The sequence below is a fragment of the Myxocyprinus asiaticus genome, chromosome 7 (assembly GCF_019703515.2).
Source record: "Myxocyprinus asiaticus isolate MX2 ecotype Aquarium Trade chromosome 7, UBuf_Myxa_2, whole genome shotgun sequence".
Classification (NCBI taxonomy): Eukaryota; Metazoa; Chordata; class Actinopteri; order Cypriniformes; family Catostomidae; genus Myxocyprinus; species Myxocyprinus asiaticus.
Genome location: NC_059350.1, coordinates 10,233,509 through 10,286,818, shown reverse-complemented (window position 1 = coordinate 10,286,818; position 53,310 = coordinate 10,233,509). Strand labels below are relative to the sequence as shown.

The 53,310-nt window shown below is 39.7% G+C and overlaps 1 protein-coding gene and 1 pseudogene across 1 annotated transcript; one reads left to right on the top strand and one right to left on the bottom strand.

The window, feature by feature from the left end:
- Nucleotides 1-729: 729 nt before the first annotated feature.
- LOC127443813 (nucleolar protein dao-5-like) lies at nt 730-41,392 on the top strand. Its single transcript, XM_051702750.1, has 6 exons — nt 730-966; nt 25,466-26,173; nt 27,558-27,645; nt 32,175-32,326; nt 32,435-35,035; nt 37,316-41,392. The coding sequence occupies exons 2-6, from the start codon at nt 25,576-25,578 to the stop codon at nt 38,344-38,346; spliced, it is 4,470 nt and encodes a 1,489-aa protein (XP_051558710.1). The 5' UTR covers nt 730-966; nt 25,466-25,575; the 3' UTR covers nt 38,347-41,392.
- Nucleotides 41,393-41,461: 69 nt separating this feature from the next.
- LOC127444288 (UPF0575 protein C19orf67 homolog) lies at nt 41,462-51,529 on the bottom strand (annotated as a pseudogene).
- Between the last annotated feature and the right edge of the window lie 1,781 nt (nt 51,530-53,310).

Below are 53,310 nucleotides of genomic sequence, written 5' to 3'. Positions count from 1 at the left end.
AGTTGTTTAAATCATCATTTATTAGACATTTTAGGGTTTTAGAGTTTGACATTACATCGTCATGGTCAAGTTGTAAAATTGACTATAACTTTAAACAGAAAATGTTAGTAAGTGATTTTATCTCACTAAAATCATGTTAACATGCATATTGTTTATGTCTTGTGGCTATACTTTTGAAACAATGAGTATTTTAATGTTTACGGGTTGGCCCCATTCACTTTCATTGTAAGTGCCTCACTGGAACCCAGATTTTTTTTTAAAGAAAAGGAGGGAAAGGTTGAAACAGATTTTTGTGGTAATCAACATTATACCACAAATTCGATCGATTGAGATAAACTTGTATTGAGCCCAGAAAATAGACTACTCCTTCAACTGAGGAATACTGAGGTAGAATTTCAGGTGAAAAGACCACTACATGAGAAAAATATAGGGAAAAAAGGACTTCCAGGTCAATTTAGGGTTAGAGCAAAACAAAAATGCTAATTCATCTGGTAGGCTATATGTTGTTTCAAAATAACGTCCTGACGGACATGCCTACGTTTTGCCTTTTTCCGTTCAGTTTAAAACTGTTGTTTTCTTTATACTTCTGCAGAGATTACGGCAAAAAAAAAAAAAAAAAAAAAAAAAAATGAACGTGTTGAAGATAGGAGGGGTGATAGTGTGTAAAGTGACATCACTGCCCTTTGAAGTGAATTTCGGCCCCTGACCTCATTGGACAAAAACCGGGAGTCTGATAGGCTGCGTTGTTGGTGGGTCGATTCTTTCGGTTAGGCACTTTAGGATACGGTTATCTTCAGACTGCTTTCACCTCTGAGTGGTGACGGAAGAGCTGTGTGTTAAAGACACATTGGTTTGGAGGCACAAGAAACCCCACGCCTCCCGTTTCACCTTGTCGTCGGTGTGAAGCTGTGGACGGTCCGCTTCTCCCATCACGGAAGCAGAGGAGTCTTTTAAAATCATCTGAAGGTAAATGCATGAAACATTTAAAGCATGTTTAGAATGAAGCACGTTCTCTTTCAACCTGTATGAAGCTCCTTGGGACCAAAATCATCTAACAAAAAAAATGTGTTACCTTATGTTTTCTTTCCTAATAATTTCCCAAATCACGTTTGTGAGGAAAGGATGTATCGATTTTTATTCACATGGCGTGACGTGAACCGCGGCCCGCGCTCCATTGATATCGCAATTCTCTTTTTGAGTATTTATTTGTATTTAATCACTGCGCATGAAAGCGTAAATTAATGAACTGACTCGTATGGCTGATGTTAAATAAATCGCTTATTATTTCAGATGGTTTAATCTATTGAACAGGATTTTTCTAGTTGATAATAGAGAAGAATATGCTTAGTAACAGTCTATAGTTATTCAGAGATTTCAATTCTCCTGTTATTGTCTTAAAAACGCAAACAGACTGCTTTGTTAACGCATTTGAAGGTTTGCCGATGTTGAGGAATTCAAATCTTTGTTGTGGATTTGCAAGCACATATGTTGTGATAGCATCGCTGCACATGCCATACGAATCTAATGCACGTTGTACTAGTCGTTCAGGATGGTCTGTTTCCGGGCGGAGGCATCTATTAAAGCCCCATAGAAATCGATACTGTAAGCGGACTATTATGGATGACCGTCGTTTGAAATGGATATGGGCTATCTGTGCAACTTCTCGGAGCTTGCGTGGCGTTTGTATCGCGTTGATGTCATGTTTGTTATCAACAATCTCTCTGCAGATAACAGCGTGTCTCTCATCCCACCAAATCTCTGTTTACATTCTACAATGCAGTTCTAGATAGGGATGGGCGGATCGATCCCGAAGTATCGATACTTCCGATACTGACGTTGTATCAAAAATATCGATTCTTATAATTATTATTATTTTTAAAACTAGGGATACTATTATTTGGTTACCATGAGCATGAACAATAAGCTTCAAATTGAAAAAAAATTGCTATATTAGCAAATAATTGTGCAGGATGGGAACTATTTCTTCCTCTCATCTTATCATTATTGATGCTGAAAGACAAAAGCATCTTTAATAAATTCACAGTATGCCCACCTCTACAGACATTAGTACACTACAGTTTCTGGAGTAAATTCACGTTAAAATATCAACATATCTAAAGGAGACATTTCTTATTTCTTATAATTCTGTGTAATTGTTGTTAATAAGTAATTTAAAAAAAATAACTGTGTGGTAACTATGGTTTAACTAAATCTCATGGTTAAACTATAGTTACTGCACTGAAACCTTGGTTAATTTTTGTAAGGGTAAACAAAATGTAAGTCTAATAATTTTCTGTTTAGGCTCACAAATGTAAAAAAATTATAATTACTTTAATTATGAATAAAATTATATTTTAAATGACCCATTTTGTTCCAAGAAATCGAAATATATATTTTTTTTATTTAATAGAAGTATCGGTATTGGTATTGGTATCGACATTATTGGACATGAAATTATTGGTATCAGATCGAAAAGATAATAAGTGGTATCGCCCATCCCTAGTTCTAGAACGCTGCTGGATGCGGGAAGTTTATCACTGCTGTACGCCTTTAGTCTGGATATTTTCGCAGCCTCTGGGAATTGTTGGCCTTTCACTGGCGTGCTGCAAGGGGTTTCTTAAAAGTGAAACAATCTGTCTGTAAACAATTGTTGAAAAAATGACTCTTATCATGCACAAAGTAGATGTCCTAAACAACTTGCCAAAACTATAGTTTGCTAATATTCTGTGGAGTGATTAAAAAATGAATTTAATGACAACCTAAGTGTATGTAAACTTCTGACTTCAACCGTAAAACACTTTTGCCACACAATTCCTTATGTGATCATCCTATGACGTGCCACTAAGCAGTAGTGGTTCTAGCTGGTATGGCGCCCTGGGCGAAACCCGCTTCAACATGCCACCAAAGTTGTTGGGGGGGGGGGTGCGCTGCCGTGGGCAACTGCCCATGTCGCCCATGCCTAAATCCGCCACTGCCACTAAGCCCATAATGGCCAATTGTGTCCTCCTGTTGTCTCGAGTTCTTCATATACTTGCAAATGCCAGCTGTTGTTCTTGCTAAACTCTGACTAACTTGACCGAACAATCTAGAACTGAAACTAATTTGCTACTAGACATCTAATGGCCTTTTATGGACCTTTTTCACAGTAGCACCATCTTTAAATTTGTATCAAATGAAAATGAGGCTTTGAGGAATAGACTTGCTATTTCTTCAATGGCACACATGGTATGAACTTGTATAAAGCTGTTAGATTCCATCTGATTTTACAAAACTCATGTTGTCTGGAGTTTTTGTCAACTGAATGTTCTTGAAAGGATATTTTTTCAATGTCTTGTCTATGGGACAATCCAAAAACACGTTAAACTGCAGTAAGACCCATTGAAGAGACTGTACATCTATCACGTACAGCCTCGTTGTCATTCCCGTTCAAAATCAAAGCTGGTGCTGCTGTGAATAAGGTCTATATTGGTGACTCCTTGTCCTAAGATTTATGATGGCCAGCTTCTCTTTTTAGACATGTGCCTGACTTCAAGTCAGCCAGAATAGTGTTTAGTAGGGCAGCAGTTGTATGTCTTTTTATTTATTTTTTTAGCCACACTCCTCCATGACAGGCTCCAAAGATTGACAGCTTCGTTGAACATGAAGATGCATGATGCCGCATTTGGCTCTAATTTGGCCAATAGGATTTGTAGTGATTGATTGTGCTTTCTGTAGTGTGCAATAGTGCCTACCCACTTTTCCTGCCATGCTCCTGGAAGTATGTTTCCCATTCAGTTTTTTTCCATAGGTATTTCATGATAGAGTTCTTAGCCATGAACCAAACCAGCCAGCTCCGATGTGAGTCACAACATTACATACTTTGATTTGAAACAAAAACATATTTGAAAATCGGACAAAGGTACAAGACTGATCACTTTTACATGCACTTAAGAAAACTGTTTATTCCAGGGTTTTTGCAGAAAGCGGCTTTCTGAATAGTCATGTAAACAAGGATGCCAATTTCCTTGCGCTGTTTAAGGGATTAAGAGAAAGCGGTTTAAAACACCAGGGATTCTCTAGGAGAACGCGGCTTATGTAGCCATACAAACATGTAAGCGCCGCTCTTGCAGCACAGTGGGAAAAGCACATACACTTTAAAATATACCCATTTATACACACCAATGTAAAATATCGACTGTCCCTCACTTTCACATATATGTGCTTGTACATTGGGGGAATCACAGAGTTTTACTTAAGAGGGTGTAACAGTATAAGACGGGCAAGGAGGGGGCGGGAACCGGCTGACAAGTAAGCAAAGTTTAATGGTAAAACTCAACTTAAAACAGCATAAAACAAATATGAACACAGACACACACAACGCGGTCATGGGCGTCTCTTTCTCTCTCGAACTGGTGCCTCCGGCTTGTCTTTATCCTCTTCCTGGCTAATTAGCCCGATTCAGGGCCGGTCGTGTGTCCTCAAGGCCTGGCCCCACCCTCCTCCTCATCACACTCCTCCATCACCCGGCTCAGGCTGGGGAAACCCTCGGTATGATTCACTCCCCTCCCTTCTTGCCCTTCCGGCCGTGCCTGCCAGCAGGTCTTCCCTGCCTTTTTGGAGCCCTGGGAGAGATGAGGGGAGGGAAAGAGGCGAGACGAGGGGAGGGAAAGGGGAGAGGGAAAGAGCGAGGTGGAGCGACAGAGAGAGAGAGAAAAATTTGCTCGCCGGTTTCCGGACATGCTGTCGCCCGGTCCTCAACCGGTCCTCTGCCCTCTGGTGGACGACAGCTCGCTCCTCCCCTGGCTGACGGCAGCGAGTTCTCCGGCCCCTGGCGGACAGAGCCGCTCCTCCCCTTCATCGGCGGATGGCAGTGGTTCCTCTGGCTCTCGACAGATGGCAGTGGCGAGGACTCCGCGACAGCGCATCCCTCCTCCCTCCTGGGTTTCGGCACTAAAGACAAACACAAAGACAGTGTTAAGCTTCATTTAACGAACCAAATAGCTTTCAACTGTTTAAATAATGGCAAGTGATTTTCTAGTACCAAATTAGCAATTTAGCTTGATTACTCAAGGATAAGGTATTGCAATGATGGCTGCTGGAAATGGGGCCTGTCTAGATTTGAACAAAAATGACTTTTTTCAAATAGTGACTGTGCTGTTTTTTTACATCAGTAATGTCCTGACTATACTTTGTGATCAGTTGAATGCCACTTTCAACAGAGGCTTATACCATCGATTAACAACCTCTGTGCTCTCATGTCTATTAGGGCTGCAACTAATGATTATTTTGATAATCAATTAATCTAACGATTATTAGAACGATTATTCGACTATTCAGCAATCATTGCAACAATTAATCCTTTGCTGTTAACTGATTATTCAGCTTGTGCCCTGACTTAAAATGTTGTATTAAACATACATACTAACAATAAATATATATTTGTATATGTTTATTTTTTCACTTGGTTATACTTCTGTGAGTGCAGTAAAGACAAAATATACTTGTTTTCAAGATCTGTTCTTTAAAAGCAAGTCTAAATATCTTATGCTGCTTCTCAGGTGTATGCATCTTTTTTTTTTTTATTTTTTTTTTTTTTATAGGATTTCTAGATATTTTAAAATATTTGTATTTTTAATATTATATTCAACACCCTCAGATAACAGTTTTCTTCTGCAGTATAGCTGCTAAAGAAAATGTAAGTTGTTTTAAAGGAGTTTTAGATATTTATATTGGAAAACAAGCAAAAACAAATCAGGTGTATTTTGTTGCAGTGTATAATGGTGCGAAAACTACCCTCACCTTTTTGTTCACTTTGATCCATCTTTAACTCACAAAAAATTAAACACTCTCTTATTAATAAAGCTGCGTATTGCCAATTTTCTTCGCGATAAGAAATGCACAGTGACATATATTATGATTCAATAAGTCGCGAGCCATCACAAATCTAGCTGCATTAGTGCGCGCGCTCAAGGGATGAGCGTCCCTGCGACAGAGTGAGCCTCAGCCGGGTGCAGTTTCAATCTCTCTCCCTTAGATCGAAATATTCGTACAACTCAGAAGATGCGCTGACCGCACAGAGAAATGCCAGTTTCGGAGTTTATAGTTATTTACATGATCTGCTTCCATATTATTTGAACTTTAATAAAGCTATAATGCATTAAATATAACTGCATTTAAGATGTAACGCCAGGGTGTTTCCTTTAAAGACGCTCGACATGAAACTTTTGCTTCAGCGGAGCAGCAGCTCCAGCTCCACTTATTCCAAAATAAGATTGCTTCTATATTAACTTACTTTTGTATTTTTGCATGATAAATCCCTCACACTTTGCAATCTACATCACCTGAAGCTGTTTGGAAAGTTTGGAGTGCATCTGGACTGTGAGCTGTGTAATTCTTCCTCTCCTCAGTCAGGCGAGAGCTGCAGTGCTGCATCATTAGCGTTTGTGATCTCATGTTATGTATAATGAGATCAAACGTCTGTTCGACAACGAATATTTTTTATTGTCGACGTTGTTTGTAACGTCGACTAATCGTTTCAGCCCTAATGTCTATGGAGATCCAGTAGCCAGTCCTGGTATTGTGAATGTACTTGTACATGCCCAAGATGGAGGAAAAACATGCATGCATGTAGCCCAAAGGTTTACAGACTTTGATTGTACAATTAGTAAAACGGTATCCTAGCATTTTGGGTTTGAAAATACACAATCAGTGTTGAAGAATTGTGGTGGGGCCTCACTAGCCGCTTTTCCACTATCGGACCAGTGCGAGCCAGAGCTATCAACTGGCCAGCCGGGGCCAATAGCCTTGGACCTCAAGCTGCAAGTCCAAAATCTATCAGCGTTTCCACCATCAGGCCAATAGCCCCATAGCGTTGCCCTAAAACCTGCCCTTAATACGCTGCCCTGGTGCCAACGTCACACACCCCACTGATTTCACAAGCAAAAGGGAAGCTCACACTGAGATATCATGTTATCTATTTATCTAGAATATCGAGTTTACGTATAATGTAAACATTAGCTAGCTAGCAAGATAAATTAGCAACTCACCCAACTGTAACTGCCATGATGTCCCGAATGGTCTCTCCACTAACAGCAGGACGATGTCCCAGCACACCATCTATGAGAGTTCACCAAACCATGAAAAGTAATTTCTTTGGGCCCCGCTTTGTCCATTGTGTGTTTTAATGGATTTGTACTGTGCCCTCATTTTTATTTATTTCTTTCCCGAACCTGTACTGTTGTGCGCTGGACACATATCCTGAGAAGTTCGGCGAAACTCCGCCTATGACATTGAACCCATCTCAATCCCCGGTTGACGTGTGAATGGTGAGTTCTGCGCACTTTGCTAGTTTTAATCATTTTTATCTCAGAAACTGGTGAGATTCGATACACTCTGATTCTTAACTGTTCTAGGAAGACAATATGTCAAAGAATTCAAAATCCTCGGGCTCTGGAGACATTAAAAAGCACTTACGTGCTCAAGATGAAGCCCCTGAGCAACAGGCCGAAAGCCCAGGATTCAATTTGGCCAGTGCGGTGAAAGAGATTCAGCGTCAACTGTCGAGTGTGTTGGCTCGGAGATCCGCGGAGGAAGACAGACTCTGATCAATTCTGGCCAAATTTCTGAGATCATCTGATAAAGATCTCGTGTTACGGGAGGCGAGGAGTAAAGGAAGGCTTTCTTGGAAGAACCACAACATTTTCTTGTTCCCAGACTTTGCGAATTCAACGAGAGAAACGTGATCAATTCAAGGAATGTAAGAAACTCTTACATCAGCGGAAGGCCGCTTTTGCACTGATGTTCCTGGGCAAATTGAGAATAGATACGAAGAATGGCCGCAAAATATTTACATGCCCACAGCAAGCGATGTCCTTGTGAAAGTCATTGTGTGATGCAGCCGAGTGGGCCTGTCTCACTGAACATTCACTTGACTGTCCGAGGAAACTGAGGTAACAAATTACGTATTAATAAGTCCCCTTTCTGCTGGTCAGAGTGGATTGTGAGGGACGTTAGTATACTCGGTGACCTATATGAGAGTGTTGAGATCTTTTGAAAATATGGTTCAACATTTTTGGATTCCCAGACCTCAGTTCTTTAGGTATTTACAGCTGCACCACCTGATTTGTACTATTTTTGGCAGTAGTATACACCCCCTGAATTCTGTGTGGGCTAGAATTCTAAAAAACTTCAAGTCTGCATCTAGAGATCCAAGGGTGTGTCTGATGCAAAACCTTAAATTGCCTCGATTCTATTGGACCCCCTCTAGATTGTATAGGCTTGGTCTTAAAGACACACCCACCTGCTTGGGATGTCAATCAGAAGACGGAGACACAAACCATGTTTTTTGGGGATGTGATAAGATCCAAGAATTTCGGCTATCTAGCCTTTTTGGAAGGCTCTCGGAGAGGGGCAGCGGAGAGACTAGTGTGTGTTTATTTTTTTTATGTTTCTAAATATTTTCTGCTGTTTTATTGTCTATTTGAGTGTTTTTGTCAGTTGGCTTTTGACCACTGGAGTGCTTGTTTATGTCGGGTGGAGGTGGGGGGTTAATGTTCGGGGGGAGAAGATGTGATTTCATGTGGTTTGATTTAGAATTTTCTGTTGTGTCTATTTGATTTGCTGCATGGAACCAATAAAAAATTGTTAATAAAAAAAAATAAAAATAAATGTGTATGCAGTACGATTAATGGCTCATTTAGAGGTTACAGATTGTACAGTGTAACAGCTTCTGAAGTGCCAAATAGCAGTCATGTCTGGTTGGCTCCAGTTTAACCTTGACATTACTGTGGGATGGCCGAGTGCCTTGCCTTGGACAAGCAGACGTCCATCTAGGAGGTAACCCCAATTATTTGCAGCGGGTTAATGAAATAAACCACATTAATTGTCAAATGATTTAGCCTGGGCATGAATCCACAGCCTTTAAATACTTGCATAACCTGATTTAGAATTAACTAGATTTACACCAGTTACAGTAATTTTAATTCTAGCCTATCATCAAACTCTGGTGCTGTTTTGTACCCAATTAAATTGCTTCCTTAGTGCTTGATATCGGCTTTGCGTTTGGGGAAAAAAGCATTTAGAAATACCCCTTCATTATATTAACTTTTCTATGGTTCTTTTGACCCCCTAATCTGCTAAAACATTGGCACTGACATAAGAGCTTTAAAGATCAACAAACTAGCAGTGGATAACTTGGCAGAGTATATGTTTGTGTGTGTTTAGATGGAGCCGATGACTGTACTGTTTTAATCCTCTTGGACACGTCCCTATCCATCACGGCATCCTGCTGTGTCCAGTATGCAAACTGCACCCAAACCATCACACCACAATTCACCATCTGTTCTCTCACTCTCACAAACTCCCTCCCTTTTCATAACATCTTCCATGGCATTCATCTTTTCTTGTCTGTCTGAACACTTGAGATGGGTGCAGCCATTCGCCCTTCTTTCTTCAGTCAGTGGAGTTTAAAGCAATAGTTCACCCAAAAGAGCCAGTCCTTTTTATGCCTTTTCTTTTTTCCTCTCTTTTTACTACCCCTTTCTGTCTAATATCTCTCACGTTGTTTTGGCAGCTCTGTACTGCCCATGCCAAGCCCCTATCAACATGGTGAACAGCACACAAAAGGGCATGTCCTCTCTTAATCCTTACATTACTCATGCCAAAATCAAACCATGGGTCATTAAGCCCCATTCACACCCTACACTCACACAAAACACACATTCGCTCGTCTGGAGCTAATCCCGTTGGATGAGAGGGGTCCAGCAGGGTCATCCTATTTCTTCCTGTTTATGTGCATCGTTACCACTATACTCCCAGCACTGTTTGACACCTCAGATCAGCCGCACACACAATACTGTCCCATCTACCCTTCCCTACACCCACCCACTCACCATTCACAAGTACTTACACCAGCCAATAGGGACTGATGGCTTCAGATTGACCATAAAAGGAAATGAAAACTGCTGGTGGAGCTAGTAAAAATGGGAAAGAACTAGGGATGGGCATTTTAAGTAATTTTGTAGTTGAATACTCTAACACAAAAATAAAAATAAAAAAATGAGTAATTACTGTAAATTTAGAATTTACATTCAACCTTTGAACCTGATTTTCTTATTAAAAAAATTAACACTATGCATAAACAACATCTCGATTCAAGGCATGGGATCAATGCCGTTTTCACATATTGATAAAATATTTTCCAGATGATTATCGATATACTGTATATGGAGATTTTTCAGATATAAATGGGGCTGCACGTTGCACAATAGTCTTTGTCTTTTTAAAAATTTCTCAACACAACTTTGGTAAAGTGTGAGTGGCAGGGTTAATTAAGTTATTTTCTATGAAGGTGCGTATGCACACTGTGGGCTCAAAGTCTCTGGAGGCTGTTAAACATTAGTTTTCCATTAAATTCGACCCAAATCATTATTGAAGGACATATATTATTTATTCTAGTAAATACAGGATGATATATTGTACATAAGTATCTTAGAGCCTAAACTATGTATTTTCAGTTACAAGTATTTCTTTTTGTGGTTTGACAGCTTGAATGAAAGACCTATTCAGTGCTGCATAAGGGGAAATTTCGTAATTAACGTTGCCATCTCAAATTATTCAGTCTATATACAATCGGAGAGAGGAATTTTTCCACCAGACTATCATGGGACCTTACCTGTTGTTTGGATTTAGTGCAGGTATTGCAGCTTGCTTCAGCCTCATATAAACACTATAATCTCTGAGTCTGGCTCCAGATAAGCTTGCTTTCTTTGATAAGGTAGGCAGTGAAGCATAGTTTCACAGACAGCTGGGGGTTTGAATGTGTGTGTTTATGCGTGTATGAGAGCGATATATAGAATCAGAAAAATAAATCTCATCCACCACTGGGAACCATTTTTTTTTTTTTTGTGTGTGTGGCTCCAGTAAGTGTATCAGATAATTACCCCTTGCTGTGAGAAGCATATTTCACAGGAGCAGTTTTTCTCCCATAGTTGTAAGTGTATATGCAAGTGTTTTGACTTCCTATCTCTTGTCCTTTTTAAAGAATGTGGTATGCTCATAAACATGCTGATAAACTACTTGCTGAGAAAGATGGGAATTTGGGGTTTTTGCACCACACAGCATGTTCCATTTTGTTTTGACACTAGATGTAGCTTAAATGATATTGCAGCTCACTCTTCACTTGGGATGGGGCACGAAGGTTGTCTACTTGTCCAACTGGCTAATTTATTAGTGGACAAGTTTGGCAAAAGTTCTTCTAATTTATTTAGCTTTTGATGTTTTTAGCGCTTGCTCTGTTTTCACTGTAAAAACCTTTCAGAAAAGTTTTTTTTAATTGATTTTAAATTTCCCCTTCAAAGCACAGCCGCTACAGCCATACACATTCAGATGGACATCTTGGGCCATTGTTTTGTTTCGTGCAAGAATGTGTCTTATGTTAATGGCCCCAACAATCTTGTCCAATTGGGATAGTTACTCTGGTACAGTGCTATGAAAAAGTATTTGCCCCCATCCTGATTTCTTCTGTTTTTGTGCATACCTCATAATAAAATAGTTTTTAAATGATAATGTTATTTATTGAAGCAAAAAAGGTATCCAATACCAACTGGGCCTGTGTGAAAATTATTTGCCCCCTTAGTTATTTAAATCCCCAAATCTATGAAACTGCATTCATAATGGGGTTTAGCTGGACTAGACACACCCAGCCTGATTACTGCCAGCCCTGTTCAATCAAATCAACACCTAAATAGAACCTTTTCAGCAGCATGAAGTTGGCTAAAAGCAGTGGAGAATTCTCAGGGCCAGCAAAGCCTTCTCTGCTAGCCTAATAAATATTTTTCATACTTTCAATCTCAATCACCTTTTTCCCTGATTATTTTTAATCGTTTTCCACTCTTAATCAATCTACAAACAAATAGAGAAAAACAAAAAGTTATCCAATCAGAATTTATTCCTTGATGCTTACAAGCAAAGCATGACAACTGTTTCACCAATCACATGCCTGAAGCAGCATGTGAGTTTGAGGTCCACCCCGTCAGGCTTTCAGAATTTCCACAGAATCCCTCAACAGTGCAAATGAATGAGCAACTAAAGTCAGATTTTCAGATTCATCAGCCAATCAGATTGATTTATTTGTTCTTGGTGGGTGTGATCTTTAGTATATGTCCCGGTCGAGGCCTTCTAACTGGCCTTGAGTGATGCAATCACACTTTAAGTGATGTAATTTGAAAGCGAAGAGCATGAGATCTATAGCTGACAAGTCGACTGTCATTACTGCTGCTATCGCCATTGAGAAAGGGATCCTTATGGATTTAAAAACACAAGATGTTCTGCATGACCGTATGATTGCTTAATTTATTAATCAGGAAAGGAGGACTGATTTTCACTTCAAGCAAATTTGTAAGTGCTTTTTGCATTGTTATAGCAGCAACAGGAGTTTTCTAAGTGTAAATTAGGCTGCTTGAGCATTCAGTGTCAGTTTTGAAAAGTAGTGCTGCATTCCATTCAACTCGGAAAGTCGGATTTTACAACTTCCTACAAGGAAAAGTGCAATGGAATGCATCTTTAAGCCAGAATTACAACTTGTAGGTTCGTGCAGAAATTCTCAACTCCGATTTCAGCGAGATGCAGGGGCATGATGTCACACAAACATGTCAAAACTATTCATTTTATTAAGTAATATCGATAAATGAGTTCGTTTCCACGTTACATGATATTAAAGCTTGTTTAACAAATGCCTGCAGAAACAGCGTATAAAACACAATCTCTTCTGATAATCGTACACCTGAAGCACAAATGCTAGCGCTGCAGCATTGTTTATTTAGTTGGGTTGCTTGGAGACATCTCTAACGAGAGTCATACCTCTGCTAAGCTAATGGGAGCGTTGACGTTTAAGGAAACAAAACTGCATCTTCCGAATATCGGGGAATGGAATGCATTTATGGTCGGAGATATCAATTATGAATATCCCACATCCAACTTGAATGGAATGCAGCATAACCGTGTACCCTGATAAAACAAAATTTATTGCAAGCAACATTTAATCGCAAATATTATTAGATAGATTTTTCCAGGTATTATAGACCTCCTTGGTAGATTCATATGAAAAATTATGATTTTTGAATGTCTGTTCAGGAGACGTTCATTTCACAAAACAGTCATGCTGCAGTTAAAAGTAGGCTTGCTTGAGCATTAAGTGTCGTTTCAAGTTCTGGCTTTCATGCGTGGACGTGTTTATAAATGTCAATCGGTATTATTAGTTAGCTTTAGACATAATGAATGATGCCCAAAGGCATAGGGTGTCTTATTCATTGTGAAACTGTGTTTTCTTAATGGCATGAATCACACTGAAGGCCTAGACTTTAAATGCACGGCCTGTCACTGGCTAAAAGGTCTCACCCAGTAGCACCCTATGCCAAGGTCGAAAGATATCCTAAAAATTATGAGGAAAAAGGTGACTGAAACACATCAGTCTGGGAAGGGTTACAAAGCTATTTCAAAGGCTCTGGGACTCCAAAGAACCACAGTGAGAGCCATTATCTCCAAATGGAGAAAACTTGGTACAGTAGTAAACCTTACGAGAAGTGGCCGACCTTCCAAAATTCCTCCAAGAGCACAGCGACAACTCATCCAGGAAGTCACAAAAAAGCCAAGGACCGCATCCAGGGAGATGCAGGCCTCTCTCGCATCAGTACAGGTCACTGTTCACGACTCCACTATCAGAAAGACACTGGCCAAAAATGCCATCCATGGAAGAGTGGCGAGGCAAAAACCACTTCTAACCCAGAAGAACTTTAATGCTCGTCTGAATTTTGCCAAAACACACTTTGATGATCCTCAAACCTTTTGGGAGAATGTTTTGTGGACTGATGAGTCAAAAGTGGAACTGTTTGGAAGACAGGGGTCCCGTTACATATGGCGTAAATCAAACATCATACCTATGGTCAAGCATGGTGGGGGTTGTGTGATGGTGTGGGGATGCTTTGCTGCTTCAGGGCCAGGGCGACTTGCAATAATTGAGGGAAACATGAATTCTGCTCTCTACCAGAAAATGCTAAAGGAGAACATCCGGTCATCAGTCTGTGAGCTGAAGCTCAACCGCAACTGGATTATGCAGCAAGACAATGATCCAAAGCATAGTAGTAAGTCCACCTCTGAATGTCTCAAAAGAAGCTAAATTAAAGTTTGAGTGGCCTAGTCAAAGTCCTGTCTTGAACCCAATTGAGATGCTGTGGCAGGACCTTAAACGGGCAGTTCATGCTTTAACACCCTCCAATGTAGTTGAACTAAAGCAGTTCTGCAAAGACGAGTGGGCCAAAATTCCACCACAGCATTGTGAAAGACTGATCTCCAGTTATCGGAAGCGTTTGGTTACTGTTGATGCTGCTAAAAGTGGCACAAACAGCTATTAAGTATAAGGGGGCAGTTAGTTTTTCACATGGGTGATAAAGGTGTTGGATAACTTTTTTTTTTTTTTTTTTGCTTTTAATTAAAAAACAAAGATATTGTAAAACTGTATTTTGTGTTTACTCAGGTTACCTTTGTTTTATGTTATATCTTTTTGAAGATCTAATACAATGTAGTATGAAAAATACACAAAAATAGAAGAAATCAGGAAGGGGGCACTTTACTTTTTCAAAGCAATGTACATCCATTTTGAAAATGTCTAGTTTTTCACATCCATACTGTACACACAGGGCTGAATTGTGAATTGTTATAGGCCAAATTTTCCCTAGATCGAAACCATGTAATATGCTTGGCGGTAGGAGAGTGAAAAGTAAAAATTAAACACCCACTGACTTCCCATGCAAATTTTAGAGGCCAGTCACAAATGTGCTGATGTTGAACACTGAATCACAAAGACAGAAACCAAAGTATGCAACGATTATAAAGCCACTGTATTTTGTCTTATAGTACGGGTCTGGAGCCCTCTTATTAAGTTTATTCTTCCTGAAATTTGACTCCTGTCTTATTGTTATTTGCCTGTAGTATAGAATGTTTCTCTCTTTGGTTATTTGATGCCTCAAGCTCTAATCATGTTCATTGTAGAAGGCTAAATGTACAGTGCACCACAGACATAATGAAAAACGTTAATGGCTTTAATGCACAATGTCATGTCAACATTTTAGTCAGTCAGTGAAAGCTGTCTCATATGGATTGAATGTGGGATTGAGATGAATAATTGACTTTAATGTCGAGGGAGGGGAAGAGAAGGAAGAGGAGGGGTGTGTTGAAAGAGGGCAGTAATATTTTCTTGTTGGATCTCTTAAGAGAATGTGTGCCAGTGGTAGTGTTGTGAGAGCACTGCCTTGTGTGGGCAGATTGAATGAGGGGTATGTGTTTTTGTCCCCTCTCTACTAGAGTCCTATTTGGTCTCCTGTCATCCTTTTCTTGCAATTATTTCCTTTCTATCATCAATTTAAAGGTTAGTTTTGTGTAAAATTTCCATTTAAATTAAAGTTTAAACAATTTAAACAGCGGCACAGATATTTGTTAGAAAGGACGTGGTCCTACTGCTGGCTCTTATTACAAAAATGCAGGATGTGGCCAACTGCAGCTGCATGGAAATACACACACATTTTATATCTCTCTATGACAGCTGGTTATGGCTCTGCCCTGAGATGTTGGAGGCCCTGTGCAGGAATTTGGGTTAACAAGGCTTCTTTATCTGTACCTTTTCATTTTATATCAAGAAGATTTGTCTTGCACACATTCTCCCATTGTGACTGTGATTCTAGAATGCGGCTCTACAATTGTTTTGTTTGAGTCATTTAGTACTTACACTGATGACTAGTGGCGTGGATGCATCAATGTTCAAACACAATAGTTTTCAGTTGCCGATGCCATTGTAGAATTCACTATTCACAGTCAGCCATGATTTAAAAAAAAAAAAAAATTATCCATGAGTGAAAGTGAATAATAACTGGGCGGTTACTGATATTAAGCAAGTAGAATTTGGCTGATCATAGGATCCTAACCTGGCAGCCCCTCTATGTAAAATAAAACCACTTTTGTAAGGTTACTGATATGACTGGAGTCCTCATCTCATGTGAGTGCTCATTTTATAGGCTACATGTTTTAAAATTACAATTTAAGGAGTAAAAATTTTTAAAGAGGAAAAAACAAAAAATTCTGAGTGGACCATTAAACATGCATTTGTCTTTGGCCTGCATATGTGATGCTATTTGTCACCAGCAGATGTTATATTAATTGTTTGCCAAGAAATTATCATAATATGCAGTCCATCATACCACTGTATTAAACCTGGTCTCAAAGAATCACATTACTATACCAACATTTTTGTTAAATGAATTTTACGCGGCTTATTTTACGTATTGCATCAGTTTCCTGGTGAAATAAACACTAGAGCTACAGCAATGACTTAATTTCCTTTCACACAAAAAGTGTGAAACAATGGCAGATTGTTTAATGGTTTGACCTTGTTTGCCTCGAGCACAGTGGTAGTGTGAGCCAGGTGTTATGCTCGCATACGACAGTGAGTGGCGCTCCTGACATGTTAAGCCTAGTGTACGCGACATGACTCCAGCTCATCTCCTTTGATGTTTTGGGGAGAAGTTTCAGATTTCATGACCAACGGTCGTGTAGTGTGCGCACTCCTGTGTCAAGCCCTGACAAGCTACGACAGATTTCAAACCTGCTTGATATCTAAACATCTTGTCGTCAGGGGTGCGCACTGTCCTGACAAGGTAGAGATCGTCAATGAGCCACAGCCAATGAAATAAAGGAAACACAAGAGGAGAGCAAGGTTTTTGCTTTTTGAATAAAATTCTCCCACATCTCCCTACCCGCTGTCTTTATTATTTTCAGCTGTTTTCTTTTCTTTCCCTTCGCAAATAAATGCAAGCTGTTCTTTCATGTTTGTTGACATGTTAACAAAAATAAACTGTGCACATTTGTGAATGAATTTCGTTGTTGAATTTTAAGATGCATTTTGGGTGATCCGTTTGAAATGGGATGACGATAAAGGCAGCTGTAACGGCCTTTTTAAAATAAATTTTTTTATGCCAGTTACGTGCAGATTTAAAGGTAAATAAGCATACGTTCAAAACATTTTAAAAAGCAAATAGATAAACATGCACAATAGTGACACAGATATGAGAAATCCACGCATTAGAAGCTCTGTTTCAGGTACTGCACTAAAATAACTCAGAATTCTGCTCTAAACATCGTGTTTGCTATATTTAAGGGAAACTGCGCTTTTTTACTTTTGCGCTTTATTATAAATCGGTAATACAGCGATGCAATGATTGATGTATGTCCTCATGAATTCATAGACTCTCCCCTCGAAATCTGAACACAAGTGGTCAAAAGAGATGACTAGGTGTAACGGTGATGTGTCTTGCTTGTATACTTGTGATCAGATCACCCAAAACGTATCTTAATACCAGGTGTACACAGGGCCTCAGTCAGGGACTAAAGCCCGAAGTATACTTCGGTCAAACGTGAATGCTGAGTGTCTGCATACAGGGCGTGTGACGCAAATCTTGTCATCAGCAGAGTGCCTGAGCACTGAATGCACGCAGCTCGATTTTTCTTTCCACGCATCTTTGAATACACATGTGCCTGGAGTTAGTGGGTGCACAAGGTGACAACATTCAAATTTGAGCCATTGCTTTCACAAAGAAGTGCTAAAAGATGTAATTGCCGCTAAACATCAGGAGATGATGGTAAAAATAACAACAGTGGATGTGCACGTCGAGAGTGCTTGTGGGGTCAGGAGATACTTGCATTTAAGTCTGAAGTAGGGCTGAAATTTGTTAGTTAATTAAATTGAAATTTAATTAACTATTAAAACTACTGAAATTTGTTGACATCAAGATGGCGCCGAGTATGGCTGCTGCGTTGCGAGCTCCGACACAACATGGTAGTGTTTTGTTTGTTTTGTTCACAATTCTTATGTTTTTTTGTCTTGGATGTTGTCTGCCTTATTGTCAAAGACAGACAAACACTTTTGGACATTGGTTCAGCAATTACACACCGTAAACCGGACTTCAAATTCCCCAATGCTGACCCGCTGTTTACAAACACGCAAGCGGAGACCTTTGTCTGGGCAGTCTGGACGCGGAAACGCAGGAGGAAAAGGGGAAACGGAGCCGCCGTTCTCATCAGAGTAAGACGCCACGCAAATCGACCTCCGCTACCCAGTATTCTACTGGCAAATGTTCGGTCTCTGGATAACAAGCTCTGCGAGCTGAAAGCGCGGATCTCTTTCCAACGAGAGACAAGGGACTGCTGCATAATCTGCCTAACAGAAACTTGGATGTCTGCGGAGATTCCAGACTCAGCCATTGAACCCGCGGGGTTCTCCGTGCACCGAGCGGACAGAGCGAAAGACCTCTCAGGTAAAAGCAGAGGTGGTGGTGTATGTTTTATGATCAACAAATCCTGGTGTGATCAGAGGAACGTACATTCTATCAAGTCTTTCTGCTCTCCTGATCTGGAATTTCTCATGCTTCTGTGTCGACCATTCTGGCTACCGAGGGAATTCACAGCGCTCATTATCACAGCTGTGTACATCCCGCCACAAGCCGACACAGGCTGGGCACTCAAGTAACTGTATGGGAGTATAAGTGCGCAGGAAACCGTGCACCCTGAGGCCACGTTCATTGTGACCGGGGACTTTAATAAAGCCAGTTTCAAATCAGTCGCACCAAAATACCACCAGCACATTAGTTTCAACACACGAGGGGACCGGGTTTTGGACCATTGCTACTCTCCCTTCCGGGATGGCTACAAATCCCTCCCCCGCCCACCATTTGGCAAATTGGACCACTCTTCCATTCTGCTTCTGCCCGCTCACAGGCAGAAACTGAAACAGGAAGCACCCACCCTCAGAACGATCCAGTGCTGGTCGGACCAATCAGACTCTACGCTACAAGACTGTTTTGATCATACAGACTGGGAGATGTTCCGGTCCGCCTCTGATGACATCGAGCTTTACGCTGATAGCGTAATGTGTTTCATCAAAAAGTGCGTGGAGGACATCGTTCCGACCAAAACAACACGGATCTATCCGAACCAGAAACCATGGATAAATAGCGATGTTCGCACAGCACTTAATGTGCGGACCTCCGCTTTCAATTCTGGGAATGCGGAGGAGCATAAACAAGCCATCAGAACAGCAAAACACCAGTACAGGAACAAGATTGAAGGACAGTTCAACACCACCAACTCTAGAAGCATGTGGCAGGGAATTAACATCATCACGGACTTTAAAGGGAATAAAAACTCCGCCATGAACACCGCTGCCTCGGATGAGTTAAACACTTTTTATGCTCGTTTTGAGGGAAATAACACCGCCCTCGTGGAGAGAGCTCTCGCGGCTGAAGCTACAGGCGTTAGTTCACTCTCCGTCTCTGTAGCGGATGTAACCCGATCCTTCCGACGGGTGAATATCCACAAAGCCGCAGGTCCAGACGGCATTCCGGGCCGTGTCATCAGAGCGTGCGTGAACCAGCTGGCTGGTGTTTTTACGGACATTTTCAACCTTTCCCTCTCTTTGTCTGTAGTCCCCACATGCTTTAAAACATCCACCACTGTGCCTGTTCCAAAGCAATCAAAAATAACTTGCTTAAATGACTGGTGTCCTGTTGCTCTGACCCCCATCATCAGCAAATGCTTTGAGAGACTAATCAGAGATTACATCTGCTCTGTGCTGCCTCTCTTTCTAGACCCATTGCAGTTTGCTTACTGCAACAACCGCTCCACTGATGATGCCATTGCATCTACAATACACACTGCTCTCTCCCACCTGGAAAAAAGAACACTTATGTGAGAATGCTGTTTGTAGACTACAGCTCAGCATTCAACACCATAGTGCCCTCCAAGCTAGATGAGAAACTCCGGGCTCTGGGCTTAAACAGCTCACTGTGCAGCTGGATCCTGGACTTCCTGTCAAGCAGACGCCAGGTGGTTAGAATAGGCAGCAACATCTCCTCATCACTGACCCTCAACACTGGAGCACCGCGGGGCTGTGTTCTCAGCCCACTCTTGTATTCCTTGTACACACATGACTGTGTGGCAACACATAGCTCCAATGCCATCATTAAGTTTGCTGATGACACGACAGTGGTAGGTCTGATCACTGACAATGGTGAAACAGCCTACAGAGAGGAGGTGCACACTCTGACACACTGGTGTCAGGAGCGCAACCTCTCCCTCAACGTCAGTAAGACAAAGGAGCTTGTGGTGGACTTCAGAAGAAAAGACAGAGAACACAGTCCCATCACCATCAATGGAGCACCAGTGGAGAGAGTCAGCAGCTTCAAGTTCCTGGGTGTCCACATCACTGAGAAACTCACATGGTCCATCCACACTGAAGTCGTCGTGAAGAAGGCTCATCAGCGCCTCTTCTTCCTGAGACGGCTGAGGAAGTTTGGAATGAACCGCCACATCCTCACACGGTTCTACACCTGCACTGTAGAGAGCATCCTGACTGGCTGCATCTCCGCCTGGTACGGCAATAGCACCGCCCACAACCGCAAATTACTGCAAAGGGTGGTGCGAACTGCCAGACACATCATTGAAGGTGAGCTTCCCTCCCTCCAGGACATTTATACCAGGCGGTGTGTGAAAAAAGCTCGGAGGATCATCAGAGACTCCAGCCACCCGAGCCATGGGCTGTTCTCACTGCTACCATCAGGCAGGCGTTATCACAGCATCAGGACCCGCACCAGCCGACTCCATGATAGCTTCTTCCCCCAAGCAATCAGACTTTTGAACTCTTGATCTCCCACGATCAAAATACATCAGCACTGCACTTTATTACTCTTAATCTTATATCTCACACCGGACTGTCATAAATTATATTATTATTATATTATATTCTCTCTTAACAACTTGCTATCAACCGACAGCCTGAATGTCCATACAGTACAATACAACCTACTGTACATTCTATATATACTACTATATATATACTTTTTTTTTTTTTATTGAATAATGTGTATCTATATTTTGTGTATTGTATACTGTACAGTGTATGTTATTATTTGTATATTGTTGTGTGTAATTATGTGTATATTAGACTTTAAATTGTGCTCTGTTAATCTGATGTTATTGTAAATTGGTATATGTCTCATCACTGTCACGACTGCTATGTTGATCGGAACTGCACCCAAGAATTTCACACACCATTGCACTTGTGTATATGGCTGTGTGACAATAAAAGTGATTTGATTTTGATTTGAAACGATTAGTCGACGTTATCGACAACGTCGATTAATAAAAAATTGTCCACAAAAATTTTCATTGTTGAATTGACGTTTGATCTCATTTAACTTAACATGAGATCACATTAAACTTTAAAGATGCCGTGCAAGGGCAGCACTGCAGTTTGCGCCTGACTGAGGAGAGGAAGAATTACATAGCTCGCAGTCCAAACACACACTAATCTTTCCAAACAGCTTCAGGTGATGTAGATTGCAAAATATGATGGAATTATAATGCAAAAATACAAGTAAATACAGAAGCATGCTCATTGTGGAATAAGCGGAGCTGGAGCTGCCGTTCCACTGAAGCAAAACTTTCGTGTCGAGCGTCTTTAAAGGGAACACCCCGATGTTACATCTTTAATTTTGCAAAAAGAGATCAGGCTGAATATAGTGGGATAAAACTCATGACAGGATGTGAGGAGGTTTTGTTATTCTTCTGAGACAAAATTACTGAAGTTCACACAAAAACTGAAAACCTATATAAACTTATAAAGGACTGAGGAAAGCAGCTTCATAAATGTTATATTTCACATATGTATGTAAATAAGGTTTTCAATATGAATACGTGTAATCCACTGTCTATACATTTTACATTTCCTAATCCAAACAAACGAAAGATTACGATCTTACGAGATGGGCATAGGGTTTACTGACAGTTAACTGATGGCGGAGAGACAGAGAAGGAGGATATTTTGTGTTGTCAGGTTTAGATGATTGAGTGGGATTAACTCATGAGAGGCTGGATGTTCACAAGTGCTTTACTCTGCTGTCAAATCTCCCTGAAAGAGGCCTTTTTTATTTTTTTTATTTTATTTTAATGCAGTTTGAGAAATGGAGATCTAGATTTGTGGGTGTGTGAGAGAGATCTAATCCGCATTGCTATTTGCGTTAGCAGACTTTCTCCCTTCCTCTTTCATTCCAAACACTCGTTGCTATCCAGACAAACCAGGTCACAGGCGTAATAACCCACTGACCACAGTGTATCTTATTTCTGTCTTGCTCTCATTTCCCCTCCCCATATTATTATACTGTGAGTTATACTGAGTTTTATTTATTTATTTACCGTTATTTACTTATTCATCTGTATGTGTGTGTGTGTGTGTGTGTGTGTGTGTGTGTATGTGTGTGTATATATATATGATTTTTTTAATTTATTATTATTATCTGTACCTTGGGCAGCTCAAGGAGATCTCTTTGTATATAGTTCATATGATTTGTGATCTATTTGCTCTTTTAGAAACTAAAAAATATTGATCTCACACACACAAAAAAAAAAAAGTGTATAAAAAGCCGGCTTCACACATTCCCTTAGAAGCACGCAGCACATGCAGACTCTGTATATTTATTTAATGAAATCGCAGCCTTTTGTGTTTTTAATCATCATACTAGGACATATCATGATTTTAAATGAGCAGTAATGCATTTATTTTACCCCAAATATGTCACATTCTGTCTGTGTTTTCTGCATCGTGGAAAATCATAGGACCCAGTTTTGTCTGAACCTATTTTGTACATTATTGTTTGCCACATTCTTTACCTACTTGATTCAAAAGATGACTACTCGAATGATATCTGTGGGGAAACTAACTGTACGAATTGTTGATTTAATACGGCAGTATTCATAGCCTTTTTTTTTTTTTTCTTCTCCCAATTTGGAATGCCCAATTCCCAATGCGCTTTTAAGTCCTCGTGGTCGCGTAGTGATTCGCCTCAATCCGGGTTGCGAAGGACGAATCCCAGTTGCCTCCGCGTCTGAGACCGGAAATCCACACATCTTATCACGTGGCTTGTTGAGCGCGTTGCCATGGAGGCTTCACGCCATCCACCGCGGCAACCACTCTCAACTCACCACGCGCCCCACCGAGAACGAACCACATTATAGCGACCACGAGGAGTTTACCCCGTGTGACTCTACCCTGCCTAGCAACTGGGCCAATTTGGTTGCTTAGGAGACCTGGCTGGAGTCACTCAGCATGCGCTGGGATTCGAACTAGCGAACTCCAGGGGTGGTAGCCAGCGTATTTTACCACTAAGCTACCCAGGCCCCCTGATTCATAGACATTTTCTAAAAAAAAATTTGTTTGCCAGAGAGCGTTTGTGTTATGAAAAGTTCTTTACTCACTGAAAGTTTATTTATTTTTTGAATGTCACTTGTTGGTTTTTCTCATCACTATAGTGATGCAGCAGCAGGGCTGCTGGGTAATTTTCACTCTGAGCTGTGTACAATGATGACCTCACAATTCATCAACTTGCCCACTTGGGTCACTGACACTGCTTTTCAAAAATGTGTTTGTTGTCAATCCCTCAGATGAAGTCTTTTGGGTTTGACTTAATTCAACATTTTTTTCACAAATTTATTTTTTAATTCTTGTTGACTCTGTTATGCATACTTGAGCCCACTTACGCTTGCTATAGCTCCTTTATGCTGTCAAATTTAAATAAATTCTCTGCTTGCCTTTTGGAATTGTAACTTCATCCCATGATGTTCCATTCTCTTTTCTTGTTTCTCTTATTATTTTCTCTACTGTTTGGTGGCTTGGGCTTATTGGAGAGCTGAAACAATAGCTCAGCTGCCAGGGCCATCTGTATGGTTGCAGAGAGAAAACAGATCTAATGGAGAGGAGGAGGGTAGAAGAAAAAGGGGGTTATGGTTAAAGAGCTGTTTAAGGGGGGAGAAATAAAATGGGGCACTGTGAAAAGCGGGTTTGGAAAAAGAGTGGGGTGAATGGGTGCAAATACCCCTCCTTTCTTAGAGCTTCATGCCACAATCCTCTTGCTGACAAGCCTTTGCATCATTGCCTGAAGGACAAAAAAACGAAAGACTTGCTTAGTAAAATGCTTAGTCAACATGAAGTCAAATTTAAAATGCTGTTAAAGGGGTCATGTAATATATAGATTCTTTTTACTTTATTATTTCCCTTGAGGTTCACTTAAAATGTAAGTAAAAACAGCCATAATATAATATTACATTTTTCAACCCTGTCTCTGGCCCTCTGTCTGAAATGGACTGTTTTCTGTGCTGTCTCATTTATGTCTTCAATATTCACACTGTGTTATGATTGGCTAACATCTGTGAAGTGCAAACGCACTCTGCTAACAAGTTTTTTCCAAGAATAAAAGAATGAAAACGTGCAAACGATTTACAAAATCCCCTGAAAGCACTCCGTCCAGGCAGTCATTAATAGCTAGGCTATACATTCACTGACCACTTTATTCGGTACACCTGTACACCAACTTATTCATGTGATTATCTAATCAGCCAATCCTGTGGCAGCAGTGCAATGCATAAAATCATGCAAATAATGGGTCAGGACCTTCAGTTAATGTTCACATCAACCATCAGAATGGTGAAAAATTTTGATTTCAGTGATTTCGACCGTGATATGATTTTTGGTGCCAGACGGGCTGATTTGAGTATTTCTGTAACTGCTGATCTCCTGGGATTTTCACACACGAAAGTTCTGTGGACTGAAACGCCTTATTGATGAGAGAGGTCAGCGGCGAATGGCCAGACTGGTTCGAGCTGACAGAAAGACTATGGTGACTCTGATAACCCCCATGTACTTGTAATTTTAGTGAGCAGAATAGCATCTCAGAATGCACAACATGTCAAACATGTTAAGGCGAATGGGCTACAACAGTAGAAGACCATGTCGGGTTCCACTTCTGTCAGCCAAGAACAGAAAGCTGAGGCTGCAGTGGGCACAGGCTCACCAAAACTGGACAGTTAAAGACTGGAAAAACCTATCCTTGTCTGATAAATCTCGATTTCTGCTGAGGTACTCAGATGGTAGGCTCTATTAATTCCTTGTGACGATTATGTATGTTGTTTAGGTGGTGCTATTCAAATGACACTGCACTGTCTTGTCACAGTGTAGCCAATTTTAAAGTTGTTTTTGCAGAGTAGAAACAAGGCTCTTTTCGGACTGGAGAGGAAGTTTTGAGTTCTGAACCTTACAGTATGTTTTTATAGTAAAGTGACCTTATTTCAAAATATCAAGGAAAATTTGATTCCTCATGACATGACCCCTTGAACTTTTAATCCCTTTCTCAGATAAGCATTTCACATTTAACCTCCCAGTTTCAGTTTTGTGGCTAGTGTGTCTGAGAATATAAGAGAGATTTTTAGTTTAATCAGTGAATTGTATCTATCACTTAAATTTGCCTTGCACACGTTGTTCTATTACACACACCATGGGAAGCATTTCACTGCCAAATTGAGTGTATTTATGTGTGTCTTTTCCATGTTTTTACAGGACGGTTATTACATTGTCTACCACATCCATCATCCCTGGGTTCAGTGTGTGAGCAGCACTGAATTCAGTGATTACATCTAGCAGCAAGTGGCCGACAGGTAATCTTGGACATGAAACCTGATGGGGTGGCAACAGCACCATCTGAACCAATGGAAGCTGAGGGAACAGAACCAGTAGCAGAAACAACTGGCAATGAAGGCGCATCTCAGAAAGGCTCTTCACCATCACTTCCACAACCTGATGAACCTCAAAATGAGCAAAAGGCTCCTCCAGCTGTGAAGGAAGCTCCTGGGAAGGCAGTAGATCCTAAAAGCAAATCCAAAGGGCCAGTGAAAGGCAAAACTACAACAACAGGCCCAGCGACCATTGGGCCAGGTGCAAGACCCAAAGCAACCCAAAGCCATGTGGCTAATGGCCTCACAAAAACTGCAGCAAGTACCACAACCAAAAAAAACCTTCCAGCTACCACTGTGGCAGCAGAGAAGAGGAAACCCACTGGAGCTGCTGCTCCCAGCAAGAAAACCATTGCCCCTTCTGCTACTGTCACAACCTCAAGGACCCAACCTAAGGTGAAGGCTGTTGGAATTAGTAGAGCAACAACTGCAACCAGCAGTACAAAGACAGGAACAACTGCTGGCACAGCAACCACCTTGAATAAAAGACCAACCACAGCTGCCTCTAGTGTCGTAAAAAAGCCCAAAACTACAGGTAAGTGGCTCTAGCCATGTATCATGTATTTGTTTGCAAGACCACTTACTAGCCCCTTTCCCCACATACAGTCCCGGTACTTTCCTCTTAGTAACTTTCTAGATGAGAACTCTCAAGAGGAACTGCAGACCCCAGGAGACTTTTCCCTCTTGCATTTGCACACACAAAAGCAACCCCCGTAGTGACGTTATCTTGTGTCTACCATTTTCTTCTGATGTTGTTTGCATGCGTGATTCAGTAGCTACAACAAAATCAACACCGAGGAAGGAAGCCAGGATCTGAGATACAATTTTTTTTTTTTTAGGGCTGTTTTACGCACTATTTCTCTAGGTTACAGTCTTTACACTGGGCGCGTGAGCTGTGCGGTGCTGCGACCCTGAAGCCGCAGTCAGAGGAGAGATGAGGCGCTCAGCCTATTTTAACCACGCAGCACATGCTGAACTCCGCAGGAAATGTTGAAAATGCACTTTAAACCTATTTATCAAACAACCTTTTACAAAAAAAAAAGTCTTGATGCAAGTTAACCATGTATTAACAGACATGCAACAGTGTCCTCATACATATTAGATTCATGACGGTTAAGTATATAATAGATTTCAATTACCCACTCTCAATTAACATATTATTTATGTTCGTTATCCCAGAAAAAATTTAATGTAGTAATCCAGAAATCACTTTTTTCTGTATAGTTACACCGTACAAACAGTACAGATGCGATTAAACTCAAAGTGTGTCTTCCGTAGAAGTCACGCAGCAGATCTGCTCACCCCCCGCGCACACATAATATGTGAAACTGCCGATACTCTTTGGATACTTTATTGGTTTCATGTTATTTCTATTGAGTGAATTGGAAAACTAGCACAATTCTCTGAGTATCAGGCTAGCAGCTACATGTTTGTTTACTCATGGCAGCTGTCGACTCTTCGCGTTTCTCATTGCTTTGTGCATCGTACATGTTTGACCAATCACAGGTTGCAGCACCTCCCACAATGCCTCTTCTCGGAGTAGTAAATAAAAGTTCCTCTAATCGGCTAAGAGGAACTATAGTTCCTTGTGCAAAAACGACAAAGTATTTCAGAGTAAAAGTACCTAAAATGGGCTTTAAATCCTGCAGTGAGAAAGGGCCTCATGACTTCACGTGCTGGTACTCCTGAGTTTGAATTCAGGCATGAGCCAACTAACATCAAGCACTGTAATAAGATTAGCTTAGAGGTTTTTCAGGAGGTTTGAAAACCATTATGTCCAACCGAGAACTTGCAGTGTTATGTGTGAGATATAAAATAAAAAATAATTGTAAAATTGTTATCAAGATTTTGCTATTTTTAATTAATGCCCATGAATTTCCTCTTAGTTTTTTTTCAATCTTATTTTTTCTTTTCCTCAGCTCCAGTTCCAAGGCCAGCCACTGCCCCTGCTGCCAAACCCAGCACTTCATCAACAGCCAAAACCACGTCGGCTCCTAAAACTAACAGGTAAGCCACCAGTTGAGGATAAATGGTAGTTTGAGCTCAGACATTTGACTATATATTTGAATTATTTGAATGGAAAATGCCAGGAGTCTCGCAGAGTCTAAACAATCTATAGACTACTTTTTATGTGGCTGCAAGGTAAATATAGAGATGTTTCTTGCAGATAGTTTGCATAGTGGAATAGATTTAGTAGAATAGATTTATTTTAATTATGCATTTCTGTGGTATTCTGTAGATTTTGTTGGGATCATACCACTTTATTTATGAATTTGTGTTTGCTGATGCTTTAGTCTGGTCATCCTGACTGGGATCAATGTATGGGGGGGGGTATTGTAATTTGCCTGTATGGCTCGCAGTGATGCTGGATATTCTAGGTTATAGACTGCGGGGGAGAAAAACTAGAATATGTGTGAGATTATGTCTCTGATTGTAAAACAGAAATCCCCGGCATGTATTTAGAGACAATGTGATTTGGGAATTTCTTTGTGTTTTGGACACGATTTACTGACTAAGCCACACAAATAGAATATTTTTGGCAGTGGAATGGCCTCCATTTTTTGTGTCTGGTGGTTATTGGCTCATATTTCTGTCCCTTTATGAGTCAGACTCGTAGAAAGACAGCTCTGATAGATCAGACTTTGATAAACCAGAGTAAAGGATTAACAGTGCTCTTTGTTTTTGTTGCAATTTGTTTTGTCACTTAAGTTAAAAGGCTTTTATAACCCAAACTGGCCACATTTAGTAATTCCATCGTTCTCTGTTTCCTGCAGTCACTTGTTTGCTATTTTAATACCAGCATTAGATTTTAGTTTGCAGTTTTACTTTAAATCTACATCATTCTGGTTGATTAATTTGATTTAACCATTACATAATCTGCCGTTTAACCACTCCCTCTCGATCACTTAACTAATCTGATTTATTTTCCCTCAACTTCCTGCTTAAATTTTCTGTTTGAGTTGGAGGCTTGAAAACACACAGACACTGTGTAGTCAAGTCTTAAGTAGAGCTGAATGCTGCAACAGCTACTTTTTTTTTCTATTTAATTTTGTTTAGGTTTTTAGGCTAAAATCTATTCAAAATTGACTTGAATTCTAGCCAAGAATTGCAAACTTGGTGACTAGATCATTTTATGAAGTGCTCATTTTAGAATCCTTGTGCCATTATTAACATGACTTTGTTTCCTGGTGGACTGATTCAAAACCTAAGTACCCTGACTTCTGTAAAATTGCATTAAGCCAACCAATCATATTGTAGATTGCAAACAGAAGGATATTGCCATTTCTGTGTGTGAGATAGATATATATATATATATCTAAGACAGCCAGTGAACTCTTCATGGGCATGCTGTCTGAGGCTGAGAGACTTATGACAGACTGTACTGATCTGCTGATTTCTGCACAGATTTGTAAAAATATGATCAAGTCAGTTTACAGGGCTCATTCTTGTTGGAAGAGTGTCTTTGTGCCTACCTTTATGGTAGGCAAACAGAACTAAAGTGTGTGGTTTATACACATTGTGTTTATCTGCAATGTTTTTTAGTCTAAATTCAGTCTGTGACTGGGACAGTGGAGAGATTTGGTTTGAATTATGTGTGTATGGGCACTCATCGATTTTTCTGTTTAAATGTTTTTCTTTTCCTTGATGCATGTCACACACTGTGTGTATTCTTACTGCAGCTTGAAGCGTATATGTTTGCACTGCAGGTACAAGTGCACTCCCACTATGGGAAATGTTAACTAGCTCCATCAAAGTCTTTTCATAATTCAACCACAGCATCACCCCTGCTCTTTTTCTCTTTCAATCTTGCTATCATCTTTCTGTAATGTAGGAGGAGGGCAGAACCTTTTGGATCGCATCCTCAGACTTCAATAAGTGCTCACTAAATCAAATTTCCTCTGTCATTGGAGTTTACCTTTCTTGATTTGTAATGCAAATTGAGCCTCTTGAATTTTTTTAGCCTAAGTGAGTAGCAAGTTTGGTTTGAATACTGCCTGCGAAATGCTAAGTTCATGCATGGCTATGGTGGGTAAAAGCTGTAATAGCTCAGACAGACTTGATAGATGTTGAAGTCAAGCTCTGCAAAACAGGAAATGTCTTTTTGAAATTGAATTTATCATCAGACAAAATTGATTTAATCAACCATTTCAATATCTCATGAACCAAGCTGCTGTTTAATCTTTTTTCATTGTTGTCTCTGCTGCTGAAATATTGGGAAACCAGATGGCTTCCATCACATTTCAACCCAAGAGAAATATTTAATAATGAATGAGCTAATAAATTCTTAATCATTTCATGCTAATGAGGTTGCAAATAAAGGCAACCTCACACCCTTAAAGGCCTAGAATGAATGAATGTGAGTGAGGTTTTAAAGCCACAAGTGTCAGTGGGGTATAGGGGAAATCTGCTGCCTGAGGCTCTGCGGAGTGATGCTCATTTAGTCCAGAAAAGTACATTCAGCCTAATGGCTATTACTTAAAACTTAATTATTGATATGCAAATGGGAATGCCAGTGGGTGTTGTTTATTTCTCTTTGTGCCTTCGAATTCATGTGCGTTAGATAAATGGAGACAATTTTCTGATACAGGAACTTTGTCTTACTTGGAAATGTCAACCTGAGGGAAGGACAAGCTCTATGGCCATATCTACATAATATTATTATTATTATTATACATTTTTTTAATAGCTTCTCAAAAACAATTATTTTGCTTAGGATTAGGAAAAAATAGGTTGTCTTTCAGCGATCCACATTATTAATGTATGAAAGTCTTGTGTTGATCAAATCATATCCTTAGCATTTTGTGTTGATATGCCAGGAATAATGAGCCCTAAAAAAGTTTTGTATGCTCTCTTCTGAACTTAAGCCCTTTGTCTAACCTTACTCTGACAATGCAGAGCTGTTTGCTTTTGTGTTCAGCATCTCTGGAAACTGCTTGGTTGGTCCTCTCCCTCTGCTCTAATTTAATTGAGTTGTTTTGATGGCCTTAGTGCTGCAGTAAAGAAGATATGGAAGGAAAGCTATTTACCTTGTTACCTTGGTTGCTGTGCTGACTCTTTTCCTTATGCCTTTATGCTCTCTTATGTTAGTTGCTAACTGTGGTCTTATTTTCTTCTGCCTACTGTTGTCTTTAAATTATTCCTTAATTTAACCAAAAATTGTTTAATCGCTGTCCTAGTACAAATAAACGTAATGTAGGTCATAGAACTCTGACGGGAAAATCCAGTTCTTTTGTTCTCATTATAACAATTGCCCGTTGTTCCAGCATAATTTGTGGGGGAGATGTTATAGTCTAGTCATGTGGAGCAAAGCCCTTTGACCATGTGGTCCATTTTGAACTGCCATTAGGAGCGTGTTCATTCCTTGTATTGTGTGCGAGTGCTGGAGTTAACTTTTGACATATTTATTGACAGTGAATTAAGCATTACAACATCATTCAATTCTTGTCTTTTGATGCCTTTTCAGATGTTTTTGATCATAAAGACTAATGCAAAGTGCATAGACCATGACATTGGAAGTAAACTGTTCCAGTGGTGTTCCACAATGTTTGATTGTCAAAAAATATATCAGATGCTACTCTGATGTTAGCAGCTTGTAATCGTTGTCTGGAATTCACCAATGCTGGCATATAAAGTTAATGGCATCACAGTGTATGGGTATATTGTGGCATTGAACAGTGACTAGCATTATCACTAGCATTTTAATTAGTTGGTTCTCTGTTTCTTTGGCACATTTTACCCTGATATGCCCTTGCCCAAATAGGCTGTAAGCAAGAGAGTGTTGTTCCTTTCTTCTTTGGTCTGGGAGTGTTAATCTGAGCAAATATGATTATCTATCTAGACATGGGCAGTTAATATATTGTAGCCTTAGTCTTTGGACTAAAAAGCATCCATTAAATGGCAAGTAACTAAATTTATGATGATGCCTGAAGAGATCCCTCACTACTTTCAATATAAATGTCATGTCATTGCTAATCCTACCCCATGAAAATGTGAAAGAGGGATCTAGGTAGGAAGCAAAGGCAATAGGGACTGAAGGAAATTTATTATCTTCCCTTTCTCCATAGAGTAATCGCTTACAAAGCAATTTACATCCCCACTTTGACTCCCTCTATCACTCTATTGCTCTACCCCTCTTTCTGTCTCATTCTCCTGGTTAGAAAAATGGGAGGTAGATGCATTAGTTGAAGAATGGCCCCTGTGGATTGGTTTTCTGGTGCTGCTTAAATTGCTTTTATGGCACACATGCAGACTACAGATTTACTACCCAAGTCAGGAAGCTGTGAAGAGAAACAATTTTATATATCTGCTGGTAAAAACCAATATCTCTGAAGGTGCTTTTATGAAATAAATGCTTGCAACTTGAAATGTGCCTCATCTATATGGAAAAAGTACAAAAACACACAGTACAAAAAAAATCTGAATGTGTAAAAAAATTATTCTTAAATGTCCCATGGATCTAAAATGAAATGACAAACATTAAACAGGCATCAATACTGTTGTGAAGTTGCTCATGACTTTTCTATTTTCTTTCTTAGGACAACTGGCAGTTCAGCCCCTAGACCAGCTGCCACTTCATCTGCAGGAAGAACGCCCACCAGGACGACTAGTTCCACAGTTGCTAAAACAAGCCACACTGTTACACAACAGCCTTTTAAACCCTCTGTTACAGCATCAGCTGCCCAGAAAGGTGGAGTACCAGTCATGGCAAAACATTTGAATTCATATATTTTATGAAAGTATTGGTAAAATGTTTGTTCATTCCCAAATGTCATCTAAATCAGTTTCTCATTTATAGATGTTATCAAATCAGGAACCACAGCACTGGTAAAGAAACCAGCTGCCTCAACAATGTCCCGTCTTGCAGCCAGCAAACCCTTGAATTCCCCACCTAGCATCAAAGCACCCCAGCCCAAACTAGATGACAAGAAACGTGTACCAACACGTAAGGTTCCTCCTAGTCCACAAAACACTTCCTCACGGCCAACATCAAGCAAGACCACTGTAGCCTCTCCTAGTCACAGACAGGCAGGTAGCAGCACCACAGCCAAACCACCCAATCTGACACAGTCTGTTTTACCCCTTGTGGTCAAAGGAAAGTCTGATGCTAAAGAACCTGCAGCAGGGTCTGTGCAACTTTCTGCAGCTGCAGTAGCCACTGTTGCTGTAGCAACAGCTGTAGCCATAGTCACAGAAGAATCCGTTTCAGGGCATGAAGCTACTACAGCTGTTGAGAGCTCTTTGGATGCACCTGCCTCTGACTCTTTGGATGTTCAGGAAAATGTAGATGTGCAGGTCCTGAATGCCAACTCCCAAAGTGTGCTGGATATTCCTAACACAGAGCCAATGGTTCAAGAGGCCTTAATAGAAGCTGGTCCTGTTGAAAAGACTAGTCATATATCTTCTCCAGTCAATCTGGAATCAGAAGAACTGTATTCAGAAAAGGTTGATGAAAAGCATATTGCTGCTGTGGCACCAGTTGCACAGGAAGTAGTACAGCAAGAAACCATAACTGCTTCACCATTTGATAACCCTGCTGCTGCCATAGTGTCCTCTGTTGGCATAGAGGTGGCTGAAAAAGCTGAACTAATTAACAATGAATGTTATGAAGATGTGGAAGAAGAGGAGAGAGAGGGTAGTCAACAGGTGTCTGTGTCAGAAATGAGTGGCACCCAGCCTACTGAAGAGTCTCAACCTGGGTCAGCTGGGCTTGCTGGGTCCCTTTGGCGGGCAGGGGCCTTGCTTTCAGAGCTTGACTCGGAGGACGTGAGCTGCAGCCAACAAGGAGCATCAGAGCTCAGCGCCCCAGGCGTCCTGGAGGGCACAGAAAGTATGGATGATCTGGGTGATGCTAGCCTTAAAGGAGCTGATGGTGAAGGTGCATCTGTTGGGTCTCCTGACTTTGAAAAGGTTCCTGACATTCTTCCAAATGAAGATGATGATGATGACGACGATGATGATCGAGTTTGTGACATGGAGGTAGGATCGGAAAGAGCAGAGGACTCACACAGGCAGCATCATGACAACGAGGATGATGAAGAGGATGAAGATGTTGAAATGGCAAGTGAGGGCATTACTGAGAGTGGGCTTGAAAGTTATGGGAACGCAGATGAGGATGACTTGACGGAGGACTACAGGTTGGACAACCTGAACCGTATCCAGACTTCTCCCATGGTTGTCACTGCCCCTCTCGCAACCCCGTGGAACAAGTCCAGTTGCTTTGCTGATCCTTGGGCCCAGCCACCACAACCAGCTTCTACTCTTCTCTCTAGTATTTCCTCTGAACCCTTGGCTGCAGATCCAGAAACCCTAACCCAGGCACCTGCTCAAGCAAGACTGGATGTTAGCAACTCTGAAAAGAGCCCTTCCTCCCCCCACTCCCCAAATCTTTTAGAGCCTCCACTTTGTTCACCTCAACAATCCCCACTTACTGCTGCAGAGGGTGATGTCAGCCCCAAACTAGGCATGTCACCCCCCCATGCCAACAAGTCCCAGTGTGGGACACTTAGTGGTCCTGATCTTGCATCTGACAGTAACAGAGACACAATTATGCAAGATGAAGTGAAAGAATATAATAACTGCTCAGGTACTGAGATTCAATCTAAAGAGGAGTTGCTGCCAGAGCCACTAAACCCTGCACCCACTGTCCTGCCTGACATAATGCAAGATCTAGGCATTCACCTTGAATGTGGCGATGAGGAGGAAGAACTAGAGACATTGCCTGCTGATGATGTGTTGGGTGGTCCAGCAACTGCTCCAGAATCTGCACCATCATCTCCTTCATCAGCCACTGAGGATGAGGCAAGTGACACAGAAGGTGAAATGCAAATCAGCGACCCTCAAGCTGAGCTACTCGCCACTGGAAGTACCAACGGAACAGCCGCCGTGGCCCACAGTTTGTCCACTCTAGAGGAGCGTGAGGAAATAGGAGGAGAGACAGAGGGTGGTGGTGGAAGTGACACCCCTCAGTCTGCCACTTCTGCTGCATCCTATGGCTTTGACTACATGACTTCTAACTCAAATGCCCAGTCATCTGCTGAGAGTTGCAGCAAGAGCCCTGGCATCTTTTCCCTTGAAAATGAAGAGCAGCTCCCGGACGAGGCCAAGGATCCTTCTCTTCTTAAAGAGCTTACCCTGATACCTACAACTACATCTGGGGAAAAGATTGACCCTCTCAATAGCCAACATGTGGAGTTCCAGCCCCACCCAGAGCAGCAGTACATGCTTTGTGGAGAGTCCAGTGAGCTTCCTGAGTCTAATTCACTACCCGGGGCTGTACCCTTAGAGTCTGGCTTGATTGATACTTTATCCCCACAGCACCTGGAAGAAGAACAAGATGATGATGCTCGGCATCCCTACTACTCCACTGTAAGCGAAAATACTGATAGTCCTTTGAAAGGTAATGTTTAGAGTGTACTTTAACAATCTACCTTCCAATATCCCATGTTGATGTTATCTCTATTTAGGGTTCTATTTTGTCTCTATTTGTCTAGTTCAGGGTTTCCCTGTTGATGAAGTCTTTTATTAAATTAAGTGAATGAAAAAGAAGAAATGGAGGAAAACATTTGTCATTCAGAACAGCGGTGCCACTTCACAATATAACTTTATTACAATTACATTTACAAGTATATGGCTTAGAACTCCTGTATGCGCAATAGTTACTACCATTTACACTTAAGGTGACTGTTTTTCCCAATTGTTTCTTTTTTTTTTTTAAACTAACAATGGGTGTTGGTCTGAACTGGCATGAAATGATTTGTGGAGTCCACAAAACATAAAAGCCTTAATGAAAAATGAACAATGTAATGGACTTGTGAGTGTATGTATCCAATTATTTTTTTACTGAACAAATGCATATTCATTGCTTTTTGTATTCTGTAGTCTATTAACTCCAAGTACCAATTTTTCATCCCCTTTCCTCTTCATCATCATCTTCTGTCCTCACATTTTTCTGTCTTCTGCACTTTAGGGTTTTCTAACCCCATACTTTTTATGTCTTGTTTGTTTGGAGTACTTAATGTCTTAGCGTTAAATAAAGGTTCGATATTTAACATGATTCCTTTTTTCTCTGTATGTTTCTTGATGTTTAAATTTCAAGGTAATTTGCACCAGTTCATCGTAATGCCCACTTTTCAAAAACACTATGATCACTTTGGACTAATGTGACCACTATAGTCACATTAAAAGTAGCCTGGCAGTCTTGTTAATTCATTGTGAATATTATACAAAGATTCAAATAACAAAGAAAATTCCAATGGTATATTAATTTGAATTTAATATTATGTAATGTTAAAAGACATGTTCATTTTAAAACAATGTAATATTTAATGTATGCACCACATCTGTGAAACCAGTTGTTACCATGTTTTTCAGGTTAACATGGCATTATAGTTCAGTTACTAATACTAATTAACAATTTGTAAACTTGCTCATATACACAACTAAACCCTCTAAGTAAATTTTGTAGAGAAAACAGGATGTTTCCAGCAGAAGGACAGTCTTCTATACCAGAATGTTCCTTCTGCTAATAATCCCCACCCCATCACCCCAACCCTTCCTTGTTTGACCCCGCCTTCCTCAACATCCCATTATCCAGAGGAAAAACAAGATCTGAACATATCAACCTTCTGGATCTCACCCTCTATCAAGGTGCTTTAAGTCCTCCACCTTTGTTATTCTTCATCTTTGTATTCTGATCCAACTACCTCTGGAGTAGACTTTGTACACATTCCACTTGGAGACTTGGTTGCACCTGCTGTAATCATCTTTTGATCATTTACAAAGTTTGAGCTGCAGTTATTTGAAAGGACCTGGCTTGATACTGACCTGGATTAATTGGACTTATTTAAATCCCAATGCTGGGTTGTCCTGCATCCCCAAAACTGGACAAGTCTTGCACAATGCACTTCTCTGCAGCACCAGTGTTTAAGATGCATGCACAACTCACCAAATTAATGTGCTGTACAATGCGGTGGCTTATTGTGTAAAGCATGCTTTGCTTTATATGCATGGGTCTGTTGGTGGGTCATGTTTTGTCAGTGTTTTTTATAGTACCTGTTTGCTTTCTTCTTCATTGTAATATGCATGGTGAGCGCTCACTTGTGCATGTGTTCAGCTAACTCTCACATTGAGGGGGGATTGTCTACCTCATCAGCTTTTTGATTCCTTCACAATAGTTGGTAGTTACTGCATATACAGGGTGTGGCTGTTTTTTTTTTTTTTTTTTTTTTTGAACAAATCTGCTTACTAAATGTATTTTAAGAAAATGTCACCCAGGTGTGAAATTAGACTTATGCCTGATTAGTTTTTATATTATTCATTGTCCTCTGTATTTGTTTTACCTTATCACAATCTCACAATTTTGTTTGTTTTCCACAATGCTTTTTTATCCCACCACAAATGTTGTGATTAGAAGGGAACCCTCAGGCTGGGAAAAGTCTCACGAGAGTTGTAACACTCATACACCATGTTTATATGGAGTCCCACAGAAACCCTACTCCTAAACCTTACCCCCACTCTTAAGTAACAGCAAATGTGACTCTTGTGAGACTTTCCCAGCCCAAGGATTCTCTTCTAGACACAACCTACCACAAACTGCAGCCTTTAACATATTGCTTTTTCACCTTTTACCTAACTTCCCTTTTTAACACATGCTTTGGACCTTTTGCCTCATTCACAGGAAGGAACTCACAATTTTCACAACACCCACAGGATTTGCCCTCCATCCAAATGACAATGTCGTCCAAACTTCGCCTCCGATCACGTGCTGCCCATGTGAGCCAACCACCACGGATTCCAACTGACCTTCCTCCAAGAATAAGTGCGGGGTCAAACATGCAGCTCCAATGTCTAAAGCAACACCAAAAACGGCTTCATGAGATCCAGCAACTGCAGGAGAAACCGAATCGAGAAAAAGAGTGTCAAGAAGCAAGGGAGGAGAAAGAATTGAGGAATGAGATGGAGGTCAAGGAGTTGGAGAAACAGATGAGGACTTCACTTGAGTTTCAACTTAAGCAGCAAGAGCAAGAACTTAAGCAGTGTCAGCAAATCATACAGTGGCAACAAGAACTTGAACAGCAGCAGCAAAAACAAAAGATTCCACCAGTCCTCCTCTCTCCCTCATCAGGCCTCTGTACAATTTATGAAACTGTGGAAACAATTGACACTGAAGATGAAGAAGAGGAAGATGGACAACAAGTGTTTAAGGAAAGAAAAAAGGCAGAGGACAAAAGTACCTTTAAGGTGTTTCGTGATGGAGATAAACCAAGATGTTCTAAAGAAAATAATGAAGATAATCTTCGTTCACAATGCACAACACCTTCCCCAGAGCCTACTAATCAGGATCTACAGCGAGAATATGGGGAGACGGACACTGCAGCAGACCAAACCAGTCCTCCACAATCTCCCTCTGGATCTCCTGAGATACCCCCACCTCTAGAGTTTGATTGGGGAAAGAAGGTGGATATAGTCCAGCAGCTGATCAATCAGACATTACTGCTTACAGGTGATGGTTGCTCGCCCCTTCTTCTGCTACCTGGAAGAGCAGGTGGGACACTCAGCCCCCTGGAAAGCAGCTTGTGGCCCAACCTGTTGCCTCCACTTACACCCCCTTCAGCGACCGTGACTTCTGTGAGCAGCTTCTCACCTGAGGCTCCAGGCAGCACTGCTCAGGGTGAGTGGACGGTTGTAGAGCTGGAGACGCATCATTAAGGAAGGTATGGTTGTTGGATCAATGTTGAATGAATGAAACAACATGCCAAAATATGAACTTCTGGATTTAAAAAAAACTTGAAGATCCATCAGTAAGCAAGCACATGTTTTGGTATTAAAGAATGGAGCATCCCCAAGGTAAACCTTATGAACAATATAGTCGTGGAATTGATTAGTTCTTCCATTTTAGTTCTTTGGTATTTAAGCAAGTGTTAGAAGTAAAAAATCACATTAACATGAAACCGACACAGCAGAATAGAGTACTTGACTGAAACCATCTTGCTTTTTCTTTGCTTGTTTTCATCCTGGCAGTTACTCTAGAGCAGTGAGGTTTCATTTTCTTTCATTTCCACAACCCCACCCATCCGAAAGTAATAGAACACTATATTATGTACTTTGACACACTGACATAGCCTCTCTGCCAAACTGATCAGCCATATCAGACCTGCCCTTGTGCCAAAAAGCAATTTCCTTGAGGTTTAATGGGGATGTCTGGCTAGCTTGGACTGCATACATGTGTCGCTTAGTCAACATGCAGGTTTTTCATTCAAGTCAAATAGGTAGTGTTTTCTGCATTGTAATTCAACACTTGTGAAGTTAAATAGGCCAACTCTGAATTTCATGGACATTATTTCAAGCTACTGTTTCAAACATTTACTTTTTAAAACTACTGAATGAAGGAAGGTCTGTTGAAGTAAATTTGGAATGATTGGACCGTAGTTCTTCTGATTTAAATTGAGTCTTATTGATGTGGGGGGGAAAGACCAATACTGGTCTAGTATTTTTTTCTCCCAATTTGGAATGCCCAATTCCCAATGCGCTCTAAGTCCTCGTGGTCGCATAGTGATTCGCCTCAGTCCGGGTGGCGGAGGACGAATCCCAGTTGCCTCCGCGTCTGAGACAGTCAACCCACGCATCTTATCACGTGGCTTGTCGAGCGCGTTGCCACAGAGACATAGTGCGTGTGGAGGCTTCATGCCATCCACCGCGGCAACCACGCTCAATTCGCCATGCGCCCCACCGAGAACAAACCACATTATAGCGACCACGAGGAGGTTACCCCACGTGACTCTACCCTCCCTAGCAACCGGGCCAATTTGGTTGCTTAAGAGACCTGGCTGGAGTCACTCAGCATGCCCTGGGATTCGAACTAGCGAACTCCAGGGTTGGTAGCCAGCGTATTTTACCACTGAGCAACCCAGGCCCCGGTCTAGTATTAATCTTAAAGAAAGAGGACGATTGGAAAAATGTGCCTATAAAGCTCTGGTCTTTGATGATTTTAAGCTTTTTAATTTAGTTTTGAACTGCTGTAATATTCCAGAAATAGCTGAGCTACACCTCAAACTCAGCATTTTTAGATTAATGTGTTATTGTGAAGTTTAATTATATTATGAGATGACTCAGGACAAACTCTGTAGATCATCTTTACTGTGAACCTTCGGACCACTGTGCCTCGCATAAATAAATTGTACTGTTCTTAAATTGCTCCTAATTTTACTGGAACAGAGACACTGCAGTAAACTCAAACAACATGGTGAATTTGATAAAAGTTTGAAGACAACAGAGACTTTCAGGGCATAACAAGCTTTGCATAGAATTCTTCAATGTAAAATGTACAAATGTAACTGTCTAGCTTGCAGATAGCTGCTGGTGAGGCATCACAGAATTTTATGACAGAAAACTGATCTAGCATCTGTGTCTGTCTGTATCACTCTAATGATTTATATATATTTGACAGGAAGGAGCAGATTCTGCAAGAGTACTCGTGAAATTAAATTATATCTCCTGGTTTTCTGTGCCTGAATTTATGAGTGCTGGAAGATCTTTTTGCTGAAAGTGCACATATACACTGTGATTGGTCTGAGAAGTCTTTACTCTGCCTGCTGTAGGGTTGGGAGTAGGGTGGGGTGTCTCATGTAGTATGAATGAAAAATTGTCTTTTTGAAGTATCTTACATTTGTACTGTCTCTCTGTTCTACTGGTCTGTGTACACAAGTCTTTTTATGGTGAAATGTATCTGAATTTATGGAAGATAAACAGCTACACAGACAATTGAATGCACAGGGCCAAGAGTGGGATATTTTCACTCAGACATAATGATTATAATCAAGTAAGTCTGATATTATGCAGAAATTGATGTTTTGGTGTCAGGTGGCACATATCTGATTGAATGGGTTGTTTTTATTTTAATTTTTTGTGCCTGTCCAGTTGAACACTAAAGCACAATTCATTTATCTGATTTTCACTTGGCCCCATTATCTTCCATGATGTGTTCTGTTTAGTCATACATGATGGTACAATGTATATTTTAAAGGGAAGATGTTTAAGGTAGAAGCCTGTTTACTGTATTGTTAGTTTAGAGATTAGTAAAATTTTTATTTGTCCTGTATTTGTGTACTGCTGATTTATCTAGTACTGTGAAGTAGTTGATTAGAGAATACATAAAGTACTTCTAAGACAACTGGAATTAGAAACCGTAAAGGTAGGAGCATATATTTATTTTAAGTAAATATATCAATGGAACCACTTTACATTTCAATCAGGGAAAACAAGGATTTCAGGTAGATTCTGACTGTTTCACTATATTTTGGCTGAAATACTGTTGTATAACTCGACATATCACCTTTTACAAGTATAATAATGTACAGGGGTAGCTACTGTATCTACGCAAACCAGCAGTAAAGTGAATGCACTGTAACTGCTTTCACTAGGCCAACTTACAAGACTCAAACAATAAAAAATGAAAACATCTGAAGAAAAAGACTAAAAATAAAGGCATACAGCAACATAATTGCTCTGCCCTATTAACACTTTTTTTTTTTTTTCTTCTTTTTTTTTTTTTGGTCCTGTGAAATTACTGCTTCTGTGTGGTACATTTTCAGCTTTGTGTATATTATTGTAATTTATTATTTTGAAATGAAGGATTATTTCTCAACTGTTTTAATGAGAAAAGTGGTATATGGACCAGGGCTGCTGGCAGGATTATTCTGTAATGAATTACTTGTCTGCAGTGTATTTTAATGTTTCCATCATGAAAAATAAAGTTGGTTGGAATTTAAATATAATCTTGGAGTCTTTTATATTTAATGGACCTTCCATTAGTAGTCTGACCCTCTTAACATAAAACAGAAATGACAGAACAGCCAGCACTAGAAAAAAGAACATCAAGCAGGAGAATAAGCAAAAACAACAACAAAAAAACATTCTGAAACACCCAAATGGTGCAAACTGTACAACCACAATCTAAAATTACAACTGTGCAGTTGTCACCCTTGATTAAATTTAATAAGAGAGCAACTTTATGAATTTAACTGACCAAACGGAATGGGCGAGGCAATTCCCAGCACAATCATATGTGCTATTTATTTTCTCAGACAACAGCACCCCCAGCAGGCAATTTGTGGTAGTGCAGGATGAGGGCTCTTTACTTCCTAGACACAACAGCTGCTTGTATTGACCACAAGGGACTGAACACAACACCCTTCAGCACATCCGCAGAGAATTAGTAGCTAGACTGACACTGTTTACTATAAGTTAAATATACACATTGCTTAAAAGTTGATCTCAAAATGATCTCTAATGAGACAGAGTACTTATCAAGGATAAGTTTGTTTCTGGTAGCTTGTTGAAAGCAAAGCAGACACTGTTCCTACACTGTTCAGCCCTTTTTCAGTAAGAGGATTGGGGTATTTTACTGGATATCAGGTTAGGTGGGAGGAGAAGTAACTGGGAGAATTTTAATGACCATTTTTTTCTAAACATTAATATGGGACTGAGCACAGTTAAAAGTCGATTACCAGTCAGTGATGTCCTCGGGGTCAGGATACATCTGGACCCACTGGCCAGTAGACCATATCCTCGTTACTCTTCTATCTCTCCCAGTTTCTGTCCTTTCTCCCTCGCTCTTCTCCATTCTTGTCTTCTGCTACGTCAGGGATATCCTCAAAGCACAGAAAGTAACTGTGGAGGTAACAAGGTGGATGTTGTAAAGATAATTTCCTGCTAAAATGCAGCTAAAGAGACACCCTATGCTTTGTAAAACACAGGAAAAATAAAAATTATAGTATGGCTTGATTCTTATAACTCAAAAAATCCTCAAATGGATAGTTAACCCAGAAATGATCCTTCTCTCATCATTTACTCACCCTCATGCCATCTCAAACTCGAATGACTTTCTTCTGCAGAATACAAACGAAGATATTTTTAAGGCTGAATGATGTGTTTTTGTCGATACAATGTACAGCAAGTCAATCGGGTCCAGAACTTTCAAACTCTAAATAGGACATTAAGGTAGCATTAAAGTAACCCGACTCTATTGGTTTAAAGGGATCATGTCATGAGGAATCAAATTTTACTTAGAAGAGGTCATTGTACTATAAAAACATACTGCCGTTTCATAACTGAAAACTTCCTCTCCAGTCCAAAAAGAGCATTTATTGTTTCCATCCTGCAAAAACAACTCCCATAGTGACGTAGAAACGGGGTGTTCATTTGAATAGCCCCACACCTCCACAACGTAATTAATCGTCGCAGTGAACTTGCTAAAATACTTCAACACTGAAAGTTGTTCTTTTGTTACTGTAGTTTGTTTTTAACCAATGAAAAGTTTAAGATGTCGAGTAAGGTCACCAGATGTTGTGTTCCTGGTTGTGGAATGAGTAGCTTAAATTTATTTAAGTTCCTGAATGCATCAATGTGGGATTACAAATTTGATCGGCACATTTCTCTAAGGATTATATTGAGAACTATTATGAGTCAGGCTTTCAAAGAAACTTAATTTAAAAGATGGAGCTGTGCCAACTATATCAACACAAGGATGAGTCAATATGCCAGTGAGCAACAAATGTAATACTACTGTTTCATCTTTCTGTGTTTGTTTGATATGTAAGGAATTGTATAGTCAGCCATTTTTGTCGCAGAATAAACCATGCACAGGACTCCAACACAGAGCAGATCATGCTTATTACATGGTTAATTACCAAAGAAATACATAATTGCTCACAAAATATTGATGCGAGATTAATTAATTTGATTAGGTAAGAAGAACATGTAGCACAGAGTGCAACGAAAGACAATTGTGTGGTATACCCTAGTATGGTTGCCAGCTGTCTCAACTGTCTCATATAAGCCAGGACGTCATGCATTTTGACTTAAATTAATGCATTGGGACACCTGTTGTCCCGTATTTAAGCAGCGAAACAGTCAAGGGGGATCTCCTACCTCGGCCGATTGAGAAAAACTCCAACACCTGACAAACATGTATATTGTTATATATCTTAAAGGTGAAGCACACAGAAACCATGCGTTTCAGGCAGAGGGCCAGAGACAGGGTGGAAAAAGGTAATTTAATACTATGTAATGACTGTTTTTGTGCAAAAGTCAACCATAAATCAACCTCAAGGAAAGTAATGTAAAAAAACAAACAAAAAAAAAAAAAACAATGCATGACATGACCCGTTTAATCCATGTCTTTTGAAGTGATACGATAACCTTGGGTGAGAAACAGACCAAAATTTAAGTCCTTATTTACTATAAATCTTGACATCCGGCCCGACTGGAACATGGTCCAGGCTTCAAGACAGTCATTGCTTGATGCTACATGAGATTATGGCAGATACTTAATCCTGATATCATTATACATTAGTAAAGCTGGTGTCTCACTAGCTGATTTTTGTTTTTAATGATTTTCAGGTGTTAGCTTCATTAACAATCACCAGCCAGGCAGAGGGAGTCGACACGCACATTAGCACCTCTCAGCAGGAGGTGTTCATCACTTCACCGTCGGGACTTCCTGCTGAGTTAATAGTAATAGCATGTAGCAATAATAAAAAAAAACATCTGTTTTGTTTGAAAAAATCATTGTCACTAAGATGGGGTCTTGTGTTCTCAAGTGACCAAGAGGTGACCTTTCTTTACATTTAGTCATTTAGCAGACACTTTTATCCAAAGCGACATCTACCTTCTTTTTTTTACTGAAGAACTGACAAGAGATCAAGTGGATCAGAACTTTTTTAGTGCACTCAGCTGCATATCATCACTGATTGAAATCCATAGTGATTCTGTCACAAAGCGGTTTTCCTACCTTTTTTTTCCTAAACTAAAATGACATCAGAAAACAGTCGTAACAGTCTGTTTTTATTGAACGAAATTTATTTTTACTCACTGAAAGCTGCATATGGACATAGGTGCCTCGATGGAATAAATACACAATCATGCACTTTTACAAGGTCTTCACGATTCACTCTTTTGAACAGCAGCAGAACAGACACAGGTAGGTTGGCTTCAGCAACTTTTTGTTGAACAGATAAAAACGTGGCTTCACTCTTTCAGTGTGTATGTGTGTGCAAGTGTGCAGTGATAGAGAGAGAGAGCTCTGTGACCGTGAGAACAGGTACTTTTCAATGCAGAAATAATGCAAAAGTAATGAAAGAAAAACTGGTGACAGATAAAAATAACCATGATGGACATTTTACAGTTCTGGTGCATTTTAAAATATACAGTGGTGGCCAAAGATATTGGTACCCTTGGTAAATATGAGCAAAGAAGCCTGTGACTTTATTGTTTATCCATTTGATCTTTCATTCAAAATATTCACAAAAATATATCCACTAATGGATATCAAACAATTGCAAACACAAGTTTTATCAAAAAACAAATATTTTTGCCAAATATATGTGTGGGACAATTATTGGCACCCTTTTATTCAATACTTTGTGCAGCCTCCCTTTGCCAAGATAAGAGTCTTCTCCTATAATGCATAATGATGTTGGAGAACACATGGCAAGGGATCTGAGAACTCTCCTCCATACAGAATCTCTCCAGATCCTTCAAATTCCGAGGTCCACATGGTTGACTCTCCTCTTCAGTTCACCCCACAGGTTTTCTATGGGTTTCAGGTCAGGAGACTGGGATGGCCATGGCAGAACCTTGATTTTGTGGTCAGTGAACAATTTTAGTGTTGATTTTGATGTGTGTTTTGGATCATTGTCCTGCTGGAAGATCCAACCATGGCCCATTTTAAGCTCTCTGGCAGAGGCAGTCAGGTTTTGATTTAGTATCTGGTGGTATATGATAGAGTCCATGATGCCATGTATCCAAACAAAATGTCCAGGACCTCTGGCAGAAAAACAGCTCCACAACATTAAAGATCCACCACCATATTTAACTGTGGGCATGGGGTACTTTTCCACATGGCTACCTCTCTGAGTGCGCCAAACCCATCTCTGGTGTTTGCTGCCAAAAAGCTCTATTTTTGTTTTTTTCTGACCATAGAACCCAGTCCCATTTGAGGTTCCAGTAGTGTCTGACAAACTGAAGATGCTTGAATTTGTTGTTGGATGAGAGCAGAGGCTTTTTTTCTTGAAACCCTCCCAAACAACTTGTGATGTAAGTGATGTCTGATTGTAGTTTTGGAGACTTTCTGACCCCAAGACCCAACTAATTTCCTTGGAGAATTTTTGGCCATTTGAACCATCCTCCTCACCATGCTTGGAGACAATGTAGACACGTGTCCTCTTCCATGTCGATTCTTAACCATAGAACAGCTAAGCAGGGTTGAGCCTGGTCAGTACCTGGATAGGAGACCTCCTGGGTAAAACTAAGGTTGCTGCTGGAAGAGGTATTAGGGAGGCCAGCAGGGGGTGCTCACTCTGTGGTCTGTGTGGGTCCTAATGCCCCAGCATAGTGATGGGGACACTATACTGTAAAAAGGCACCGTCCTTCGGATGAGACATTAAACCGAGGTCCTGACTCTCTGTGGTCATTAAAAATCCCAGGACCAGCCAAATTCCCCCCACTGGCCCTTATCAATCATGGCTTCCTAATAATCCCCATCCATTAATTGGAGTACTGGATCCGCCCCAAACTCACGCCACTGGTCGAGCCAATGTTGTTGTGTCAGGCTGGATGGGTCTCTCAAAACAAACACCAATTTTATCACACCAAAGAGACACAGTGTTTACAGTTTTCGAGGAAATCAACCTACGAATGGCTAACTTATATTTGTCCCTGCATATTAAGCTGGGATAGAATAAAGTATTTTAATATCAAAAAAGTTACACACTTCAGCTACAATTACTTTATAACAAGCCTAAAAAATGAATGTACTGTAATTTTATCCTTTTCATTATTGTTTTTTAGTGATGCACAAAACTGGCATTAGAGTGTTGTTCCAACCACCACTTAACTCTCGTGGTGTTAATAAACTGGTCATTAAGGTGTTAGGCTGCTGACAGATACAACGTATTTAAATCCCAGTTCAAGGCAAACAAGAAACGGATAGTTGCTGGGATCATATTCCTACACTGTCATTATTGTGTTCCTAACCATTTAACCCTAGGCTCCTACAGATAGTTAATTCATAAATGAAAGTTCTGTCATCATTTACTCACCCTAAAACCTGTTTGCTTTGTTTAATCCATGGAACACAAAAAGAGGTATTAGGCAGAATGTTAGCCTCAGTCACAATTTGCTTTTTTTGTTTGGAAAAAGTATGCAATTCTGTCTAACATCCCCTTTTGTGGTCCACAAAGGGAAAAAACTCATACAGGTTTGGAACAACATGAGGGTAAGTAAATAATGACAGAATTTAAATTTTTAAGTGAACTATCACTTTAATGTTCTATGTTCTAGTTACATGGATTGAAAAGTGTTTGTGATTAAATGGCAATTAATTAGCGCCAACTCCAATTAATTGCCATGGAAGGGGCTGACTGTACTGTATATACTTTAACTGAAATCAAGATGTGCATATCCCCTAAAAAATGGGTGAATTTCAGCCATCCCTCTTAATAGCTGTCTTTGTGATATCACTCACAACTCTGCACTGTCATATCTGTCTCCTCCTGCCTCTTGCTCCACATACCAGCGCATACACTTGTATAGCCTGGTACTGGCTGAGGCAAGAAAGGGACTGGGGCAACAGTACCGGAAGATTGACAGCATCATGTTGTCTATCTGACAATGTACAATACAGCAGTGTGAGATACTGTGGAAAGAGATATAAGGCGTGAAAATCTGCAGTAAAGGAAATAATTCTAAAAGAAATAATGGCAAGGTAAATCCCTGTGTATTTTATAACCAAAATTTCATGGATATGTGTTAGTTTCCACAACAAAACATATTGGCCTATACTACGTCTAGGAAATCAGGCCATTAAGAACCTTCCTTTTGTGCTAATATAAGATCAGTATCCTCTGACAAAATCCACAGCTTTATTTCTAAGTCTGCCTAAGTCTTCATTTATGGTTTAGTTTGTACCTGAGTGGATCAGTTTCCTCTATTGAGAGGATATTTAAGGAGGCATACATCAACACCAGCTAGTCCAGATGAGAGCACAATTGCTGAGAAAACTGCAAAAACTGATGGGGTACAAACACAGTGAACATGTCTGCAGATGTGGTGTTCACAGCCACCTGTGTTCCCTTACTAAATCCATGTTTCTGGTCTGTGTGTGTATAGTTACATTACTAGTCTGATTTATGTTGATTCCAGGTTCATCTAAAGAGTAGTGTCCAGAATAAAACAACTTCTCACCTGTGTCCGTATGTATGTGGGCAGAAGTGGGCACAAGGGGTGGGAGTTTCTGGCAGTCAACTCCAGGTAAGTGAAGTACGGCTGACAAGTTTGCAATAATGTGGGAACAATGCAGGCAAACCCATCATTCTGGAAGCAGTCACGGCTTCAACAACCATACAGACGAGCAGACACAATTATTTGTCAAAACTGTACAAAGTATTGTATAGTACAGACATTTTCAGTGACTTGAGTATCAAAATAAAATAAAAAAATAAAAAAATAAAAAAGACTCGCTTAGAAGACTTCTCCTGTTCTAATATAAAATACAATTCAAAAAATGATTTTCTTACAGTAAGCATTCTAATTATTTTTATATTTTAAGTATAATTACAAATATCCACTATATCCAATCACTGGCATGTTCATTGAATAAAGTAAAATTAAAAAGTCTTAAAGAAGTAACTTACCCAAAATGAAAATTTTGCAATAATTTACACACCCTTATGTTGTTCCAAACCCATATGACTTCCTTTCTACTGTGGAACACTAAAGGAGACTTATTCTTATTCTTATAATTTATGGGTGGCACGGGTGAGACATGTCTCTACCAGTGTTATTATAGTTAACAAAAACTAGAATTACTGGAAAGAAAAACAAAAACAAACTGAAACTAAACTAAAATACTTTTTCATAACTCCAAAACTAACTAAAATAAAAATCTAAATTGTCTCAAATTAATTTTAATTTTAGTTTTTGATATACTAGTATGAATATGGGCAAAGTGGGACACTTTTGGAAATTTTCCATTTCTTGACCTAACATTATACCTGTGAAGCAAGCTTAGGATGTCTTCTACTTTAGTTAAAAGCAAAAATGAAGAAATGCTTACCACTGGAAAGTGGAACCTTCCCAGTTGTCAGAATCTAGAAAATATTTACAAAGTATTTGGAATTAATATTTATATTTTCTTATACACTTTTACATCATAAATCATAATGACCCAAAAAATGAAAATTCTCTCATCCTGTACTCACCCTCATGCCATTCCAAATGTGTATGACTTACTTTCTTCTGTTGAACACAAACAAAGATATTAGAAGAAAATTTCAGCTCTGTAGGTCCATACAACACAAGTCAACAGGGTCCAAAGCTTTGAAGCTCCAAAAGGTACATAACGGTAGCATAAAGTAGTCCATAAGTGGTTTAATTAATGTCTTCTGAAGAAATCTAATCGGTTTTGGAACTGACCAAAATGTAACTCCTTTTTCACTGTACATCTTGCAATTGCAGTCTACAGGAACGATCATGATTTCAAGCTCGATTACACTTCCTAGTAGAGTTAGCTAAATGGTGCTAGAAAGTGTAATCGAGCTTGAAAATATGATCACCAAGGAGACTGCTGATGTCAAGATTTACAGTAAAAAAGGACTTGAATATTGATCTGTTTCTCACTCACACCTATCATATCGCTTCTAAAGACATGGATTTAACCACTGGAGTTGTATGGATTATTTTTATGCTGCCTTTATGTACTTTTTGGAGATTCAAATTTCTGGCCTCCATTCACTTGCATTGTATGGACCAACAGAGCTGAAATATTCTTCTAAAAATCTTAATTTGCATTCTGCAGAAGAAAGAAAGTCAGACACATCTGGGATGGCATGAGGGTAAGTAAATGATGAGAGAATTTTCATTTTTGGGCAATCTATCCCTTTCAATTGTTTACTTCCCAAAGATTAGTCTAGTAATGATTATAATGATTTGAGGAAATTTATATGGATATAATGGGGATCAAGTTTAAATGTCCTTTGTCAATTTACCCATATTCACCCTGTATTATAACATTTGCAACATTTACAATACAAATTAAACATGATAATACAACTAGATACAGGTAACACAAGACTGCCCTGAGAAATGTAATGATGTTAGACTTTTTAAATGATACCAGTAAACGTTCAGCTTTGGCAGCCATAAAAAATACTAAAACTAAAACTTAAATATAAATGAACTAAACTGAAACTGTGAAAACTAATGAAAACTAAAACTAATTTGGAATGACAAATTGAATATAAAATAGAAATAAAAACTACATTAAAAACAAAACTATAATAACACTGGTCCTCACCACTTTTTGCCTTTACCAATTTTGTCAACACAACTTTTTTGAAATAGCTTTCATCAGGTAAGTGTCTAATGCAGAAGCAACATCTCCAGCTCTTGAGCAGGTGTTTCCATTTTGTTTGTGTATGTTATAATAAGCGCTGAAGTTTGTTATTTTTTAATGTTATGATGAGTGCTTGCTGCGGCTGTTAACAGTGGCATTGTGTGACAGCAGGCAGCGATAATGTCTTGTGCAACCATACACAGCTCGCAGTCCTTTCCAGTTAAATTGCAACAAAAAAAAGCAAAAAAAGCAAATGCAAACAGATGTCTCCCTGCTCATAATATTCATCCACTGACATACAAATGCATTCTTTGTTTATTAAAATAAAAAGTATTATTAGGGCACATTAGAACCCGGAACTCGTTGTACTGGAGGCGAAAACTTTACCATGAGACCAATCAATCATTCTGGCTAAAATATACTGATCCATGTATTTATCCACTGACTAACTATATCCCAGTCAAGTTATCAAATTAATTACACTATGTGAAATATTTTTTGGAGCTCTTGAATTGGTCATCAATACCAACTGTTTATCAAAACAGTAAAAGATTACTTGAAATTATCTGCACACAACCTAATTAATATTCATGATTTTCGCCACTTCGTGACTTCACTTCCTTTAGCGCTCTCTAGTGCTCTACGCATGTGTCAAATACTAGGAAGTGTAATCGAGCTTGAAATCATGATCGTACCTAGAGACTGCAATTGCACGATGTGCAGTGAAAAAGGAGTTATATTTTGGTCTGTTCTTAGCCATAATCGATTGGATCACTTCAGAAGACATTGATTAAACTACCAGAGTCTTTTGGATTACTTTAATGCTGCCTTTATGTGCTTTTTGGAGCTTCAAAGGCCTGGTCACCATTCACTTGCATTTTATGGACCTACAGAGCTGAGATGTTTTTCTAAAAATCTTGTGTTCAGCAGAAGACACAAATCTTGTGTTCAGCATTTACATCCGGGATGGTGTGAGGGTGAGTAAATGATGAGAAATTTTTCATTTTTGGGTGAACTTTCCCTTTAACATTCTAAGCTAACATCTTTTGTGTTCCACCTAAGAAAGAAAGTCATACTTGATAAAATAATGACATCGTTTTCATGATTGGTTCAACCTTCCATTAAACTGACTGAAACATGTCACCGAAAAAAGGTCTAACCGCACCTCCACACTAGCTGTGCTTGAAACATCTGCCTTGTTCAGCAGGAAGTTAAGCTGCTTTTCAACGGGAGAGATTTTTTCATCCATCAGCGTCCGTTGCGCCTTCAATCAAGCAATACCTCTCATCGCCAAAAGAGGGCGCTATTGGATTGTCCTCTAAAGAAAGAAGAAAAAAGATAAATGTTTCTGATATGCATCATTGTGCCTATTTGAGAATTAATTATTCATTGTTTTCCTCCATTACACATAGTCTGTGTAGTCGTTTCAGCTTCTGTTAAAGACTGATTTGTTTCGTTCTCCTTGCAAAAAGACAACTCGGTGTCCTTTACGTTAGCCATCATGGTTTTAGTCAGCTAGCATAAAACCACGAAATAATGAATTCTGTGACTAAACAAAATATGCAATAACACGTCTACAAGTACTTAACGGCTGTCATCCTTGCCAATACAATCGATAGTAAAGCCTACCTGTCTATAAACAGATAATTAGCCTGGTCCTATCGACAGAACCACTCAAGAGACTAACATCACGAGGTTTTTTGAAGATGTGCCATCAGTGAAAAGAGTGCAATTGAGAAACTTTAACCACTTATAATGGCTGACTTTATCATGTTATATTCGTACATTATGTTGCACCTGTGACACACCTTATAAATAAACAGTAAAGTTAAGTGTGCCAAGTGTAGTATATATTTCTTTTGATATGCCACTACTAGCAATTGCCATGTTTATATTTCCTCGTCCGTTGTCAGGCCACTCGCCATGACCATATTTGTGTTTCCTTAGCCCATTCTGCCTACTCATCAACGTATTCAAGTTAAAATATATCATTTCGGTGTAAATTATTATCTTAAACTATACGCAAACCCAAAACTTACGACCTGCTTTCTTCTCATTTCAACGGATTTATTATTTTATTATTGAAAACCTCATGAATTGTGATGAAATGCCAACCAGCCCTGTTGGTTTCAGTCACACACACTGAGAGCAAGTATCACGTTTAAGACAATGAACTTTCTGTTCTCAGTACTTCTGGTACTGATTACAAATTACATTACTAAAATTGTAGCCAGTAATTGAATCTATTGGTTTACATTTTTAAAGTAATCTAATCTGATTGGTTTTTTATTACTTCTGACCTAACTCTTGTTTATTTGCTGTGACATGCATTTAATTAGGATAAAACCACTTTGACATAATGTTGCTTAAATGCATTAAAGAAAACTTAAAGGAATATCCCGGGTTCATTATAAGTTAAGCTCATTCGACAGCATTTGTGGCATAATTTTGATTACCACAAAAATTAATTTTGATTTACCCCTCCTTTTCTTAATAATAATAAGAAAGAAGCAAAAATCTGGGTTCCAGTGAGGCACTTACAACGGAAGTGAATGGGGCCAATCCGTTAATGTTAAAATACTCACTGTATACTCAAAAGTATAGCCACAAGATGTAACAATATGCGTGTTAACATGATTCTAGCGTGATAAAATCGTTAACTAACCTTTACAACGAACAGTTAAAGCCAAGTTTACAACTTTGTTGCCATGACAATGTAATGTCAACAAACCCTAAAGTCCTAAAATGACTGTAAAAATTATGATTTAAACAACTTTACAGCTCAAATAATACATGAGTTTAAACAGAAGAATTCATGTAAGTGCTTTTATAAAATTATAAGCTTCACATTTCTGCCTTTAAACCCTTAAAAAAATTGGCCCCATTCACTTCCATTGTTAATGCCTCACTGTAACCTCGATTTTTGCTTTTTTAAAGAAAGAGTCGAAATTATTTTTAGTGGTTTGTCTGTTTCTGATTGAAATGAAAAGGCACTTAAAATGTTCTTACTATACATAAGCAATTTTGGTATTCATATGTGGTAACATCAGACCAGTTATATTTGTGAATCAACATCACAACCCCTCAAAGGGATCAATAAATTATGAACAATTTACTGTCGTTGCCTAGTTAATATGTGATCATGTAATCCATAACAAAGTAACTGTAATATGATGCCAAGTATTTTAAAATGTTATTTAATCTAATTACAAGTATTTGATTTTTGTTATCTGATTCCATAATCCAAATGACATGTAATCCTTTACTACCCAGCACTGTGT

Bases quoted from the DNA above. Each gene is read 5' to 3' on its own strand.
- LOC127443813 (XM_051702750.1), top strand. From the start codon at position 25,576: ATGAAACCTGATGGGGTGGCAACAGCACCATCTGAACCAATGGAAGCT. The intron at 26,174-27,557 runs GTAAGTGGCTCT...TCTTTTCCTCAG, and splicing joins AAAAAAGCCCAAAACTACAG to CTCCAGTTCCAAGGCCAGCC. The intron at 32,327-32,434 runs GTGGAGTACCAG...TCTCATTTATAG, and splicing joins AGCATCAGCTGCCCAGAAAG to ATGTTATCAAATCAGGAACC.